The sequence below is a fragment of the Melospiza georgiana genome, chromosome 4 (genome assembly GCF_028018845.1).
Source record: "Melospiza georgiana isolate bMelGeo1 chromosome 4, bMelGeo1.pri, whole genome shotgun sequence".
Taxonomy (NCBI): Eukaryota; Metazoa; Chordata; class Aves; order Passeriformes; family Passerellidae; genus Melospiza; species Melospiza georgiana.
The window spans coordinates 36,221,386-36,282,333 of record NC_080433.1 but is presented as its reverse complement, the minus strand read 5'-3'; the positions used below and the strand labels follow the sequence as shown (position 1 = coordinate 36,282,333).

The following is a 60,948-nucleotide window of genomic DNA, read 5'->3' as shown; positions in this document are numbered from 1 at the left end:
TGCCAGCAAAAGTCCTACCAGCAGGAAAAACTGATTTAACTGAGAGGCTGTTACAGAATGAAGCAAAACATGCTGATCACGTTTATTTAAAATGCCCCAAATTTTTAATTGTTCAAGGCTTCAGGGTTTGTCAGGCAGGTGCTCATTTATCTGTCTGTAAAATCAGTTGTGCTCCACAGAGGAGATAAGGGAAAAAAAATGCCAGAGGAAATGGCTGTGGTAAAGAAAAGGTTTCAGATTCTCTCTGTACTGAAGCTGGGATGGAATAACAAGTGCTGGCCTCAGAAGTGAAATAGGACAGGTTTAGCAGCAAATTAGGACTATAAAGTGGAGTGAGGATAGAAGACTTGCAGGAATGCTGTGGATCCCTTAGCACTCAGCTGAGAGGGCAGGTGGTTGAAGATGTAAATTATGACTAATGATTGCTTAATGAGGATTAATAGATGCAACAGACATGATCCTCATTGCTGTAGGGAAATAATGGCATTTTGTGTAACAGTGGCATGGTTTCTTTTCTCCTGATTCAGAGTTCACTTCTACAGACAAGATATTAAATGAACTTGGAAAATCAAGCCTCCATCAGAAAAGGAAAGTAAATCAGGCATTGGAGCTCGACCGCTTCTGAGGGGACACAGGGTAAAGACTCAATCACAGGCAGATCTCTACAGAAAGTTTTGCTACAGGTTCCACGTCTAGCACAGTTTTACATTTAGCATATAATTTTGTGTTTAGAGATAGAAAGCAGCAGTGCTAACACGTATCACGTAAAAGAACTGCTACCTTTTATTTTACCGGATGAAATAACAAAAAAGTCCCTCCTTCTGTAAAATTCAGGATGACCAGGGTAACAGTTGCAAGTCAGGAAACAGACGCCACAATTCTCTATTACTTGGTGTTCCTATTAGTAATGTATTAATGCTATCATTTATTTCGCCCTGTGGCCATGATGTGCCCGTGTCCCAGAGGTACGGACACCCCCGATGCCGGCAGTGCTGGATGCCTTTGGTAAGCACTGCAATTTGCGTTTCCAGTTCAAATCGCGGCAGATGTGGTGCCCCTCAAAGCCACTCTCGGCGGGTTTACTGCGTGCCCAGCGCCCCCTGCCTCCGCAGGTGCCAGGGAGCGGCTCGGTGCCCCCGGCTCACGGTTCCGTCCCGCAGCGGCCGCCCGGGCAGGCCCCGGTGACTGATCGGGGCGCCTCGTCCGCCCCTCCGGGCCGCCGTAGCGGCGGGAGCGGCGCGCGGGGGCTGCCGGGACGGGGCGTGTGAAGTTGGGCGCGGCGCGGCAAGCGGGGTCGGGAGCGCGCGCGGGCCGGGGAGTGCGGCCGGGCCCAGCGGGGCGGGCGGAGCCGGGGCCGGGCCGGGCCGGTCCCTCAGGCGGCGCTGGGCCGGGCTCAAGGGCGAGCAGCGGGGGCTCGGCCCGGTGCCCGCCCCGCCAGGTGCGCAGCGCCGCTGGAAGAGCGCGGGAGCGGGGCCGGGGCCGGGCGGTGGCGATGCCGAGGGGCGGGTGCGGCTCCTCCCGCAGCCTCCGGGGCTGAATTGCGGGGCGGGAAACAAGCTGTGAGCGAGGAGCGGCTCCGCGGGCTGCTGCCCAGGGAAGGCGTATGTGGACTCTGAATTTCTTGTGTAGTTTTGTGAGTCTTAACAGTCCCGGCAGTGAGAATGAATGGCCTAAAGCTGTGTGGAAAAATCCCGCAAACTTTGGCTAAGGGCTGCTTGTGTTCTCAGCTGAAGTGAAGGCTCACAGTTTACAGTCCTCATCTGTTGATAATTTAAAATTACCAGGAATAAAAAGCTGAGAGTCAGCGTTTCAAACCAGGCACCGGTTAACCTGGCTTTAAGTCTTAAAAGGTGTCAGTTAAAATAAGTAGCAGTACATTGTTCCTGGGCTTTTTGCTTCGTAATAATTGTAAGGTGCGGTGAAAGGTGGCTCATTATCGCTCGTATTCTACTGTCAAAGGTTTAGTCTGAAGGATTCTCGGATGCTTTCTTTGGAGTGGTGAGATGAACGCTAAAGTGAGTCCCTGAGGTCCGTACTGCCGCCTTGCCCTGCAATAGTTTGATTCTGGTTTGTAGATCCCCATCTGCTGGTGGGAAATGGGTCCTTCGGATACTCAGGGCTTCCTGGTAGGCAGCTGCGAACTGTGGAGATGAAAGCTTCCTTTTAGTCGCTTGGTGCCATAGAGGGGCTGGCTTTGTGAAAAAGAAACCATGCATTTCCTGCCAGAGTTCAAGCAGCAAAAGCTTGGAGTGGCTGCTGCTTTCACTCGTGTATGCAGCTGAACGGTACTAACTGTTTAACTCTCCAAGTAAATGTTGCTGGTATCAAGAAAATGTCAACTATGCCATTTGAAATTGTCATTTTGAATTGTTAGGTTGCCTGGTTTATTTTTTTATTTTATATATTTTCACTTACTCATTTATTTTTGCCAGAACAGGTGCAGCCATGCAAGAAAGCATACGTTTTGCATCATCAGGAGATGACGTTAAAATATGGGATTCCTCATCTTTCACTGTGGTGGAGCAGTTCAACCCACATACACCCTCACATCCAGTCAGTTCACTGTGCTGGGCCAGCAATAGTATCCTTTACAGTTTCAGTCATATTTCTGTGGGTGTTCTGCAAAATTCCAGTGGTTTTTTCTTTCCTTTTTTTATTGAAGTGTTTGTAAAGCACAGGCCTGACATGTTTTGAGTTCTCACATAAAAATGTTTGTTTATATTTTGGCCAAAGTTTTGCAGTTCCCGGTGCTGAAGGGATTTATAGAATGAGTTCATGATGGCAAATACTTCTGAAGAAGTTTCTTGTCTTAGGAGCCAGCACTTTTGGCTGTAATATGCCTGAATTTTCTGCCAACTGTAAAGCTTACTCATATTTTTCTTCAGTAGTTGATTATGATACTTGCTTTCAAGACAGTGCTTAATTAACTGACAAGCTTGAGCAAAGCAACTGCTGGTGTCATAAAATTCTGTACATAGTATAGTGAGGAAAATTGTAATCAAAGATTTTTTTTTGGTAGGACAGCTTCTTGTTGATTCTGATGGTCTTTGATAATGTTCACTTACCTCTAAGCACTGGTTTTCTTTCCATTGCTTGTAGCATTTGGAGAGGAAGCACAAACGTTGTTGTGTAGGATAACACTCATGGGATGGTGGTGGTTTGTCATCAAAATGGATCTGACCCTTTTTGGTCTTCCACCTCTGACTTGGAAGCCAGGGAAGTCTTGGATAATATGAGGGGCCAAGTGTTGGATGAGTATAAGAAATCTCAGTGGGCTGTGAGGAGAACGGCTTGTGTGGCTGTCACGGGAGAAGATGGTGATGCCTCATCTTGATGTAGAAGGAAGACAGGATGCTGTCACACAGCATATGAGTCCTGCAAGTTCTGAATGTCTGTCCTCCAAGTTAATGTATGAGAAAGAAAGTTACACCAATTGGAAGACAAATGAATGGTTTAGCTATGGAGCTTGCAGAGAATTTCAAACACAGATGTAATGTTTTCATGTGTATGCATACACATTTGTATGTGTTTAGTAAACTTTATCTACAGTCAGTCTGTCCTACATGCTTTCTTCTACCAAGTCTACTCTTCATCTCCCAGGACTGAAACAATGAAGTACTTTATAGACTTGTCAGCTTGTTAGGGATAAAGCATTAGTTCTGGTTACACATAGTTCTGTAAAATTATACAAAAGTGCCTTAAAATAATGAAAGCAATAGCAAGCGCTGCTGTGCCTGCTGGTTCTGTTGTGTTAAATCCAGCCAATTAACCTGTGTTGTTCTTTAATGAGCAAATACAAAATCACAATGGGCATTGGCCAGAACTGAGTGATTACTCTGTTTGGTGGCAGTGCAGATGCAGTTTTCCTGCTCTGTAATTCTATAAATGTTCTTATTACTTTGGGGTACTTGGTTTCATAAAAGGTTCTTTTTGGGCTTTTGTTTTCTTTTCTCAGTACAGAGTGGGAGAAACTGGCAAGTGCTCTTTGTACTCTAGAAACTGTGTAGTGAAGTAGTCTAACATTTGTCATGACCAGGACCGTTCTTTAAATCCATAGTCTGCTAACAGCCACAGACATTCCTTTGAACTAGTGATAAATGGGGCTCTTACTTGAGGGTGTGGGGAAGCAGAATTGTAGACTGGAGAAGCTGCCTTAGTGGTAAAGAGCTCTTAAATAATACCTGGCTGATATTTCTCGTCTTTTCTATCAAAGAAATTGCTGTCTGTCTTGTACTGGCAAGTAAAAGCTGTAGTTAATTCAAGAGCTTCTTAATGAAAGCTTGGAAAATAGCTTTATGTTTCTGTTTCTAGGTCCCTTCAAGGTCCAGTGCTTTAGACTGTCTAGCCAATCTGTCTTCTATTCAATAAGAGAAACTTCCTGTTGCTTTTATTAATCACCAGTATCCTACAATTATGTTCCTTAACTTGTGACAAAGATAGATACCTGGCTACTGCTTCTGCTGCTGGTGATAAAATAGTTGTTTCAAGCTGTAAAAGCAAACCTGTCCCACTCTTTGAAATAGCTGAAGGAGTAAGTATGAGTAATGCCTTCCCTCATTTTTCCCCAGTTCACCTGGTATCCTGTGTGTCTCACATCTGTTCTGCATATTGGGGTCAGTGTAATTTTAGTATTGTTAGAATTATGACACATACATAGAAACATTTCCTCGTGTATTGTAAAACACATAGAAAGAGTGGGGGCAATAGTGCTTTTAAAATAGTTCTGTCAGTAAGAAGATACAGATGCAGTTATGCAAATGTGATAACTTGAGGCAGTCAGTGATTCAGGTGTGATCTAATGTGTAGGAGATGGAATAGCTGAAGTTTGAGCTTCATTTTCCAGCTTGAGCTGTCAGTATTATGCACGCCTATGAAATGTACACTGGAAAACATAAGAGTCTGTGGAGGGGTTGTTCTTGGACCATATATGTGCCAGCTTGTATTGCAAGAAACAAGAAAATTTGTGTTGTGTTCAAGGCTTTTTTTTTCTCTCTAGTTAAAAGGAAGTGTGGCACTTCAAAAAGCTGGACTTGGTTGTAGAAGAGTCTCTTCACATGGTCACCTAAATAGCTTGTTAATGTTCTAAATCATTCTAATTATTCTCCTTGGATAGCTGTTGTAATGCTAGTCTGGACTGGAAATTTTCTGTAAAGTTGTTCAAACCTTGCTTTTAGGGTGCTGAAGCAAACCCTTTCAAAGGTGGAGTGTTTGTCCTGAAGATTTCACTAAATTTGACCTATAACTATATGCAATCCCTTGCAATTTTACCATGTCAATAATTAGATGGACTTGTTTTTTCTTCACTCAATTTTTGAAAACTTAAAAGTGAATTTTCAATGTGATGGAACTGAATAATAATTTGTCCTCAATGTAGGCCTGTCATTAAGACTGACCTTTTTTTTCAAAAGCTGGTACTTCAGTGATTATTTTAAAAGAACCACTTAACTGAATTATGAGGTGTGCTGCTATAATATTCCCTGTAATGTTCAGGGAATGTGAAGTATGTAACTTAGACAACTTCTTAATTTTCTTTTAAGAGTTTTATTTCTTTAACTTAGAATTTCTTTAAAAAAACCTGAGTACCTGAATAAAATACTATGATTGCTCTTTACGGAGCTATAATTTAAAGGGAAAATGCATATTGGAGGAAAAGGTGCCAAAAAATTTAAAATGAGAATGGGGAAATGCTAGTATGTGAAGGTTTATTAATTAATATACTTACTTCTTGAAGTATATTAAATATATGTCCAAACTGGACTTGATTTGAAATGCCTTTTTGATAGGAAATGGCTGTGGAGTTTGAATAGGTCTGTCTGTCTTTGGGACTATTTGTACTGATGAAAATGGAAATGCACATCAATATGCTTTGAAGTAGATTTGAATAAATCCCTTAATTATCTTTAACATACATTTTCTTCTTTCTCCATTAGGCAAAACAGACATGTGTGGGCTTGAATTCTAGTTCTTCATATCTTGTCAGTGGAGGCCTTGATAACACAGTTAATATCTGGAATTTGAAGTCCAAGAAGATTTACCGCAGCCTAAAGGTAAGTTTGGCTGAGGAAGAGCTGTAGCTTTCCACTCCCAGGTTTTGCTGCCAGCTGTAAAAAATGTACTTTCTCTAAGTCTGGTGTCTGTCTGGATCAAGGTCACAGATAGGAGCTAGCACGCACCTGGGTCTTGTTCAAGTTTCTGTTATTTATGTGCTATAAATAGCAAATTTAACGAACATATGTAACTTGGTGTTTTCAAAGGACAATTCTGAAATTAAAATTACAATTTAAATTTCCAGAATAGACTTTTTTTTTTTTTTTGGTGTTGTCTGATGAGGATTTTTTCCAGGAGTTTCATTCCAAGTAATTGCTGGTTTTGTTACATTGAATGAGAAGACACTTCTCTATTTGTGCAATACTGTAGCAGAACTAATGTTGTGCAAAACTGGGATGATTGTCTTCTAACTGATCCAGGATGAATTCTCTAGAACTTTTTTATGATGCACAAAAACGTAGTTTAGTATCTTTCCCACGTGCCTTCAGTAGATGGCTTGCCCTTATTTAGCAACTCTGTTTTAAGAGACTACGAAACTTCAGCTTTGATTTATCCTTTTTTTCTTGGACTTTCAGAGTTACAGTTGGAAACAAAACCTCTAGGTATCCAATACAATACTTAAATTCCTATCTTTTGGGTTAGAAGTACTTCATTGTCCTCCCCTGTGTAGGAATATAGGGGAAAAAACATGTTCATTATACACAATATCATCACTGCAAATGACTGTACTGAAAAGCTGGTTGGTAAATGTGTTAGGTCTAAAAGTGACAGAAGAGGAAGTTGTCAGTAGTACATCAGATTAACAGGAAGTATATTCAAGTATCTATGCAAGTATCACTGCTTTCTGGGAGACTTCACTTTTAAAATAATGTTAATAACACCTGTGGTACATATGTCTGTGGTTGTCATAATAAAATATTGTATAGAATTATATGTTCATCTTGACTAATTTATGGAAGTCACCCAGTGGAAACAATCAGAGGGTGGTTATGCTTGATGTTTGGTACGTTTTGCTGCTGTTTCCTGTGATATTCCGTAACAACTGTTACATCTTTCAAGGTGTCACAGATAGTCAGAAAAAATCAGCTGAAGTTTTTTGCAAAAGCATAAATTCGGAAGAACATCTTTGACACTCTCCCTCTAACCTCCCTTTTCCACAGGAACATAAAGATGAAATCACGTGTGTTGCATATAATTGGAATGATGGCTATATTGCTTCTGGATCTTTGAGTGGTGAAATCATCCTACACAGTGTTACCACCAATTTCTCAAGTAGTCCCTTTGGGTATGGCAACAGACAGGTAGGCTATCAATGTTAAGTTCCTTTCAGGTACTGAGCTTAATTTGCAGTCTTTAGAAATTGAAAGTACAATTCAAGTACAATTGAAAGTATCAAGAGCTTTTAAGTTTTGATATTCTGTTTCATTTTAATTTTTAAGAGTGCCCTTAAGGAAAGGAGGAAGCAGACTGCTGTGTGCATTATAGCCTTAAATACTAGGTAGCATTGAAATACAAATTTCTCAAGTGCCATTTTTTCTGTACAGGTTACAGCAAATTTTACTTGGTAGACACTGGCTCCTCAAGAACAAACTTTTAGATAACTTAGAAGTGATTAAAGCGCAGTTGGCTTTACAAACCAAAACAGAATTTCAATTCACCACTGAGTGTATATTGTTGCAGAGGGCAAAGACCATGCAGTCTGGGTTCTAACTTATTCAAAGATATCTGTACTGGTGGGGTGAATACAAGTCTGTATTTGGAAATAAGTTTATTTAATCTGGAGGTTAAAATTGCACAGATGCTCAAAGAGAAAAGTAATGAGGTTTAATGTTACCTACTTAGGTGTTTAGTTAGTATTTGGGAGAACTAGTTTGAAGGAAGATGGTGCACAAGGCAAACACAAAGCATATGTACTACCTGAGGACCTTGGTAGGGTTTGCCAGTGCAAATCCTTCCTGCCTACTCAAAAGATATTAAAAGAATTAGTGGGCATCACAAGGGAAATTCCTTGATACAAGAGCATTTGCAGTAGTAAATGAGCTGTGTTGTCCCACTGGAAATTCCAGTGTGTGCTCTTAGTGAGAATTGTCTTGTCTTATGGATAGCCATGTATTTCAGTTCTAGGCATGCTTTCATTTGTTACTGAATCATTTTTACAGAGGTAGGGGCTGCCTGGGGGATGCAGAACTTTTGTTTTGGTCCTAAACCTGACCTTTAATGTTGCAAGGAATGCTGAAGTTGTGACTTATTCCTTTTCTGTTACTGCAACAACTTTTTCATTCTTAGATTGCAGATAGTGTCAAATTAAATTCTTCTCCTGTCTCACATGAACAGCGTAACGTGGTGAAAAATCTCTTACAATCTCACAGCATCTCGGGAATTATGGTATACTTTCTGATGAAAAATCTCTGTGAAGTTTAAACTATTTCTGCTCCTAGGTGCTGCAGTGGCTTTGATCCATCACCAGTCTCATACTTATATTGAAGCAAAATCGTACTTCATACTTGGTTTGATCTTAAAAATCCATCTCTATAGTCAGGTCATTTTTCTGACTTGATTGTTACAATCTTGTGAGGAATGTGTATGTGAGGCAGGAGCAGGGAGGTCCATGGCTGGATTGTGGAGCTGAGGCGAATATCCAGAGTGCAGACTATGCTGCTAATTAATTGGAAAATTAAGAAATTCTTGTGAGGATGATTTGCATGAACCTGATTGATATATTCAGTTCTTTCTACCAGAAAGTGATTAGGAGTAAGAGATACGCCATGAATAACTGTTTTGTCAGATGAAATCAAGAAGTCTGCTGCAAAGCTGAGTGACTTTTAGGATGGATAAAGCTATTTGATGGCAAACAAAGAGCTCCTGTTCACATTCTAAAGGGTCTACAACATTTTCTTAGGGAGGGCAGTTATTTGATTATAGCTTTCATTTAAAGTGGAATTGAGCTATGATTTTGTAATGAATTGGCTACTTGGATGTCCCAGTTTACCAGCTTGTCTTTGGTCCTAAAAATGTTCTTTGCTTTTATGTGCAGAAATGTCTTTATTATTGTTTTGGATTTTAATTGGAGAATTGATTCTACAGTGAAGAAAATATCTGAAGGCTTGTGTAATTCTGTTAAATTTAAAAAGCCTTTACTTGATTTATGGCTTAGGGGCCGGGTTTCCTTAAGAGTAAACTTGAATAGATAAACAGTGTATTTTACTGTTTGATCCTGGTACAGTATTGTGTCTTAGGAAGGATCACCATTCCATAGTGACTTTTTTTAGAATTGAGGAATGTGAAGTCTAACTAACCTTAAAAATTTTAGCTTGTCTGTGTTTGATTCAGCATGCTGGAATGTAGTTTCTGTGCCAGTTAATTTCTCATGTTGTGTAGGTTCTACAAGTAGTCGAATAGCCCAAGGTTGCTGTGCTTTCTCTGACTTTAAACAAAATTCTTTTCATTGGAGCATTGGCCTGTAGTCTGTTAATTGATTTTAATTTAGAACACCTTTGTGTTTTATTAGAATTGAGTTCTTGCAGAGCTGTAGAGCTGTTTGCAGATCCCATAATTTGTCTTTGCTATTGGCATTCATTTAGACTACCAGATTCTTGTCTGCTTGCTGTTGTGAGGATAAATTAAAGTTTGTTTCAAAATACAATGTTTGTTCAAGTCTTCACTGCCTGGTGCAGTTCTCCTAGCAACAGGATTTAGTTTAGCTGTTTGAACAGCTGGCTGATTTGTAAAGGAGTGTGATGGATTCTGGCTACTCCATATAGTGAAAAGTTTGTCAGCTTTTAAAGCTAAAACTGGGGAGCAGTGATAATATGGGGAATGTAGGCATATGAAACTTGCCCAGACCTGTAAGATTAAAAGGATAAAGGAGGAAAGGAAGTAGCTGACTTGGTAGGATAGCAAAGAAGGTTTGAGAAGAGCTAAAAGCAAGTAATCTTGATGGGCAGAAGGACAGGAGTGAGAAAATGAAACATGAGCAGATGCCAGGTCAGTAAGGAGGAAGGTATTAGGAGGTGAAGAATTGAGAGAACTGCGAGGGTCAGGAATATTTCCCATGGGGATCCTGTTTGTAATTAAAGCTGTTACTCCTGAATCTCTCAGTATTTTTTTTCAATGTGAGAAAAATGATGATAATACTGTGACCAGTAGAGGACCATATTAATGATGAAGAGTTGTAATCTTTCCTATTTGAACATGCAGTTGAAGGTGCCACCTCTTTAAAGCAGGTTGAATCAATTTGGCTTCCAGCAAGACACACAAGTGCTGGAAGTGATGCTGGAGAAATATGAAGCAACACACACCTCCATCAAAAGGAAGTTAAAGACAGAAATAGGATAAAGGCCAGTACAATCCATTGTGTGGTGTGGTCTATACCAGAATAAAATAGATTTTGAGAGCATTTTCTGGCAAATTAAATATTTCAGCACTCATTGGACTGGACTTGAGTAAAGTACTTGATTCAGTGCTTTGTGAGAAAATACTAGAAAGGATGGGTAAATACTAGAAAGGATGGGTAAATACTAGAAAGGATGGGTAAATACTAGATAGGATGGGTAAGAAACTCAGTATATTGATAAATCAAACAAATATTTTCTTTCTTTATCTGTGTGTTTAATATTTTCAGTAATGCTGAAAATATGGAGTGCAGGTCTTGTGAGGAGCATCTGAGGGGGTTGGAGTTGTTCAGCCTGGAGAAAAGGAGTCAGGAGGGGACCTTATTGCTCTCCACAACTACCTGAAAAATAGGTACTAGCAAGATGGGGATTGGTCTCTTCCCACAGGTAACAAGCAATAGGAGAAGAGAAAATGGCCTCAAGTTGCACCAGTTTAGATTGGGTATTAGGACAGAATTCCTCTCTGAAAGGGTAATGAGTGAGGCATTGAAACAGGCTGCCCAGGGAAGTGTGGAATCATCATCCCTGAAAGCATTCAAGAAACAGATAGCATTTAGGGACATGATTTAGTGGTGAACATGGCAATGCTGGGGTGAGGCTTGGACTTGATGGCTTTGAGATCTTTTCCAGCCTTAACAGTTCAATGATTCTAGGTAGAGCTGTGATGAAACCCAGTGGGAAGACATTTGCCCATAAGAGGATTGTGTCAGTATCAAAAAATGATTGAAACTATAGACACAGGAGTAACTGTGACAGAGTAGAAATCAAGATACCAGACTTAGGGGACAACTGAGGTTCTTATTAGAATAGGATTTAAAAATTCCCAAGGGAAAGGAGTTGGATTTCTTAATGTAAATGACAGTGACTAAAACATTCTCAAATAAGAGCCAAATATTTTGAGGAACATAAAAGATTTTAGTTGTCCATATTCAAGAAAGATTCCTACTGGGAGAGTTGCAAAAAGACTGATGGTACTGAAAAAACAGTCCTGGAGGACTCTCATTTTTTTAATATGCAAAATAGAGCCCAGAGGAGGGTGAGTTTGCTGTTCTTTAAAACAGGATAGCAGCACTGGGGAGTTAGGAAACTGTTTAAGTGTAAGGGTATTATGGTCCCTGGAGTGAATAGGTACAGCTGAGTCATAAGTAAAATTAATCAGGAAATTGAATACTGTAGTATTAGAGCAGTGAGCTTCTGAAACATCCTCCGAGGCAATGTGGTGGAAACAAAATAGCTTTTCTGAAAGGCAGGTTAAGTTCCTGGTTCTGCTATAGCAAGGCTGCTTGTGATAAACCTCACATGTTATCCTCTTCTGTGGTCTTAGTCCACAGGTTGAAGTCAGTTCTGCAGGACCTACATACCTGCTTAACTCTGGAGTCAGGGTGTCTTATCAAACTGGCCAATATCCAAGTACCTCAAGGGGAATTAAGTTTAACATTCTTGGCAGAAGACTAGTTGGTGAACTAATGTACCTTTTCACTACTTTAATTTTAGATGTGTTGTGGGGATTTTTTGTATGAAGGCATGATATTTGCTGAAAATTTGAGAAACTTTTCTGGACGTTTCATTTTTCTTCTGCTTAATTTTGCTGATCAGCTCATATGGTACCCCATAATAGTAAAAAAAGAAAGTCTCACCCCCAGTAGCAAAAATGGCATTTTAATGCAAAATTATTTTTTCTGGTTTTACTATTTATATTTCAGAGTTGGAGGCCTTTGTAGACTACTTTAAGTTTGTATTCCTAATCTGTTTGTGTCTTTATAAAATAATTTAATATAATATTTAATATTGGTATTAAAATACATTTTTATGTGTGTTTTACAGCCTATTCGACACTTGAAATATTCATCCTTTAAGAAATCCTTGCTGGGCACTGTTTCTGACAGTGGAAATGTAACTCTCTGGGATGTAAATAGCCAGATCCCGTATCATAATTTTGAAAATCCTCATAAAGCACCAGCCTCAGAAATCTGCTTTTCTCCAGTCAATGAGCTGCTGTTTGTAACTGTAGGTTTGGATAAAAGAATTATTTTCTATGACACTTTAGGTAAAAAGTGAGTATATGAAAGACTTTTTGATTTTAGAAGATTCCTTTTTTGGGTGTTATAAACTGAAAAAACATGCCTAATTATGACATGAGTTATTTCATTCAGTCCCCTTGCAGAATGGCTGAAGTGGTTGGCATATTGCTACTGGAGAACCTGTCCCATAGTCTGTTTTGCTTTCTAAGTTAACAGACAAACAATTGAAAAACCCCAAGGCACGAGGGAACTAACTGAAGTCCAGTTTATGGGTGATGTTCTCCAGTGTTGGTAGAGAGCAGTTAACTTCTGTGAGGGGCAGTACAGCCTGTGCCAGCCACCTGAGCTTAGCTTGCCTGCTTTTCTAGTTAGGATAAAAGATTTGACTGTGGTGCACAGAACTACTGAGATAAGGGAGAATGCTGGATGAAAAAGCAGGAAGGATGAAAAATAGAGGATGGGATGGCAAGTGGTTTTGTGGGACATTAGTTTTAGCATGAGTAGTGCTTTTACTCTAGCTCCTCCTAGCAGCAGGAGTCGGTTTGTGTTTTGGAATGATGAAGTAGAGGGATACAAACTAAGCCCTGAAGCTTTTCCTAGAGCTGTGGGAGGGGCAGAGTTGATAGGCTTGGGAAGCTTGAGGATGAGAGGATGTATGTAGTGTGGTTGCTGCTGCAAATGATGATACCAGTAAATAATGTTGGTGTTTGCTATTAAGAAGGCAAGGTGATCCTGTCCTCATGAAGTCTTTCAGAGCATATGCAGTTTTTGTTCTTGTTAAGCGTGAATGCTTAGTGTAAGCCTAATCCACTGTTTCTTAAAATAGTTCACTGAATTTACATCTACTGGAGAAGTTGAACTACTGACCTGTAGCTGAATTGTGAAAGCTTATATATATGTATATATATTTCTTTTAGATATTCTGTGTTGAAAAGTCCAACTTGTGAATTCTAAAAGATTCATCCTGTCATTTCTCATATTTGAAGGTTACTGAAAACAATTGTAGCTGATTTTCCTCTGACCACAGTAGACTTCATGCCTGATGGTACTACTTTGGCTATAGGATGTTCCCGGGGAATGATCTGCCAGTATGACTTAAGACAGCTGACATCACCAGTGAAAACAGTTCCTGCTCACAAAGGCTGTGTGAAATGCATACGTCTTCAGTTCAGCAGCACTTTTTCCAAGGTACTTTTATTGTTCAATGTACAGATTAATGAAAGCAAAGCAAAAGTTTAAGTTCTGAAAAAAGTTTAGTGTTCACTTTCTAAGCATTAGAGCTGCCAACAAAATGGGATCATACCAACTTAGGAATTATAAACTGCTTAGTCTTAACTACTCTTTTAGGCATTGTTAATATGGAATTCCCCCCACTCCTGCCCTCAGTGTAGAAATAAGTGGAACTTGCAGTCTTCTGGGTTTTTTAGTGTGGATATGCTGCCTTTGCAGATCAGCTTATGCCACTTTGGTTATTTGTAGGCAGTAGCAGAAAGGTCTGTAATGGCTCTTCTGCTTAAGGAGAAGACAAAGGGCTGCTCATCTGAAGATATTTTGTATGTCCTATATATGGACTTTTGCTAGCACATATAAACAGTGTAGAAGTTAATTAAATAATAGAGATGATGTAAGAGGTTCTTCCAAGACTTAATTAGGCTCTACTGTATTGAGAAACCCTGTGCTTCCATTTAGGGGACACTGAGAGGACCTTTGAAATGGATTCTTTACCACTCAGAGATTTTCCTTTTTTCTCTAGCACACTTGCTGCTAGTGGTTAACTATTCCTGTAAAATTTGTAGTCCCTAATACTGTAAACTCTTTTTTTCTGCTATGTCTAAACCTGGGATCAAAATTGAATCATGCAGGGGCATGCCACTGTTAAATTGTTGCTATCCTTGTGGAGGTCCTCACGGATGTCTCCCATGCTCTTTGAAGTTACATGAAGATACCTTTTTTTGTATTTATAAAGGCATATCTCCTTGGCAACCTTTGCAACTTGAACTGTTTTTTTTTACTGTTTTTAAAAAGGAAAGTATATTGTCTTGTTTTTTTACTTTGGGTTAAAGGAATACTAACTTCTCATAATTGGTTCTATTTTTTCTTTAGTCTAACATCACAGGTTCTTCAAATAAACCTGTGCCCAAAAGAGTAGAAGTCAAAGCTGGCAGTAATCTTGGAGGAATTCAAAATACTGGCATCAAAAACATTGCCTCTCAAGCATCAGCAGCAGTTTTCTCTCATCTTACATTGACAAATGAGAATAAGGGAGGAGAGATTTTTCAGGAGAAAACAGGTAATGTTGTGTTCCTACTCTTAAAACAGTTGGCATAATGGGGAAGATGGAAGCAGTGTTTTGTGTTTTGACCATTACAATATAAAAATTTCACCGAGGGAAGGGCATTTGTTAGGAAGTACTGTGTGTATGTACCTGCACATACAAATACTTCTTTTCCCTCCCCACTGTGTAACACGTGCTATGAGACTGTAGGAGGTAAATTGGATCCTACTATAAGCTGAAGACACATGAAGTCTTAAAACTGTGGGACTGCCTCCTGCATTCTGACTTCTTGCAGATAATGGTTTCTGCATAAACTACTTCAGAAACTACATAATGTAGTTTCTGATGCAATGTCTGCATGGAATGCAGACCTAAAGATTTGTAATTCTTGTAATGAATAGGAGTAGCAGACCTCATCCAAAAAGAAAAAAACAAAACAAAACAAAAACCAACCTAGGAAAACACCGTGAGAAAAAGCAACCTAGTCCAAAAACCCAAGTGACAACTGAACTGTGTTTTTGTGAGAGGCATGATTCCAGTATCACATGGTAGGAAAGATGCTAAATATAGTTGCAAGTATGATTAGTTGTATAACTGTATTTGCTATCTATACCTCTGAAATTAACAACTTCTTTGTAAGAATTCTGAGCAATCCAAAACTGCCACTGTGTGAAATGTACTCTTAAAATTTTATTTAATTCAAGAGGTCTGAAAATATCAAATCAGTAACACTGCTAGTTTGATTCTTTGAAAAAATCCTCAATCCATTTTAATGTAACAGCACTTTCCTCCTCCCTTTTAAAAATAAGGAGAAATACATTTAGTAACAGTAATTAGGCAATAAGCCACTGCAGTCCATAGGGATGTGTATTAATGACCTCCCTTGGGTATGCAGTGAAGTATGAGGTGAAGTAGAATGTTTCCTGTGTATGCAAGAACTGTAGCTAATCAACATTACTGAATGGTGTGGAAAATTTTATTTTGGTTAAAACATTTATTTATTGTCTTTATTTGAAGATAAAGATGGCAGTAATGGCTGTTACTCCTTAAAGGGGACCGTGCATAATAAATAAATGTTTTAACAAAGTAAAGGCTTACCAAGCAAAACAATTTTCCTTCATCTGAGTATTCAATTTAAAAGTTAAAAAACCTCTGAATACTGCAGAAGATATTGTCTTTAAGGTTAAAAATGGGAATGGATAAGAAACCACAAACTTCATTTGTTGTCTGGAATTTTTTCTAGAACCTGTTCAGGGGATTTAACTTTCGAGAAAATAAGGAGGATTCAGTAAAATAATCTGATAACATATTTAAGCAAAATTAAGGCTTTTTGTCACACCTATTTTTAAGGTACAAAAGTATAAATGAAGTCAGAATGTGATGAGAAACTTGGATGTACTTTGAGCTGGCTTCCCATAAACTGCCATTTACCAACTATTCTCTGCTTTAAGTACCTTACTGCATTTGTATTTCTGGGAATGGGTAAAAGTGCACAAGATATTTTGGCCCAGTTTTATGTTACACTTTTCCCATGTAGATCCTCTAAATTCTGATGCACAGGCTGATACTGCACTTCTGATTTGACTCAGTATACCAAGTATTTACTTAACTAGCAAGTGCAGTCCTATGTTGGTGTCACAGCTGACACATCTGAAGGAGTGAAAAGTGTAATCTATTAATACATTTAAATGTGAAATTGTAAATGTGAGTCAAGTTCCACTTAATGTAAATACTTGGACATGATTAATTGCAGTCACCCACACAGTCATATTTGGATCACTTCAACAAGTAATCCCACCTAGAGGAGTACTTATAGGTTTTATGAACATTTTGTGAAATTATGAAAGTTATTCTGGTGGTTGTCTGAGCAGTTCAATTCCCTTTCTAAAATCTGTAGTTTGAATAACGACTGGGGATTTTTTTGGGCTTAAGATATGCTTCCATTCTTTAGACAGCTGTCCTTGGTGCCATGCATATAAAAAGCTTTTTCACTTTTGGATTAGGTCAGGGAAGGGGCTTGAGGGTAGAGTGAAGAAAGGTTTAGGAACAAGTTTGGTTGAGGTTTTGGTTTTTTTGCCTGCAATTGTAACTTCAATTTGATTTTCTTATATTAGAATATGTAAGTTGATTTTCAAATATTAGAAATAAGCAAAGAATATACTAACACTAAGTAAGCTTGAAAAAGGTGTTTCATATGATTTGCCTTGGAATGCTTAATGGCCCTAGTACAGCAAATTTTTTTTCTTGCAGAACAAATTTAAATTTTTATTGTCTGAATGTGGTTACCTTATGAGCAGAAGGTGCAGTCAGTAGTTTGACTTCACCTGATGCACCATAAAATTGCTGCACATAGATTTCTCTGAGCATGGGTGGGTTCTCCAGTTTTACAACCCTCCTCTTGAGCTTTTAGGTGTAGTCACCTTTGTTGACAGCCCAAATGAGCAAGTTAATATTGACCCTCTAAGTGGCATCTGCAGACGATTCTGAAGTGCTCACTGGGCTTCTCAAGTATCATGGTGTGAGATTGTTTAGCCACAATGTATGTTATTTTTTGAAAAGGTCAATTACTAATGGAATGATATTGCCCTTTTGAAGGTTTTCCCCATAGTTCCAGCTTGGATGTCATTCCCTCTAAAGAAGCAGATCATGGGAAAAGTGCTGAATTAAGTTATTTTGATGATTTGAATCGAAGTAGTTTAGGAGACGTGTTTTCTCCAGTCAGAGATGGTAAGTTACTGATACTGGAATTTGTAAAGCATCATTCCTCTGCATGTAGTGTGACAAAATGTCACTTGTGAGTTACTGACTGTTGTACCTGCTTGATATTTTAATTTGTCTTTGATTATGAACTTGATGCAGTGATACAAATAAACACTTCATTTGTCTGTGTTTTGCTGTTTTGTAGATATTATTGCAAATAAAGTGACTGAAGATCCTCAAGGAAATGGTAAGCATATGCCAGTGATAAGTCTTTGGAGGTCTGTGCTAGTTCTCACGTGCTGATTTTGTCATACCATTGAAAAAAACAAATGACCAAAGCAGACACTGAAATAACTTTTCTGGGAATTGTCTGGCACATTGAGAATGTGTCAGATGATTCCCAGAACAACACGGTAACAGGAGGTCTAGAGTATGGTCCTGAAGCAATTGGGTTTTTTCCTTTATACAATTTATAGTGATATACAGAATGATTTCCTGCTTTACTACTTTTATAAGGATGGAGGCACCATAAGTTGGATGGAAGGATGTAACTTTTTGTGGAGTACAGTTTTTGATGATTTCTTTTGTCAATCAATTTCTTTTGTCAATTTTGTATGAGTGTGCAGGCATTTTTACTGTGGGATAGATGTGGTGTGTGTGTTTATTGACCTGTGTGTGTCATCTTTCCCTTTTCATTTTAGGCTTGGATTTTCCGTCCTCCCTGATGGGTTTGGATTTTCTCCCACAGCCAACCGTTGCCTTTCCAGTAAAAAGAAACGTAGTGGGCAGTAGTGCACAAGTGACACAGTCTAGCCCATTACATGCACTTTTGGGATCTCCAATTAAAGAAGAAGAGGAGCATCCAGAGACTGACTCTAAGAAAATAAGTCTTGGAAAACAAGAATCTAAAGACAATTTAAAGCAGGTATTCTTGTTATGAGTGCTCTTTTTAGAATCTTGACAGAATACTGCTGCTTGAAGAAAAGAATACTGAATAATGCCCAATCTGATTTTATTTTGCAACTCTGTTCACACACTATTAACACAAATCCATAAAACCTTGTCTGATTTAGATGAATTGGCCTTCAGCAATGGAAGATAAATGTATGTTTGTCTTAAATAAGATCAGGTTACATAAGTTCCCATGAAACAAAATGGGTAGCCTGAGGAGTATTTAGATTTTTCTAGAAAAAAGAAGAATTGCTGGGTAGTTGCACTAGTATGATTGATTGTTAGGTCAATTCCACTCTCTTCTTTCCCTATTCTCTATCTCCCTCTTTTTCTTGAGATATCTTTGATGTGTCTGCACAGAGCTTAGCTACTTTTGTATTGCTCCTGAGAAGCCTGAGTTTGCTAGGAGTGATACAACTTAGTCACAACATTTTTGATATGAAAATTAGAGGCCCCCGCCTTTTGCACTTGCTTCTTTGTGCCCACCTGAGGCAATTTGGAATGTTTTAGCAATCCATTTTTCAAATATCTTGCTAGGAAATGAAAAACATGTATTTCTGAGCGGATTCCTAAAAGGAAAAATGTTTGAAGGTACATTTCGGAAAACTTACTCATCAAGTGCAATTACACAATTGTAACAAGTAGATTTAATCTTTAAAATAAAAATAAAATCTTTCTGTTGTCAGGTTTCAAAATCAAGCTTACCAAGCACAGAACCTTCTCCACCATCATCTACTCCTGATGCAAATGAGAAACAAATAACAAAGAATATTCAGGCCCATCCTGCATATGATCTACCAGTAAATGGTACTACCTCAACAAGTAAGTTGATAATTTTGTCCCAGTTCTAGGTGTGACTGATTGTAAACTGACATGAAATCTGATACAATGGACTTGATCTCGGTTCTTTAAATCAAGCCAGCCCTCCTAAAATGTCTCTAGTTGCTTCTGGAAAGATTAATTCTAAATCAGATTTTTTTTTTTTTTTTTTTTTTTTACCGACCAATATTTGAGGTAAAATTAATTAAATAATTGTTTTTTTAAAATGTAATTAAATAATTGTTTTTTTTTAAAGTAATGCGGTGATATGAGTGGTTTTTATTTGTCATGAGGGTTCTCAGTATTTTATTTTCAATTGTAAAGGTTCAAAGATAACATCATCTGTCACTGCTGGCGTTGCAAGTTCGTTGTCAGAAAAAATAGTAGAAACCATTGGGAGTAGCAGACCAAATGCACCTCTGACAGCAATTCAAATCAACTTCATTCAGAATATGATACAAGAAACAATGGATGACTTCAGGTACTGCTGTTCCTGCAGAGTGTTTTGTTTTCAATGACATGTTTTCTTAATGAGGTGTTTCAGCATCTGCTCAAACAAATTTCTCTTTGGATTAGAAAATTACACCATTTATAGCCCTATTTTTGAAAAACTAGGTATGAAACTTAGTTTTTAATAGCTCTGATGACTAATTAGACTGATGGCTCTGAGGGCTGTTGGTGTATGACTTTGCTGATGTTTCCAGAATGAGTGAATATTTCTCAGATGGTAAATTTAGTCTGCATAGCAAGGTCTCTGCTCTTTTCCTGAAGCCTTGCACTGATTTCTTTTCCTCCTTGCTTGTCTCCCTATTCCAGCAGGAGAAATTTCAAGTTCACAGTGAGGAGAATTTGATATAGCCAGTTGACTTGTGTTGGCTTTGATTGTTGGTATCTTGGCATGTGTAAGGTGAAACAGTGTGTGTGTATTTCTGCTGGTGGAGCTTTCATTGAAATAACATCTGTACTGTAAGTGATGGTTGGTGTCAGCTTGCTTTGTGGATATCTAAGCAACATTCCAATTGTCTTGAAGGAAGTCAAATCAGCATGGTTCTATTTAGAGTGGAGTTGGAAGAAGGTGAAGAAGTTAAGAGAATTTTATCTAGGGCATCACTTCCCAGCCTGTGTTTAAGATGATTTGGGTTGAAGGGAGATAATGGAGAAGAATTGCAGGGCAGGGGAACTGCTGCTGTCTTGATGAAAAAAAGCAAAGCAAAACTAGTTTAGTAGGTCTGTGTGCCATGGCTGTTCTGTATCTGCCAACAGAAAAAATACATCCAATGTTATTTAATGTCTTTACATAATTTAGTATGGTAAAACTCCCCTGGAATTTTTTGGTAATAAACACACATCTGATGAACACATGAATGATGTAACTTAAAATGCAGTCTATGTGTTGCAGATGTGTTCTTTTTAAAATCTATGTTAGGGCACCCCAGAGTTAGAAGTTATGTGTGCCAGCCTTTTACTTCCAGTGCCTCAGATCTGGAGCCTTAAATATTGTGTTTCTCCTCTAACTTATATTTTCTGGAGTGGCTGGAAGGCTCTGCTGGCCCTTTTCCCAGTTTTAAGTTGCAGATACATTTAAACTGATTATGAAAGATTGTTAGTACTTTGGTTTTATTAGTTGGTAGTGAACCTTAGTAAACAACTTTTTATTGTTAGTACTAGTGGTCAGCAAGAGGGAAGGGAACTGTTGTAAGCTTCCCATTGATGTAACTACCTTTCATCTGCTGAAACCTGAGGAAAGGATTTTTATGTTCTTTGCCTGAAATTCATTCCTCTTCAAGTAAAAGGGGAGCAAAACCATGAAACTTCAGGAAAGGACCAGGAATAATATATAATTCATTTGGTTCCAAAAGGATGTTTGTTTCTTGATCTCCCTGTCTTTGGGAGACAACCTACATCTTTGGATTTATAGGATGCTAGCTGGCATCTATACTTGATACACTGAAGATGATTGTCTCCAGCAGGAATTCTGTAGCACAATAATCTGTGGAAAGAGAAAGTGGTAGAGATTGCCTTTGGGTTTGCTGTATGTTTGAGGAAAGGAAAATGAAGATCTGTGTGTGTCTACTGAAGAAACGCGTTACTTTGTCAGGCCAGTGGTACCCATGGCACAGTACTCGGTCCCAGACAACTGCACTGTGCTGCACTGTTCAGGAAGAACTTGTCAGCTTGCTGCTTGACTGTCAGCTGTTCTCCTTGTTCTTCCTCAGCTTCTGGAACTGTTGTATTAATGTCATGATCAGAGGCTATTTTCTAGGCTGGTTTTTGTAGTGTGGAATGGTTGCCCATGAATTAACAAATTCATGTCCGCTTCGCAGACAGCACTGCCACTGCTTTTTATGTAGATTAACCTTGATCATTCCATTATTTTGAGAATAATGTATAACTTACCACAGTTGATGTTTTGGGCCCTTAATACTGTTGAAAGGCTTATACTGAAAAGGTGGATCTTCAAGTAGAGATAAGTATCTTTCTCTGCAGTGCTTATCATCAAGGGATTGAAAATTAGCTTTGAATGGTAAAAATGAGAGGAGCTTATAGCTTGCAAGTGAAAAAGAATCTTGATATCACCATTTCATTTGTGTTTCCAAACTGAAAAGTATATATTTGTTTCCAGACTGAAAAGTCTTGCATCTTCTTATGTGCTGAAAAAAATGGTACTTATAAAAATCAATATCATAACAAAAGTATTCCAAAATAAGCTGTAGAAGATTGTTTCATGGTCTAAGGGTTTCTAGACTCTAGATGAGAGTGAAGGTGAGGAATTGTAGAGTTTTGGGTGCTGAGGGTATGAGAGAGACTGCTTCCTAAGTAGGTCTAAGCATCTTCCTTTTGCAACTCTTCCCCCAGAGAAGCATGCCATCGAGATATTGTGAATTTGCAAGTGGAGATGATCAAGCAATTCCATATGCAGTTGGTATGTACAAGGACCATGATGGGAAATGTATTCAGTTTTCAGTTTTGGTAATAGTAAGGCATGCCATCTTCTCTCAAAACAGAAAATCTATTTTGTTTATTAAGACCGAGAAAGGGAGGATTTCATGTGAAGGAAAGGGGAAAGCATGAATGGGAATCTGTTAAATTGTTTTTTCTTTGGTTAATAAAGGGACTCTAGGGGTTGAGGAGGTATGAATTCCATATTTCAGGAGTTATAAAGGCTGGGGTAAGGAAAAGATAGATGGAATTCAAATAGAAAGCTTCACTTGTAGGTACTGTATACATACTGAGCTGTTCTTTATTCTTTAGCTTCACCTTTTTATGAATCTTTGTTCTTTTGATCTGCATTAAAAAGACCTTGTCTGGGTTCTGAGCATTTTAATGGAATCTGCATTAGTAGATTCTCATCCTGAAGAACTGCAAAATATCCTTTGATAAAATATTCACTAATGTATTAATGATCAAAATACTGTATGTCAGCTTAAAAGGGAAAATCTTACTTTTCTTATCAAAAGTTTTTAAAAACAGAATTATCTACGTTATTTCATTTTTAAAAGAAATATGAAAGCCAATAGGATAAAACTGGAATTATTAACTTTATTACTACTGACTGAGACTTTTTTCTTTTCTGTAGAATGAAATGCATGCTTTACTTGAAAGATACTCTGTAAATGAAAGCTTAGTAGCTGAAATTGAGAGACTGCGAGAAGAAAACAAAAGACTGAGGACTCACTTCTGAAAGATTCACATTGCTGATTTTATCAGAGTGAACTCACTACAGGTGGTGTTTTGGCTCTGACAGATCATCTGTCATCACTGAAGTGTTGTTTGAAGACCTGTTATTATTTTGAACGTGAATCTATTCTTCTAAATAACTGGTGTAAGATACTTTGTGTAATTATGAAATTTGTAGCAGATAGGCAGTGTGTAAAGAACATTTGCATCCTCATGCTGACCACCTTGCAACACAGCCTTCTAACAGAAAAACTCCAAGGACAAGTACAGTATTGGAGTTTTAGCAATATGTAAAGTGCCTTTTCATAAACAAAGTCAAACCAGGACAGATGCTTTTACTCTAAGAACTTTTTTATATATACCTACTTTTCTATCTGCTTCTTTATTCTACTGCTGTCAGAAGCAATCACTACAGCTTGCCTTTTCAGATACTTTCCTTGAAGAAAAAGGGGAGTGAAAGCTCCTCTTTTGTGCACAACATGGAGTCTTGTTTACAAAGAGCTGGAAAGTACAGTAGTCAGTTAAGTTTGTTCAGCTGGCAACTCTTCTGTCCTGAGTAAAACTAGAGCTTGAAAATACTCCCAAATTTGGTGCCACAGTCTTTCTTATTGAATTCATAAGTTTGTTGTTGTTGCAAATGCCACATCAATTGCACAATGAGATTTTTTGTTACTACTTCAGCTATGAATCTAGAATTCTTTTTATTTACATGTATTTGAATGTTGTCATAGCTTGTCTGATTTGAATGCAACTTTAGTCTTCAAAATGTAAGTATATTAATAATATAGCCATTAATAATACAGCAATGTGTAATTGAAGTCTTTCAGTCTGACTCAAGCACCTTTTGGTAGTGAACAACACTTGATATTGGGCAGCTGTGTTGCAGTTTTGAGCCATGTTGGTTTAGCATTATTGTGGCCTTTTTCAGATAGCTGCATACCAAATCTATTATCTTGTATTATTAACAACCATTAAAGCGCAATCACTACTTCAGTAACATAATAGTAGCATACTATTATGTCAACATTTCTGAAATGAAGCTCAGTAGGAAGTTCTGACTATTGAAGTGTATGGGATATTTGGCTTGGCCTTTATTTTGCCAAGAAGACTAAATTAAAACTTTGATTTTAAAATGCTTTAAAAATCAAATGAAAAATGTAAATTGACTAAAAAATTTCTCTGAAAGACTTCTTCTACAGGTGCTTCTTGCTATCTAAGTTTTTCTGGAGGCTTCTTAATTTTCCCACTAATATTTGCTTGTTTCTTCTCACAAATTCAAAACTCAAGTAAAGTCTGAAGAACATGGCAGGTTAATTATTTACAACATCTAGTGTTTAAATTTACAATGACACTCTACTACTAAATGAGTAGATAAATACATGAAAGCCATAATATATAGTGTAACTTATTTTTATATGTTGCAAAACTAAAGAAAAAGTTGAAACATGTCTATAACATTTCCTTACTTTTAACTTTTTTTTGAAAAAGATACTTCCTTTTTTTGATGTCATTTAATGAAAAACAGTCTTGTAGCAAAATGAGGGTGTCCAAGTAGTTTTTAATATTAGGGAAATGACTTTAAATGCCTGTAGTTCTACTGCTTTTAAAGATATTTCTATATCACATATATCATATTGAAAGGAAGCAAAGGAAGTTGGGGTTTTTACTAACTTAACACACAATGTATAGAACTCTTTGTTAAGTTTGTAGGATATGTAAACTTGACACATAGACCAGACAGTTCATGAAGACAGTAGTAGTTGAAGGTAGCAAAAATACCTTGGCATCCTTCTATGTATGCTTTTCAGTGTTAATGAAGTAAGCTTGCATATTTCCATCTCTTGATTTGTTCAAGTTCTGAACTCTTGCTGGTGTACCTGGATGACAGCAGGGAGTTAGACCATTATCTTGGGTATTTTCCTTACAAGTAATTTGTTTTCCTGACACCAAACTGTATAATGTTTTTAATTCCCAAATGGAGTTGACTATAAAAAGAGTGATTAAAAAGATTTTTAGGGCTTTTGTCCATGTCTCAGGATTATTGTAGTGCAAGTGCAGTGTGGAGATCCACTCTGCCTATCTCTATAGGGGTATGTTTTGCCTTGTACACAATCTGATTTGTATGTTAAAATAAAGCTTGTTTCAACCTTTTTGAGAAAAAAAACCTTTGGTGACCTGCTTATTAAAGAGAATAATCTGTGTTGTAATTGTTATGCCTCATCAGGCATCGTTTACCTGAAAGTAATTCTGGAGTAATCTCTCTTCTGCCTCTGTGGCTTCATGTAGACCATCCAATCATTTCCACGGATATGTTCACAAAACCTCATGCTCTTGGAGTAAAAGACAGGTGAGCAGTTCCCCCTTCCAAATTGAAAACTGTTACAGTCATGCCAGAGAGATCATGTTCATAGCTAGAAATCATGTTCAAGCAGATGTTTTGGGCAGGGGGAATAATCTCTCCTAAGACCCCGGTGAGTTGGACATCCTGTGTTTTCTTCATGTTAAACTTACGGATTAATTTTTTAAATTCCCTTCTCTCATGCTAATACAGACTTTCTCTGATGAGAAGTTTATTTGCAGGGAATGTGGGGTTTGAAAACTGCTTTTGACTAATTGATTTATTCTCCTCAAATGCAAAATGCCAGCATGTTCTTACTTCCTGGCAGCAGTCCTGATACACACGCCATGTTCTTCGTAAGCACGACAAGGATGAATTTAGAAGCTGCACATTGCTCCTCCTGCACAAGGAGCTTACTAGAACATGCTTTACAGACTGCACTGCCAAACTGTACAGTTGTTTGCCAGCAGACACCCTCCATACTAAAACTGAAGATGCAAAATGGTTGTAGGTTATTTGTATATAAATGTAACAGGTCTGATACTGCAGGTTCTGTGTCTGTGTTTCCCATCAGTGCACTTGTGTCTGTGTGTCATTATGGTGTACATCAAGAACTGCACCTTCTGGTCAGGCTGAGTACAGCCATTTTCACATCATCTCAGGCCATGCTTTTGGGCGATGCTGATGAACAAATTCTCAGCTGTGGAAACAATGTTGTGCTCTTCCTTGAGTGTCCTGTAACAGGCACTGCCGAAGTTACAAGGCCAGAGGGACAAGAGAAAAAAATTCCAAGGTGTTTTCAGGATTAACTGAAATTAGCTGTGATTCTGGGTGTCTCTCTAGCCATGGAAGTACAGACAGTACTTGTGAACTTCACCTTTTTGTATTTGTCTGGCACAGCTATAGGAGGGGAAACTTAACAGTGGAATCATACTCAGTAACTAAAAGTCATGAAAAGCACATCTCTTGTTAGCTGATTTTGGCAGTCGAAATGGTGATAGATTTGTGGGACTGAGAGCCACAGTTTTTCAGATGTGGACAATGTCATATCTAGTATGCTGTCTACAGCAGTTGCTAATAACACTTTTTGTTACATAGCCACTTTTACTAACATTAGGGGCTTATATGAGATGTTTCCATTTTTTGGGTGTGTGGACAGGTATCCTGGAACTAGAATGCATATGTAATATTTTCAAAATAAACAGAAACTTTTGAGGCAGTGCATATTTAATAACCTGTGGATTATTAAGACCATCTTTGAGATGGTAGGGGGGTGATGACCCAAAAAAACCTATTCTGGTCCAGAAGGCACTTGATTTTGAGAGCAAGTTAAGAATCCACTAAATCATCAGAAACTTAGACGTTATTTTGTCTTCTCCTGGATATAAACAGCAGCTGACTAAAAATGAAGGAAAGAGAAGTGTAGACTGCTGATACTTATTCCTTAGCCTCATGAGTACTCAAAACATCCAGACCTGAACTCAAGCAGGAAGCAGCATTCCCTCTTCCAGAGAGACTGTATCATGACTGAAGATGTTTGGTGGAGTAATAACTACCCTATTTATTTTGGGACTGTGCCTATGCTGAACCAGTTCAGGCCTCAAAATGTTCTTGCAGCATAAACAAGTAATGCACATGTTGTTTTGGGGCTATATCATGTTAGAATTTTCCAAGTGTCTGCCTTGGGGCTCTGAAATTGGCTGATGAGTGTTGGAAGCCATCCACTGCCCATCACGTACTAGAACAGGAGTTCTCTGAAACAACCACCAAGCTTTGTATTAGCAGTTGTCCCATGCAGCCATTGGCTTAGCTGCAAACATAATTTTGGAGGGGGCTTAAAATTGTCATTATACCTCTTGAGGATAACCTGAGATGTGTTCTGGCAGTAGAAGCTTCTGTTGTTCTTACTAGCAGAATATTTGTCTCCCTTAGTTCTGTCGTGTGTGAGTTGCAGGACAAATGCTCATGCCTTGAGCTCGCTCTCTTGAATTCCTCCTTTGCTCTCTCATTCTAGCTAAAAATACCAAGGCTCATATAATGGAAAGTTATTATGGTTCCTTTCCAATATCTTACACCACAAAGTTCTGTCTCTTTATGGAAATCACTGAGAGACAATGCTTTTTCAGCCTGTTATTTTGCAAGAATGATAATTCTGATTTATTCTTTTTATCCCTACTTGTCCTCTGAGTAATAGAGAAGGAATGAAATTACAGAGAGAAAAGGACGCATGAGAAAAGAACACAATTTCCTATACAGGTTATTTACATGTAAGTGCCTTTACTGGTTATAAAAATACGCATTAACACAGGGCAGAAGTGTTCCAGAATTAATTAAAAAAATAGTACTATAAATAAATACTAGTGCTCAGTTGCATTACTGTAACACTACTTATCAGAATGCCTGAATACCCAGAGGTATCCAGCTGGTGTTATTTTTTATAATTATCAGGTTGCAGAGGGTGAGCTGTATTTTCTGAATAGCAATTCTTCATGTTTTCATAAGGTCTTAGACTGACAAATCAAAAATTATGGCGAACCAATCCGATTCATCACTTTTGAAAGTTTTGGGCTAAGTAGATGGAATTGTCTTCCTAATTTTGTAGCATCTAAACTGAAGCAGTTTTGGGGTTCTGCTGTTCCAGTTCTCATCGCTGGACTTTTCTATGAGTCAAGAAGCTGATGCAATTTATCCAAGTCCACCTGGATGAACAGAGATATGCAAGATATATCTAAAGCTTTAAGAGTCAAAGCACTTTGGTCTGCCACTTACTGCCATCCACTCAAGTTTTAAATTCCCAACATTACACAAGTGTCCGCAGATTTATCCTCTAGTTGTTTTGTTACTGAAATACATCCTCTTGACAAGAGAAGTCAGTAAATTAAGGCAAGCTTAAATTAAACAGACCCTATGTCTTCATGCCATGATACTTAAAATTATTTCCTTTACATATTTGTCTAAAAGAATTGCATGTGGTGCTGGTGGTCACACTCCCGCTTGTCCCCATTGGGTGGGGAAAAAAAAGTCACTGCACTGTGTTCAAAATACTTGTCCCCAGAGTCCTATCTCTTATCAGCTCCTCCAGCTTTGAGGAAGCTGTTGACTCCCACCACTCAGCAACTGCAGAAGGAATTACAAGTCTCCTTCCCTGGGGGGCATTTGGCTCCTAGAGCCCCTCTCCAGGGTGGTGCTCAGCACTGTCTCATTCTGCCAGTGCCCATATCCCACTGCTGGGTGTCCTTCCACAGGGATGTGCTCCACCAGATGCAGGTCATTCATTAACTGAGACTAACTTCACATGCCCTGTATGGTTAGGGCTCACGAATATACATAAATGCCACTGCTTGTTTCCATGGTAACTTGGATGCCTCAGAATGGAAAAGACAAAAAAGCCGGGAACAACAGGAGACATGCAGGGAGGTAACAGCACTTCAGTCACATATATTTGAGTTGCCCTGTGCTATTCTGCAATGCCAGAAATCCCAGGTGTGCCAGAAAGTCATGCTATGATGATACTCCAATGATACTATGATTTCTATATTTACCCATCCCATAGTTGATTTGGCTATATATATTTTGTAGTCTTGGGGTTTGTTTTGAAGGTTACTTTCTACACAAGGTATTAGGCAAAAGCAGTGGCATCGGAGTGAGTGCTATGTATCTAAGTACAATATAGAGATCAGTGGTATGAATGCTTTGAAAGCTATGCCATGCTTTTTAGAAATATAGGGATTTATGTGTGAAACCCACATGGGAGTACAACTGGGATCAAACAAGGTAAACATTACTCCACCTTTTGAAAAGTGTTTGTCTTTGTAAAGTTGAAAAGCACTTTGATCTCATTTATGTGACAGCACTTAATTGTTGCTGACCTCTCAAGTTTAATGCCTAGTCATGTAGTGTATGCATTCATTTCACTGTTGAAAGCTGGTTTTGTTTCAGTTTCACTTAAGTGGCAATTGTGTGGCAAACTCCATGTGAAGACTAATCTTATGCTGAGAGAATTGGTAGCTCGTCACCACCGCCACCTAATCATCATCATCTTTGTCAAGAGGTCTCCTCAGGATAAGGTAAATGTTGAGGAAACTCCTGTCCGACCATCCAGGAGGCGCCCTGGCAGTCACACCTGCACCACCTGAGCAGGGACCGAAGCCCTTTCACAGTTACACACCCCACACCCAGCACAGTCACAGTCACACCGGGTTTCCTTACCTCCTCACCGGCTGGTCCCTAGCCTTCCTGTAGCAGAGTCTCGGACGTCCCGATTGTTAAAATAATTTAATCTCGGTGCTATAACCAAATAACAAAATAACAGCTCGAGCTGGTGCCTCCGAGGAGGGACCACGAACAAAGGAAACCCTGGGCTTTTATCCTTGGGGAGTCTTAATGCATCAAGCGAGGGGATCGTGGGCTGCTGCTGTGTCTCTGAGGGGCCAGACCCATGGCTGGGGCCACAGGTCCCCTCCACAGGCCCGTTGTTATGCAGAAGGCTGGCACTTTACAGCCCCTTGCCTGAGGCTCTCGGCTTGCAAACCGAGCTACCTGCACTGAATGTATTCCTCAATGGTAAAGAAACCAAAATATTTCATACCTAGCCCTTAGATTTCACCAACGACTTACTCTGCTTGTCACTTCATCCTGTTTCCATCAGTTCAGTCTCTGCATACCTCGCACCAGAGTCATTAGGGGAGTGTGAAGATCTCTCTTTCTGAGGGGGTTGATTGCTGTGCTGTCAGTTCAGCAGTGTCCTTCCCAGAGTGACTACGGGGAGAGCCCACATGTCAAATTACTGTGTTGTAACTTGTATCTTTCCCAGCAATAACACTGGGCTTGAGAAACACGACTACTTGTTGATCATAGTATGCTTAGGAAGGAGGGAGAAAGAGACCTAATGGTGCCTGAGCAATTAACCTGATTTACCTGCTAATCTCCTTTGAAGATGGGGACCTTGAAGCTGATCTACAATTGAAAACTCCGACTACTAGTGCAACTGTTCCTCTCAGCCAACGCGCTTTAAAAATTCCCTCTAATGCCTCCATTACACAGCAGATGAGCTGTTTCATATTTTTCTTCACTGAAACTGCTTTTCCTAGTAAATTGGTAGGTAGTAGCTTAACCTAGGGACCACAAGGCTTGGCTAATAGAAGCCAGTCCAGCTGCATCAGAAAAGATGGAGACATTACTTGCCACTGTTGCTGTGTGTTAAGAGCATCGAAGAATGAAAACAACTCTCAGAGGATTTACAGCCCTTACCACACACTGAGTCACAGCACTGAGGATTCAATAACAGGGGCCCTCCAGGCCCTTGAAATGCTTCTTTCAATGAGCATCCACTCCATCACACCAAGGCTAAGCGTAAACAAACTTTTCTATCCATGTACTTGTCTCGGCCACATATTGGGTTTTCCTGGTAATGCCACGGCAAACTCTGAAGGAGAAAGCAGTGCAGCTACTCCTTGTACTATTTCTGTATCAGGGATCAAATTAGCATCCCCGAGGGTGGGATAGCTTAATAAGACTTCAGGGGGCTTGTCTGAGGGCTCTTTTTAAAAACAAGAAAATAATTTGGTACCTGTGAGGTTGTGCAATGAACACTGACATGGAAGAGGTGGAGGGAAGGATGGAGCTAAGCAGCAATGAGTGGGACCTCGCTCAGCTTTGCGGGACATGAGACATTCAGGCCGTGGAGGTGGCAGCAGACCTGGCTGCCGGATGCTGCCGCCCACCTTTCCCGGGGCCGCCCGAGGGCAGCCTGTTCCCTGCACAGATGGGAGGGAGGACGGGCTGACCGGCCCGCCATGGGGGCGCGATGGGGGCGGCCCCGGGAGCAGCGCACGGGGCGCCCTTTCCGCCGCCCTCAGCCTGCGCTGTCCGGGGCCGGAGGGCTGGGGCCGCTCGCTGCCGGTGCGCTGCCTGCCCTGCCGGGCGCCGCTCCGCGGCCAGCCCTGGGCCCGCGCCTGGCGGAGAAGGTGCCCGCGGGTCCCCGGCGCCGCGCTGCACCCCGCGGCAGTCCCGGGCGGCGGAGCCGCCCCGCCCGAGGCTCGGCGCGGCCGCAGGTGCCCGAGGAGGCCGGCAGTACCTCCGGGCCCCCGCAGAGGGCAGGGCCGCTCCGCGCCGGGCCCCGCTCGGCCCGGTCTCACTCCGGGCAGCGAGCGCGGGCGAGCCCCGGCCGAGCAGAGCCGAGCCGAGCCGAGCCGAGCCGAGCCGAGCCGAGCGGTGAGTGCCCCCTTGGCGTGCGCCGTGACCCGTACGGCCGTCCTGCTGCCCGGGGCCATCCTCTGAGGGGGCTCGTCACGGCCGTGGTCCGGCGTAGCAGGATGGGTCCGCTCTGGAGAAGCCCGATAAATAGATTTGCATTCCAACAGTTTACGGTGAAGAGATGAAAAGCGATTTACATTTCTTTTCAGAAATACATGAAAGCAATATCCCTTTAATGATTTTTTTAAACTGATAATTATTCTCGGTAATTAAGATATGAAATATTCACTAGGACCTACGTTATGTTCTAGGGGCAGAAGGAAGAAGTGAAAGAATAGGGATGCTATCAGATGACCTCTTTGGTGGTGGCTCATTTCCTTCCACTGTGAAAATAGTAAACTTCCTAAAGCTAAAAGCAAGGGGAAAAGTAGTTTGAACTATTTCAGTGAGTATTTATAACCTCTCTCTTAGAGGACCAGACCTCCTCTAACCCAGTGTTGTTGTAGCTATGCATCTCTAATAGGAGTGTGAGACTTCACATGACCCCATAGTCAGAGGTCTGAGTCACTTTGACATTGTGGGGTGCCCTGCTTCACCTCTCTTCTGCAAGAAAATGTTACTAGTGGAGATCAAGACAGCCAAACAGAAATATTAGTCAGTATTTCTGTTTCAATCCGGGTAGAGCACGGACTAGAGGTAAAATTCTCCTCCGTCATGATAAGTAGCCTATGAACATACCGCCTTTGTCATAAGCTTTTAGTCATTGTCAAATTCACTCTCATTTGCCAGGGAAGTTATCTTAAGTCTTGAAACAGACACCTTAACACAAGGTCTGACAGCTGTTGGAGAGCAGCAATCCTTGCTAATGCCACACCTGTGCAAGATAACCCTGAGAGAGTGCTAGACGTGATGCCGGGGTGGCTGGGCTGCATCAGCATGTGTGCAGGTGCAAACTGTGGGGGAATTAAGGCTCTTTGTAGTTCAGTCCTTTCTTTTAAAGGAGTGAGAGCATACAGTCTCCTTTTCCCATTCCCTTTTATGTGGGTTTTGGAAGAATTTGGAGACGGCAGCTGTCAACTGTAAAAGGAGTCTTGCTTACGGAACCTTGATGGCCACCTTTGAGTGGACCATATACAAATATAGGTATATATGCAGTTTTCGTGCTGTTTCTGGTCCTGTGAATGACCCCACTCACGGGACAATCATATTTGTTTCCTTGCAAAGCTTGGATAGAAACTATGGCATAAGGTAACTCAGTGTTGTCAGATTTTAGTGGTTCTTCATGTGCCTCACAGCAGAGAACGGGGGTCTCCCAGGTGCTTACAGAAGCCAGGTGGCAACTTTAGCTCTTACCTTTTATACTCAGATGCAGTTAGGTACTTAACAGTCTTGGAGTTTTAGCATGGATTCATGTGCTTGTTTTTACTGGTTGGAAGTTCAGATCAGGCTATTCTTTATAAGTTAAAGGAGTTAGCAATGTGATAGGAAAAGAAATACCAAGATTAGGGCCAGATGACCTTCAAGCAAATTCAACAGGGTGTGGAATTGTGATTAGAATTGTTATTTGTGGCCACAATGTAAGGTATCGATTGGATTCTGAATTATTTTGGCTATCTTGTTTGTGTCTTTTAACAATAATAGAATTTCCTATCAGCCTGTGGTCAGTAGGAGTGGAAATAAGAAGTAAAGGCAACAATGAGGTTTTAAAGCCTCTGACTCACTAGCTGCTACTCTTTTAGGCTTCAGTGCACAGCAGAGCATGTTCCTTAGAGACAAATCACCTTTTTCTTCTTTTGTAGCTGTTTCAATTTGACAAGAGTTCTTCTGAGACTTTGTTTATGTGTGAAATGACTATAGTTCAGGAAGGGAGAGGAAATTTTTGTTAATTTCTAGAGGCAGTGGACTCTGTGGTCATTCACACCTTTCTCAAGAGCGAGTTACATGGCTTTGTGGATGCCATGAAGGGTACTGGTTTCTCCTGGGGTAGACTGTTAGTTTTGATAGCATGCAGATGTGGTCCTTGGGTAAAAAAGCCCTCAGTAAGTGGCATAGATATTATAGATGCCTTTGTTTCTCTGCTCTTCATTGAGAGAGAGACTTCCACCCAGTTCAGTGTTCAGTGCAGAGCTGAGAGATGGAGCCTAGAGCAACGTCCCTGGGCAACATCCTAAAGAGGGTCACCTCTCCATCCAGTGAAGATGTGTTTCTCTCCATTGAGGGTGTGACTGGAGGTCCAGGTCGATAATTTGAGAGCTCAGAGTTGGGCAGTGCGTGCACATCCTGCCCTTCATCCACTTGCAGGCATGTCCAGGTTCATTTCAGGCTGCTGCCTGTGCTGAGCATTGCTCTGGGGTCCTGTGCTTAAAGGAGTGAGGGCAGGGAAGAGCACGGGGCCTGTGAAGTCATGAAAGAGTCATGAATGAAAGACTTTTTCCTCCCTTTTTCCTATTCTTCCCTACAGTCTGTGGACTGTTTTTATCTTTTATTTGTTTACTAATGGTAATGGCCATTGGCATTTACATGGGAAAGAAGGGAACACCCACATTTCATATGGCACTGAGCAAGCGCAGTTCAGGGTTTGGATTTGAATAATGTTGGTTAAAGAAGTCTCTGTGCATAGTTCTTTACAAGCTATTGAAAATGTTTCTTTTTAAAATATTTTTCTTCATTTTAGCTACTTTGAGATGGCTTTTATTTATTCTTCATCTATGACTGCACTGATGTTGAGCTTCTGATTTTTTTTTCTAGAAAATATAGTAGAGGGCTATTCTGTTTATTTGGAGAAAAGCAGTATATTCCTGACTATTAGGCTGAAATAAAGCAATGAATAGCATTGTCAGGAACTTTGCATAAAAGCAAAATTTGTCAGTGTGAGAAATGGAATGGTGAGTGATTATTGAATAGCAAGGCCAGAAAGAAGGTTTTCCTTGGGTCTGTTGGGTAAAGACTTGCTTTAAAAAAAAATAGAAAGAAAAAAACCTTATTTTAAAATAGCATAATAAGGAATTTTTCACATTCAATGTAAATTACTTTCTCTTGTTAATCTTATCAGTTGTCTATAGGAACATGGTGTTTTATGACAATTAATTTGGAGTTAAGTGGTTATGTTTTTACTTAAAAAAATTTCCTCTGGATTTATGATATTTTCACTGTGTGCATTTTCTGTTAAAACTTTATAGAATGGCACTTCCTTTGTTTTCTCTCTCTCTTTTTTTTTTCCTGTGCATTTTGGATGTGTACCCTCTTGCTTCCTTATGTTTATTTTGGCCTCTGGCTGCCATGTAATGGGAGATCAAGCTTAAAATGGTTTCAAGAGACCATTTCTTCATGTGAAGATTCTCCAGGGCTGCCAGAAAAAACCAACAATTAATGCAAGTACTGTTCTAATACTTGTTTGGAGTTGAGTCACACTGATGTTTGTAGCATGAATTTGTAGCACAGGGAAAACAAACACTGTGTGCTTGGCACCAGACAGCTTCAGGTTAGAAGAACCATAAGGGAGATGCAAGTGGGTGAAACCCAGGAGGAGGTAGTAAATAAAACAAGACTGGATGGTAATCAGTGTTTGGTATGAGAGAATTAATCTGAGGAGGTGTTGAAGCAGAGGAAAACAAAAACAAATTCAAAAGTATGCTTGAGACCATATGTGAAGGTTGATGGTTATTTGGTTTGAAATGTATTAGGAAAGCAAGCAGAGATGAACCTGTGGTTTCAGCTGAAAATAAAGTGCCTAGCATGTGGCTGAGGGAGGGCAGAGTAATGAACCTCTCATTTTATTGAGCTGCATGAGTTGGATAAACAACTTGTAAATAAATTTGAAACAAGCATTGCCCCATTTTAAGGAACAGTAGCTTTTAAAAGTGAAACTTATGATGCTCATTGTGTTCCTTGATTGCTTGGCTGAAGATGAATGGCTGGATTTTGCTCTCTGAGATCATAAAGCTGCATTATGTGTTATCCTGAAATTAGGGGAAAGGCATAACCAACAGGTACAAAGCGTAGGAGTTTCACAGTCTGGGAGTAACTGTGATAATGGAGAGACTCAGGAAAATGCTTTAACTTCTAGACAGTGTTTTACTGTTTGCTTACAGAGAGTAAGTATAGTCTCACTGGTGCTACAGTGGAAACCATGAAAACCACCAAGGCTCAGATGGAAAACCTGTGATTAATTTTATTATCTTAATAATCATGTGGTGATTCACAGAAAGTGCCAGGGATTTTTTCCCATTTCAAATGGATTGCTATTTTACTTGCATACATTCTAAGTAATAAAGCTGAAATTATTTGTAACAGAGCTCAGCTGAACTAGATGGTTCTATACCAGCAGAGGATTTGTTCCAGTTTCCTCTTCTGTATTCATTAGAACAATTGGGAAACTGTTATTTTCATGATGTAATGCACTGGTTGTTTTAAGAGCTAATTCCCAAACAACGTGCTAATTGGCCTGAAATAGTGCAGTGCGTGTGGTGCCCCCTTGGGATTTGAAGTTACCCACGATCCTATTTGTTAGTGGCTTCAGAAATTAAACCTCTCATGAGTGTTCTAACTGTGCTTTTGTAAGTGAGTAAGTGCATGATAGTTCGAAACACAGTGTTCAGAGCAATTGTTCTGCATTACATGATTGCTGGGCAAATTAGACTTGCAGTGGAATTTTCCTTGCAGGCTACTGTGCTGAAGTTTTCAGCTCACCAGCATAGGGTCGCAAAGATGTGATAGAAGGTATGACATATACCCTGGTCTAATTTTGCAGTAAACTAGAAACCATTTAGCAACTTCTAATGGAAAAGCAAGACAGATACTTAGAAAGAGGAATGCAACATATAAGCAGAGGCTTGAAACTTATGAATTTAATTGCATTTCACGTAATTTGTCTGTATGTTCTGTTGCCAAGGTGCTATGCTTTTATATTGACACTGCTTTATGACGTTGCTGAGTGGTGGAAGAGGAGTTGGAAAGAGTTTTGACTTTTTACAGCTTTGTAAATGATGGTGAACAATTCAGCAGTTTGGAATTTAGATTGACAATTTTAACTGGATGTGCCTGAGCAGCTCATCAGGGACACAAAATTGATTAAGATCTTGCTACCTCCCCACCTGCCCTCCCTCATTTAGGCTTCTGCATCAACTTGATTAGCTGAACAACTCTGTTCCTAATTTTTCAGATTTGCTCAGGATGTCTCCAGAGTAAGGAAGATGATATTGTGCTGGATTTCATTTGATCCGTGTCGGTGGTTTCATGACTGTGAGAACAGGGAATGTGTTTTGTTTTCAAATTAAAGGTTGTGTTTTTGTGTGGTGAGGTCCCAAACTCAAGGAGAAATTTCTGCAGTGATTTCTACAGTCAGCTAAAACCTACTGAGTGGTTGTGGGCCAAGATCAATGGTTGCATTCCTGCTGCTGAGACTCTCCTGCCTTGGGACTCATCTCTGGGCTGAGTCTACCATGAGACACATGGAAGGTATAAAACTCGTGGGTAAGTAGATGTTTTACTGATGAATAATGATTCAATTACAGAACTTAACTATAATACCTGCTAATGGGAGTGAAGTGCAGAGCAAAAGAGGCATCGTAGGCCAGTATATGTGAAATGTGAATTAATTCAAACCATGTAGAGAACATTGGAGACTTCTGCAGTATTTTTGTGAGTGTTATATGTGCCTCATTTTAATTGCTTGATGTTATTCTGCCAAGCTGCATGAAATTAAATAAAAGGAAACTTACAATGGAACAAACAGGAAATGAAATAATAACTGGAGTAAGATGTCTCTGGAGAGAATGGCAAGGGATTTGCAGTAATATTTGAGAAGTTATTAGATGCGAGAGTCCCACCTGTGTGCTCCAGCAGCCTTGTTTTTCTTATACACATATAAAACTATATAAACTACATCATGGAGAGAAGTGAAGGTGGGAAAGCCTGCATGCATGAGAAGCAGAGTCTGGATGCAGAGGCATTTGGAGAGGGATACAGAAAGAATGTTGTGTTATATTTCTTCCCCTCTCTCTGTACCCCTCACCACAGCAAGTTTGGATTTGATGGGACATAACCACAACAACTGACAAAACAATAATTTGTGAATATTTGAGTCAATGAATGACTCAGTGTTTCTTCCACCTATTCACTGAAGTTGGTGCCCCTCATCCACCACTCCCCAGCTGCCCTTATACTTCAGTACCTCTAATTTTCCTCTTGCTGCTCACCATTACTTGCAGCCTCCTGATGCATACCTGAAATCATGGAGCAGTACTCCAGCTCTGCCTCCTTGAATTCTGTGGGCCCTGTGCTGTAGATGTTGAACTCATGCTAGGCTCAGAATTTACTAGAGGAGCACTGTCAGACAGCATGGTCTGTTTTTCAGCCAGTTTGGGAGAGAGGCTAGTTTTGGCTAACTTGGTATATTGTGGGTAAGAGCTTCTTGCTGTGCAATCACCAGCAGCAACAAAGACTTTTTTGGTTCCATCTTCTGTACTGTGTGGGTACTGCTGTCATTGTTAAGCTGTTTCCTCTAGTGCTGCTTCACCTCTAGCCTTGCCATCAAAAATGGAAGCACTTGCATAGGCTACTCATCATTATATTTACTGTTACACTGCCTAACCCTGGTCAAATGGGAGAAATTTGTCCCTTCATAAGTGGAATTTTAGTGTCATATGCATTGGCCAGCCTTGGTCCTTCTTTAGTGTGTAGGCTTTGCAGTACTGCAGTTTGGTCAAAGCAGTGTGTTCAGTATGCTACTGTGATTTCAGGTATACAGAAAGAACCAGTCTGCTGGTCACCAGGCTGGCATATACTATCAGTTTTTTGAACACAATGTTTGCATCTTAGTCAATGCGCCTTTTCCCCCCCCCCCCACTTAATACAATGCAGTTAGCATTTTTGCTGACTGTGGCTCCCACTGGAGCTGATGGAGCTGGTATTTCTGTTCTCTGAGCCTTGCTTGTGGTTTCCATAAAGCTGAAAGTAGTTCTTGGTGCTGATTATGTTTTTTTCTGGCCGAAAATTTCAGTCCAATTTAATCTGTACCAGATAACCCTTCTTGGGTTTATTGAATGTTTTCCAAAATTAAAAAGAAAGCATTCTCTGTGAAGTTTTCTTAATTTGAAATAGTCTGTGATGTTTCTGCTAGAGTAAACACCTTTTGCTCTACGTGTAGTCAGTTTTTTGAAGTGAGTTTGATATGGAACTCAGGGCATCAAAATAATTTGGCTTATTGAACTGTAAGATGGGAATACTCTTTTTCTGTCAGGCCTGGGAGCTCCCTCCTGGTAAGCTGTAGTAAACTCCTAAATATTAGTATTGAAATTTTTCACACCATCTGCCTTTTTATTTGATATCTCATCAAAATGTTTGGGGTTATTTTTAAAAATGAATGCGTGGGGAAAATAATGTATTGCTTTGTCACTTGCAAAAGCCCCTTCTGTCATGGCATTGCAGGGTAGGTTTGGCAGAAGTTGGCATTTTTAGAGGAAAACGCTCTGCTGCTTTTATTTAATTCTTGCCAAGTTTGGAAGTCTCTGAAAAATATGTGTCAGTAATAAAATTCTGGAAGCTCACCTGTCATCTCCGTGCAGTTAGGGAGCGGATGTCCCATCCTGGCTGAGCAAGCAGGAATGTTGCAGCCCAGGGTTACAGCGTGTTTGAGCAGACCTCCCTCCCTAAGCAGTGCCTTAGGCTGCAGGCTCACGTTAAACCACATCCTGGAATGGAAAAGGGGCTGCTGTTTCCAAAGTACCCAGTGACCAGCAGGTTATTTAAATGCAGATGAAACACATGCCAGGCTGTGTCAAGAGGAGGAAAGAGGGAAGGAAGGAAGGAAGGAAGCAGGAGAATTTGGACATGGGCCCTGGTGACTCAGATAGGAAAGGGAGTTACCTGAGGAAATAGGAGTTCTAGTGGAAGATGCTGTGGTTGCTCAGAGATGTCTCTGAACCTCTTTTTTTAGGTTCTCAAGCCTTATTCTTCCCTGGTGTCTATAAAGAGCTACATGAGCATGAGGAAAGGATCCCTGTGAGAGCCCAAAGTCTGTCTTTGGAGCAGGGGCTGGGCACCAGGTTTTGCATGTTGATTTCTGCTGGTCTGCATAACACAAACCCTGCCACCACGTGTGCATTTGGAGCTCTGTCACGCAGAGATTAATGTCTGTTGGCACTGAGATTGAGACAATGTTTGTACTTTTTGTCTTGTAAAATGTTCATGTGTACCTTATTTGAGCTTTGATTTTATATATATATATATATATATTTACTCCATTCTTGCATTGTTTTGGGAGAACAAGTTGTTATTAGTAGATGTAAACCTGAGACATGATTTAAATAGGATGAAAGTTATTCAAAATAGGAATTGTCTTGAGGTTTTTTTTCTTATGTCTTCAAATATTAATTCTTTGATTAATATTTTATGTGATTGAGTTTGTAGTATGAATTTTACCAGCTCATACAGGAAGCAGCAAATGCAAATTGTGGGATCTAACAGCTGAACAGATCTAACAGCTTTAAATTGCCCCTAGACTGCTGTGCTAGACATCAGTGTCACAGACTGTCCTACCTGCTAAGCCTCACTGCTTCATCATTTCTAACCATGGCTGCATCATTTCTAACCATGTCTGGTAAAGCCTTGAGGCTTTACTGGGGCTCCTGTCAGGAGCCATTTGTGTACCTAATAAGTCACAGTCCTGGAGGTTGCCACCTGAATGGAGAAAGACACAGCAGGTAAGTGACACATTCAAGCAGAGAAAAAAGAGGAGGCAAGAGTGGCATGGCTTGGTCAGATGTGGTTTGGTGTTGAGGTTGGTGGGCAGTGCTACCCCATCAGCAGGTTCAATCTCTGCTTATGCTGCCAGGTGCAACATACAGTCCTCTGCAGGTGAAGCTTCTCCTCAGAAACAGCTTGGCTTCCTCCTCATGTTAGTCAAACAATTCCCTGTGGTTCCCTTTACTGAAAAGTTGCTCTAGAACCAAGCCCTTTGGCAGCCAAATCCTTGTCATCTTTAGTTTAAAGTAATTTTCCCCATGTTAACAAATGGCCATGCATTCCTTGTTGTCCTCTGGTTTGAAGGATGGTTTTGTGTTTTCCATTTTGGCTTAGACAAATCAGTGTTTCTTACATGAAAAGACATAGCTTTTACCTTATGAGCATGCTTACAGTGGCGTTGTTGCTGCAAGTGTGCCTCTGTAGACACACCTGACATACTTTGAGCTTCCTCATTGACAGACTGTTAGCAACACGGTTGCCGCAGTTTAAAGGTCAGTACCAGGTGACCAGATTCATTTTGAGTATTCTAGGTTTTGGGATTTTTTAATAGAACCTAGATTTCTGGAGATTGAAGACCTAAGTCTGCTGCAGAAAGCTGTGGTCTTTAGAATTTTTTAGAATTTTTAGATTCTTCTTTAGAATTCTTTAGATTCACCTCAAGCCTCTGGCCAATGTCAGGGCCCCTCTCCAAAACAGTTCTGAAAGCAACATCAGTTCTCTTGGCTGCACTTTGCTGGTCTCAGGATGGAGCCACAGTGATTGTTTGGAGTCATCCTGCACTCAGTTCTTACAGGCACTGCATCTTGCCCTGCTCAACCTTGTTTTGTGTCCATTGACATGCTTTTCTTCACTCCTGATGTTCAAATCTATCTTGAAAGACTACTTTGAAGGAACTTCCTTTATAATGATATTTTTGCCTGGTAATTTCCCTTTGCTCTTGTTTATCTTTTAAATAGTTTATCTGATTTATACATCTTATACTTTTGCTGACTTTTCCCACTTTTTCTAGTTTAGCCTGTGGAGTACTTTGCCAAATGAGTTATTAAAATCCAAACAAATTGCATTCACATTTTTTGTGGGAATGAAACAGAAAAGAGACATTTTGGACTAGTATGATATGATCAGTCTTCTGTAATGTATTTGATCTGCTTTTGTTTTCCATTCTTTTGTCAAGATCTGTGTGCTATCTGTAGATGACTGATGTGTCTGTGCTACCAAAATGACTTTTTTCCCTCTTTCCTTCCAAGTATAAACACCATATTTGGCTTTCTTCAGCCATGTGGTACTCCCTCATTTGATGGATTTATTTAATATCTGTGCTATCAGACTTAAAATTTCATGTACCAGTTCATTCGGTGTTCTGTGATTAAGATGGTTCTGCCACCCAGACTTGACAGCAATAAGCTCTTTGGATTTTGCTTCTATCTCAGTAATTTCTATCCCTGAGAACTCATTCTTATTAGCTGTCATGTGTCTGCTCCACTCTTCACCATCTGTTTGGGATTTTGAAAATGAGTGGAGATAGTAATTTCTTTTGGGAGGTATGTGTACTTTTAGCATGAAGTCTGCCCTACTCCAGTGAAGAACTTAATGACTCTTTCATGTGCTTGCTGTGGTAATTTCTTTGATGTTGTGGGTTTTTGTTTCATTGGCAATTTTTTTTGTTTGTTTCTTTTCATATTTAAAATGTGTCTGAAGGACTGTCTCATTCTCTGTATTCTCTTAGCAGTCTGGTCCATCTTCAGCAACACTGCTGCTGTCTGTTATCTGAGTTTTGGGACAGCAGAACACATTCAGCAGTTACAGTTTTCATTGTGTAAGACCTCTTTTGACTGTTTCTCCTTGAAGTTATCTTGTGCTGGACCCCTCTCTTACCAGACTTTCTGCCCTTGGGGTAAAAGCTGTTATAATAACTCTGTCACTGCTTCCTTCAAGAAATTCAGCATCACTGCACACATCTCAAGGGTCTCTGCTTTTTTTAGTGACTTTGTGGAAGTAAAGAAAAGGATTGTGGGAGAGCAGGATGATGTAGGTTGTCTTTCAAACAATTAAAGAGAAGACAAAGCATATATATCTGTAAAAAGTACTGTGGACTGTAGTTACAATATCTAATTTATCTGAAGCTAGATACTTTTTAGTATTGGGCCTTTTGTCCCCTGCTGAGGAAGAGGCTCAATATTTCTGAAGTATTCCAGAGTAATTCCATTGCCAGTGACACAGATCATAAAACAAACCCCAGAGTTTTACAGTGGTTTTCTTGGGGAGAATTTAAATTGATCTATCTTTCTGGTTTCTTTTAGAAGTCTAGCAATTAGGAGCTTTGCAGACTTTCACTGTCAGCTTTTTCTTTCTGAAGATAGTTCACATAATAAAGAGTGACCCAGTCTTGGAGTGGGAGCAGAAGCAGCGTGGGTTTTGAAAAAAATTTAGCCAGCTCTAATTGCTCCATGCCAAGGATGTTACTGTACAGTGAGTTTTTGAATTCTTATAAACTGCACCAATTAAATTCTGTGTGGACAATTCATGGCCTCTTTGTTATCTTCTGACAAAAATGGAAACTGTGAAGCAGCAGGGATGTATTTTTAGTTTTCTTTTAGTGCTTCTGTGGGGCACAGGAATTAAATAAGGGCACCTTGCTTAAAAGGGCACAGATAAAATTGTACGTGGTCTGCTGCCATTGCTTGCTTTACTCAAAGATCCGTGTCTGCTGCCACGTGTAAGATGCACTTGCTGTGAACCCTCCACCTGACAAACTGCAGCACTCTGGAAGCTGAAGCAGTTTGTGACCTGAGGAGATAGTGCTGAGGGGTGAAGGAAGATGTCAACATCTTTTGTCCTGGTGCAGGGATGCAGTCGAGTTCAAGCTGTCAGTGTGTGATCAGACCACAAAGGACTGTAATCAGGGCTGGCCTTGTGAAGAGCCTGCTCAGTTCTGGCAGGGTTTGGTAGCACCAGTGCTGTGATATTCAGACTGAGCTAAGCCCTTCTGGAGGCATCTCAGCAGCACTGCTGCTTCTGGGCATTGCCTGAGCATGTGGGTCTGACAGGGCCACGCTGGCTCCACAAAGAGATGCTTGGCTTTTGAGGCTGATCATTAGGTTGGAGCACTAGACTTGAAACAAATCCAGATTTTCATGCTCTGCTAATGCCAAGTTAGCCAGTCTTCCTAGAACTGGAGTGTTAAAGTTCAGATCCACTGGTGTCTTTGTAGGCATCAGAACCAACCTGTTAGGACTAAATGAGTGCAGGAGACCCTGTGAACCTGAGATGACTCCATGTGCCTTGTAGTTTTGCTCAGAAAGCCACAACTTTTTTCCATAAAGGTTTGGTACCCTGGTACTCTATTCTCAGTTTTTAAAAATAATAATTCCCAAAGTAACCAGCTGGGGAAAGCAGCATTCCCAGGGCAAACTGTAGACACTATAACACAAAGGTAGATTGGATTAGCTGGAACTACATGTACAGCAGGTGGCTGTTTCACCTTGCCAAGGCTGGTGTATGCGTTTGTGTGATGGCATTTTTTTAAGATGACACTCAGCATGTTCTGGCAGGTAGGGGGGAGCCTATAGCCAGAGCTTTAAGCTACATGTTTTTAGCTATCTGTTTACTAAGTATTTAGGAAAGGAATAAATGTTTTATTATGTGTGTCTGTACCATGATGATATTATAAAAAATTCTAGGTAGGCTTCAAGCATTCTGCTGCTTGCTTACTGGGACCCAGCAGGACTAAATAAGATTTTTCCTGTTTTTTCACTGTAGATGCAATCCTAGATGTCTTTCTATATTGAGAATCATCACAGAAAGCAAATTTAACTAGCTCCCTGCCACTGCAGGTCCTCCATGCCCATTTGACAGTGTTCTTGATTCCTGACTCTTGTTCCTCAACAGATTTGTGTCTTCTACTGTTCTGCTCTACAACTGGAGATTTTTTTAGGGTGTTTGGGAAGTCTTGAGTCTATGCTGAATCTGAGCATAAAGAATAGATGATTGTGAATACAGAAAAATGCAGTTACTTGTTTTCCATTTGAGTTTCAGCATGTATGCACACTGGAGTCATGCCATACCCCTTCAGGCATGAGTTGACATCCTTAGTAAGTTTTTAATTTTTTTTTAATGTCCATACTGCCTCACTTTCAAGTGGACTAAATTTTAGCCACTCTTCTCAGCCAAAACTATAAAACCAATTAGCTGCCCCTCTGGATGATTAGGTCAGACATGTTAGGGAAACATGATGAGAAATTGTCACTGTGAGTGCTGCAGCACTCATTGTCTTTGTGTGTGCATTGACAGAAATGGGTGTCCAGGAAAAACAATACCCTTGAGAGCTCTTAGTTGAAAATACTACCTTTACAGATGTCTGTAACTGTCTCTTGCTGTGAAGAAAGAGACTTGAAGTAACTGCAATTCTTCCATTTTCAGACACTGAAACTATGGAAGACAATTAGATTTCATAGTTGGCTTATTTTTTTTTTTCCTCTATTAGTGGGAGGAAATGGTGGAGCAGTTTTGTAAACACTGCTAATGCTCCGTTTCTGGAGTGGCACTGGATTTGATAAAAAAATCTTATCAGAAATCCTGCAGTTTAACTCTGCAGGACTCAATAGAACTATGAGGTTGATTATTTAAAAGGTATTTGAAAGGCTGGAGAGGATGAACAGCAATGTTTACTCTCTTTCATTAAAGAAGAATCAACAGCAGGATGCAGAACTTAGTGTTTTGCAATTCAGAAGTTTCAGGCTATGCTAATAAATTAGAAGATCAAATTACAGCAGTGCTTTGATTTAAAAAAAAACAAAACAAAAAACCCACCCAAACCATATGGAAAAGTGGTACTATTGGATATTATAATTTCTTTTGCCTGAAAAATATCACTTTGATATATAAACAGTATCATTTATGAAAGAGAAGTTGCTGAGTTGTATTCATATTAGTGTGAAAATCTAATTTCTCTTCCAGTTTGTTTACTGGAGGCCATCACAGTTAGTACAAGCAGCTATGTGTGTGTGATAATGACTAATAGGGTGGCTGTTGATGGTATTGAATGTTTTAAAGCTGTTAGTTTAAATGTTTAAGGTTTATTATTAAAAATGAGGAATTAGATTCTTAAATAGATAACATACATAACCTCAAGAAAATGAAATATAACATATTGGAGTCTTAGGGAAGCTTAAACTAAAATTGTCTGCCAGCAATTTTTTTTAAAAATCAGTTTAGCTCGTAGTTGAGGTCTCTGCTCTATAATGTTTGGATTGCCAGAGACCATGGGGAATTTCTCCTTCCTTTGTAATTAAGTTGAACAGAGTCATGTTTATGTTACATCTTTGAAAGCCCCTCTTTAAAGGCATGTAAGAGAGCCCCCTTAGCAAGGAAAATGCTGTAGGCAAATGCAGTGGTTATTGATACAAATATATGCTGTTTAATGAAGAAATCTTAGAGACTAAAGTTCAACAACAGCAGAGGTGAAATGAGAAACACTTGGGCAAGTACACCAACCTAAAACCTACGTAATTGATCATGATATGAGCACAATAACATAAAGGTTAAGAAACACAGAATCTCATAGAGCAATGTCTCTGAAGTGGCTGGAGCAGAGTGGGTAATTATTCACGGGCCTGTGATCTCTCCAGCACAAACAGTTCTGTGCTGTACTGAGGTCAGTGCTGCTTAGCCTTTTGCAGAGTTTCTGCTGTAAATGCAGTTGAGAGATTGTGGTTATATTGTGAAGATGAGTGGATTCTAAGTTCAGGAAACTTTCTCCCTCATCCCTAAGAGCCAAAATGAAGTGGCTTTCTTTATGGTCCTATTTCAAAAGAGGTAACTCTTCTGCTGCTCCTTAGCATCCCCAGAACTTTATTGTTATATCACAAGGGTTGTTTTCCTCTCTTGCCCACTCTGATCTGTAATTCCTTTTGGGTGACTTTGCACTGTTTGATTTTTAGCTGAGATTTGAGACTTTGATATACTGTTCAATCTCTGTCTCTTTCCAAGAACTTCTAGATGTTTGGCATTGCTCTGGGTGTCCCTGGAGAGTTTTGAAGGTGATGAGCTGCAGTGGTGGTCTCTGTGGGAAGGGCCCAGAGGCTGCTCCAAGCTGGACACAGCCAGCTCCAGTGGATTCACCACAGGACACAGTAGAGCCCATCAGCCATGAGTGTGGCACCTCTGTTAAACCTGTTTTAAAAAGGGACAAAAAATGCTGGACAGGAAAAGGAGCAGGGGGGAAAGTGTGACAAACAGTAGAGGGAAACAGAGGTCAGAGAAGGAGGAGGAGAAAGAGGTGTCTCCTGATACCTTAGCAGATGCTGTAGCCTGAGGAGGAGCCCACACTGCAGACAAATTTTTTCCTTAAGAACAGCAGCCTTTGGGAAGAGGGTGGGCTGGAGCAAGGGGGAAGAGCAAAGAGGGAAGGGGTGGTAGAGAGGAACCCTTGTGTACTGACTGTAATGCCCATTTCCCCTGTGCTGCTCAGGAGTTGGAGGGTGGAGGAGTGTGAGGAGTGAAATGGAGTCTGGAACGAAAAGGAGGAAGGATGTTGTTTTAATATTTGTCTGTGTTTCCCTTGACAATAAATTGAAGGAGTTTTCATCTGTCAAATCTGTCTTGCCTGTGAAGGTAATTGGTAGGCAATACCTCTGCCTTTACCTCCATCCACAAGCTTTGCCATCCTATTTTCTCCCCCTTTCCTGCTGAAGAGGAGTGAGCAAGCAGCTAGGTGGGCATTTGGCTATTTGCTGAGGTTTCTCCAGTACTTTATGCTTGGGTCTTTATGGTTTCTCCAGTACTTTGTGGAGGGTCAAGAGGTACATACTGGTCTACCTTCTAATAACTAGAAACTTTAGCTGTGCATTATGCCACTGGTATACTGTTGGGCACAAATATTCTGTGAAAAGCAATAGGAGCAGAGACCTAATTGATTCTTAAAAAATTATACTATGAAATAGACTTGTAGAATTTTAAATTTCAATACATGTTATTTTGTCTGGAATTTTGATTATCTCTATTGTCTCTTATCTTCCCTCCTTACTGGGTGGTCGGTCCCGTCGCCCGGCAGGGAAGGGCTGTGGGGTGAAAAAAATTAATTGTACTGTAAAGTCTCCCTGACTTCAGTGAGCTTATGGAAGCATTTACCCTATGAGAGTCTCTTTGCATGGTTGGATCTTTGATTTTAACAAGTATTTATCTTGAATTCAGTATCAAGCCAGGAGAGACATTAGGGGGTTTGCAACATGAAACAGATGGCTGTTTCTTTGGAGGAAGCTAGTCTGAGAATTGAAACCCAGTCTAATTAAGCAGTTGACAGGTTGAGTCTCTCATCTTTTCTGGGCAGGCTGCAGCAAAATTAAAAATGCGAGTCCTGGAAATAGTTAATTAAAAGCATCATTTTGGCCATGCAAGTTGTTTCATTGAACTGAATGGGATTTCTCCAGTGATCAGTCACCTGTGCTGAAGTGTTTCCAGGGTTTGCATTTTTCATCTGTGAAGATCTAGACTAAGGTTCCTGAAGCTCAGGGAGTCTAATTTTTGTTGACTTTGTTATATTGAAAGTCTTAAAGTCACAGTACTGAGAAATACATAAGCACTTCATCCCCACAAACTTCCACAGCTTAAGTTTTTTTTTAACTACTCAGCTGCTAAGGTTCTACCCTTAACCCTAGAGAAGAACTGTTGAGGTTCTTCCCTCCTACCCTTAGATCCTGGATGTGCGGGTTTTTTAAGGGCATCTTTGTTTTTATCAGGACTTTTGTAGGCACCAGGACAGGTGAGTTATGTAGCCACTAGTTATTTCAAGGGAGGATAGTTTCAATTACTAGAAGTGCTTATAATACCCTCCAGGTTCCTCTGTATCTTCTGAGCTTAGTGAAAAGTTTGAAATCAGATAAAAACTAAGTAATTTTGTTTTGTGGAGATCTGATTCTGAAACATATCTGAAAATGTTTGTTGAGGCAGAATAAGTGTTGCGACACTTTGGGGCAAGGGCAGGCAGTTTGCTCAGAGCAGGAAGAAGTTACAGTATGGAAGGAGGATGAAAAGCATATGAACTTGTCTTTTCTGTTCTTCTTTGCCTTTAAAAATCTCAGGTATCCATTAAAATACATCAGGTTTTATCTTCCTCATTTTGAAATCTACGAATTTAAAGTGATGACACTTGAACCTCTTCCTCCTACTTTCAGTCCTAGAAATACCTGTTGGAAGGACCTATTTCTCCTTCATGTTGCAGAAAACAGAATGACAGTAGCACTTAACATTTTCCATCTACAGGAGGAAACTTCAGCATTTCTCCCTCTCATATTATGGATGATTGTCATGGGTAAAGTGGAGATTGAGGTTTGCTGAATTATAAAATGCAGCTGTTTGATCTTGTATGTAGTGGATCAAAAAGAGCCATTTCTCATTATTTTGTGCTTTTCTCGACACATCTTCGTGCAGCTGAAATGTGCTATTACTATGAGAACTATGGGGTAAGCCATAGGTTTTCTGTCCTCTGACAGTATGTGTAAAATAAAAATGAAGCATTAAAATTAGGATGTGGTGGTATATATTCAAATCTCTGTAAAGGTTTTGTTTTGAATAAGTCCATTTCAAATTGTCTCTAAGAACATAAAGACACTTTAAAATGTGGTTCCTATTTACCTCTGCTCATTTCTTTTATTAAAAGTTGTTGGTTAACATTGTAATTCATAGTTTGTTGATAAAACACTTTAGAATGTTCTGCAATGCTTTCCACAGTTTAACAAAACAGAATTTAAGGCATTGCTAAAGGACTGGTATCTGTCTCTAGAGCAATGAGGGGAGAATTACTGCAAAGACATGCCTGGTTCAAGTACTCAGCCTTCTTGGTGAAGTGCTTGTATATCTGATAGAGTTCTGATACATTTCTTCATCTCACTTGTGTTTTTATAAATGTCTCTTTCTTGGTGCTTAGTTCTTCTAAATGTGAGATGTAGGAAATGGAACAGATGTTTGTATAACTACTTATTGAGCTCATAGAAGAAATGCATAAAGTGGTATTTTCATTGTTATAATGAAACTATAATTACATTTGCTTGTGAGGCTTGAATTGGGTTCTTAACAGGAGCATGTTCAACAGGCAAAAAAATATTAAATGGCATAAAACATCATGTGATATTCGAATAATGAAAAATGTATCACTTAGCAGTGTTTGCATTATTCAGAGTTATACACATACAAGTGTCTGCTCTAATCCCTTGCCGGTGTGTTGTCTTGGTAACCAGCTACCTGCACACCTGCTCAGCTTCTGCAAGTGAGGGAAAATGGATGGTTATTGGCCACAAATATATTGAAATGGAATATAAAAATCCAGCAGAATGTTAATATTTAATAAGGCTGTGCCTTCAAACTTCAGTGTTCTAGCTAGTCTCTAGCAGCAAGTTTTATACCTGAACAAAAAGAGATTTGACATCATTTGTGTTCTTTCTGTAAAGCAGGGAGAAGTCAAATTCAAATTTGTACCCAAAGATCCTATAACACAAAGAAGAATGTAAGCAGTATGTATATTAAAAACAGTGTTATTCTAGTGAGAGTCTATTTTCTATTGAGTAGCTGCTTTGGAGTACTTAATAACTGTCGAGGAATTAATCACTTTTCTGAAAACTTCCTGTTTGCCACTGAACTGAGCTATCAGTTCCATACAGGTACGTGGACCTGAGAACCAGAAATGGGTGGCAGGGGACTGGGGAGAGGAGGGCAGGTAGACAAAGTGCTGTTAGTATTGGACCTGAAAATACCCTCTGCTTTGCCTGAACTTCATTGGCAGAGTTTTACCTTAACTTGAAATAATTTGTCCAGCTTGCTTTATAATTACAACCTTCTACTGAGCATGAAATAGAACTTAACACTGGGATTTTTAAGAGCTGGTAAAGAAGGCATAAAGGCTCGTATGGGTATTTTTATTTTTCAACTCTAACTTTATGAATCACTTCTCAAAAAATGAGATTTTTGACTAACTAGTATTTTATAACTATACCTGGAAAAATCTAAAGCAAAAAGCTGAGTAAAATATGTAAATGAAACATAAGAATAGGGACCAAACCAGGGTTTTTTTGGCACAGGGGTGCCTGGTGCACAACTGGAGCTAGAAATAAGCCAGAATGGTTATGGGACTGGTGCATGTATGATGCATGAGGCTGTGTGCAAACTGATGCTGTCCCACTAAGAAATGTCTTCCCAGTGCATGGGCAGAATGAGCTTGCCCTTGCCTACTGCTGCAGTTGTGAATCTTTGCTGAGAGGTGTCTCTCTATACAGATATATGTATAGTCAGACAAAGAAAAAATTATAATCCCAAGAAGGACAACTACTTGATGTTAACCAGATGCATATTTAGGAGATTGTCTCCTGGGTAGGATAATGCATGTCACTCCAGCATTTCTTGTCAACAATGTTCTTGGCATTCATTTGTATGGTGTTACCTGAATCACAAAATGGGCCCATTGCTTTAGAGGGATTTTTACTTGTAGTATAAAAATTGGATGTGTTTTGCCTTTGTTGTTTTTTAATTATTGTTTTTTTTTATTTTTTTTTAATTCTAAAATGTTAAGGATCAGGAAATTAGAATATATATGGAGTTAGAAGCCCAGCTTTTTTAAGAAAGGCAACCTGAACCTGTATTTATGTTAAGGTGCAAGTGGGTTTGTTCTAAAAACTACCCTGGTGCTCTTTTAAAAATGTCCTTTACATCAGTCCTTTTTATAATGCAGGGTCTTACATATATTTGTGATAAAGAGTTGAACTGTGTGATCTGGTAAGGTGGAGTTCAGCCTTTAAAAAAAAACGCAGAAAGTCTTTATTCTAAATAACATGTAAAATATCTTGAGTTCAAAAGCTGGTTTTAATCTTTTTGTTTCTGCTCATGTTTCAGTAGCCTTGACAGCATGCTACATTCTGCCCACGCAGAGGAAGGATGCTTCCTTGTCCTAATGTGTAGATCCCATTGCACAAGACACATGGCAAAAACAAATGAATCACCACAGGAAGAGTTTCAAACTTAGCTATATTTACTCCTGTGCTTACTCGAAGTTGATCTAAGATGAACTGGGCCTCTTTTTAGAATCATGTGTATGGATATGTGTGTAATTTATATACATAAAATATAAAAATGGACTCTGCTAGATTTTTCATTAGCTGCTCTTATTATTAGCTGTTAGGTTAACTATTAGTAAAAGTCTCTAAGGGTAAATTTGATGCTATTTTATTGGCAGTTCTGAAGGCTGGAGGTCGCAATAGTTTTATATGAATCATGATTTGCTTTTGTTTTGTAATTCTCTTACACTGTAGGAATATACTTTGCCTTGCTTTTGGCATCAGCATGATAAACTTGGGCAAGTGAAAGGACAGTGGTGATGGTGTTTTACTTTATAGGTTGTGTAACAAGCCCAGAGATTTTGCCAATTCAGATTTACACCTCAGGATGAAAGTGGTTTCACTTTCACAGTAATGTGAACTTAATAAATTGATAACATTTTGAAGTGTAAATTTAAATTCTGTGTTTCATGAGTATGAGAAAGGATTTCTCTCTCTGTTAGACTCGTTATTCCCTCTCAGCCGTGTGGGAAGGGTGTGTGCAACACTGAATCTAGTTAAAATTGCATGCTCACTTACCCTGCTCCCCTCTGCTCAGCCCTGGTGAGGCACTGCAGGAGGGTTGTGTTTAGTGCTGTGTCTCACTCCAGGAGAGTGGAGTGTGTCCTGCAAAGCACCATGGAGAGGATCAAAGGTCTTGGAGCATCTGACACACAAGAAGAGCTGAGAGAGCTGGGAGCTCAGACTGGAGAAGGGAAGCTCAGGGCAATCTTACCCATGTGTGTCATGGCCTGATGGGGAGGTGAGTAAAGAAGATGAAGCCAGGCTCTTCTCAGTGTGCCCAGTGACAGGGTGGGAGGCAATGGGCACTAACTGAAATAAGGGAAAATCTTAACGAAGTAGAGATTTATTCTTTTTAGGGTGGCTGAGCTGCCCAGAGGGTTTGTGACATCTCTGCCCTTGGAGATACTCAAAACCTGATTGGATGCAGCACTGAGCAACCTACTGTGGTTGGCCCTCCTTTGAGTAGGGGGTTGGACCAGATGACTTCCAGAGCTCCTTCTAACATGAATGCTTTGTTAAGTTAATCAGAAAGAAATTGTCCATTGTTTATATGTTCTCTTTACTCTTTCATCCTGACTGGTGGTGGACACATGTGGAGTGATAGAATGTGAGAAAATAAAGATAGTGCAGAAGGCAATCTCACACCTGAGGAGTTGCAGCTGTACTAATCACCAAAGATTAGGAACAGGCCTGCCCTTAATAGCCCACAACTGTGTCCAGTAAGAAGATGAGTGCCACAAAAGAGTGGGTTAGCTGGGTGAGGAGAGAGCTGGAGTTTGTTGGCTGTGCTGTGAGGAAGAAGGAGTCAGTGCTGTGAGGAGACGCCCATGAGAAATCACCAAGAAGGTATGGAACTTTTGCAACAAGATGACAACAGACACACTCAATGTAACCCTGGCATCCAGAAGTTATGTTTAAAGGCAAGCATTATGCATCAAACAAATGATTTTTTTCAGCATGTTGTGGATAGTGCACTTAAATTCTAGGGTCCTTTGATTCCTAAAAGCTGAGTATATGCTTGTTTCATTGAGAGCTTCAGAAATTAGTCTGTGCAGCACACTGACATGCTCCACAGGCACATGGCCACGTGCAGAAAGCACAGCAGCGTTGCATGGGTGACTTCGAGCACAGGCACGTGTCTACCCTTGGGAAATTCTAGTTATTATCACCGAGGACATGACAAATTCCCATCCAACAGCACTTTGCCTGTTGCTGGGTAAAGTAGGCAAGGCAGGGTTTTAGAGACTGCCAGCCCCATGATCAGCACAAAGGGGTTTTTTCCTACATTCTGTTGAACTATTTCTGCCTGCATCTATAATTAAAATATGAAAGCTTTTAGAATTGTATGTTGCTCATAAACTGCAGATGTCAAGAGTCAGATCAGAAGGTAAACAGTTAAATAAAAAGGGTAATTATTAAGGTCTGTATTTCAGAACCAGCCTCTGCTGTTTCATCTTGAGCCTGTAATCAGCAGCAGCTGTGAGGGAGAGGGAATATGAACATTATTATTTTAGTGAAAAAACCTAGTTCTGAATAAACCCGTTCTTGCAGATGTGTTTCTGGGCACCAACAGAAAATCTCATTGAGAAGACTTAATACCATTTTAGTATGCAATATTGTCATTGACAGTGCACTCTGGAAAGGAGCAATCTGCTTCAGTAAGGGTAAAGTGCTTTTCAGTCTAAAAGCAAACAAAAAAAGCCCAATCAACAAAATAAAACAGAAGCCAAAAACCAAAACAGAAGTCATGGGTATAGTGTCTGAAGTGCTGCACAGGACAGAAAGTAAGTTTTTTGTAAGATGGATATTAGGTGTGTATCTTCAAGAGGAATGTATATTTTTACAGTGGTGCTCTTTGAAGTTCCAGTGTACATGTAGAAATGACTGGCAGCTCCAGGTGGACATCATTGGCAAATTAAAATTAATTTGCTTCCCACAAGTCATCACATTGTTGGGTATTCCTGTGCAGATCTATTTAGATTTTAAAGAACATTGACATTATTTGAGTGTTTTGATGGATCTCCTTCTGGACTTATGATCATATAATCCTCTAGAAGTAACTTAAGGTTCACTTTGTTCCAAAAGAGAACTTCTGAAGAGATGCAGAATGGGGGAAAGGGTATGGGTATTATTTTGTTCTCTTATTAGATCTTTGGTCTTCAGCTGTTTTTGAGACATGAGGAGGTGCTAGTGATTATTCACAGGTTCTGTATGCACAGTGTAGGGACATCTTTATCTTTAAAGCAGTTGTAAACCATGCTGTAACACAGAGCCTTTCTGAAACAGTGAAGTCTAAACTTCTTTTCTTAAATACATTTTAATATATGTGATAATACTTGTATTAATCAAAACTCCAAAGATGAAATTTGGTGGCTGTGCATGGAAAACTGAGATATGGGAAGGAGTGGAACAGTCAGCATGCTGTAATTTTGGTCAGTGATTGCAGACAGTGATGCAGTTGTGAAGGTCAGGTTCAACAGAACTGCCTCCATACCAATTTTCTATTGGAGTAATTGATGTAAGGGAAGTAAGATTAGCCTTCAACTTTTGTGTGATGTGGGCAGCATATTTAAGCCTGTATTTGTGTTTCTTCCTGTTACCAAGATATTAGCAAGATAGGTGATAAGCACCAAATTAGAGCAATTTTCAATGATGGCTGTATATCAGCTGATTGCTGCACTGGAGTGGCACATCCCATTAGCTGTGCAGCTGTCCTCTGCTCCCTCCTGACTGAATGCTCCTCTGCTGCTGGGATCTGCCACCCCACATCTGACACTCAAGGGTGAGCCTGGTGGGTTGTTAGTAATCTCCCGATCTTATGGATGCATTAGATGTGCTGGCCTTATTTCTTCTCCATTTCCAGTTACTTAAATTTGACATTACTGCCTGAAGAATGTTTATTTTCTTTAAGGAGAAATGCGAAATGCTTTTGAAAAAGAGTTTTTTTTTTTTTTGTTTTTTTTTTTTTTTAAAGATGAAGTCATCAGGGAAAATAGCATTGCTCCTATTTTACTGCTGATTGTACTGATAAGCTTTATATATATTTCCTTTGGTCATCACTGTGGTAAATTTGTTAGGATTAAAAATGTAATTATCAGTACAATCTGTAAAAGAAAAAAATGATAGTTATGAGTTTGTGCGAGTTCGTGAGCAAAGTCTGAGTGAAATGTTAAAGGTGGAAAAGTTTTTAACTGCTGAATCTCGAAGGTCAATGGTTTGATTTTGAGACCAAGCTAAACTTTGATTTTAATATTCTACCTTGTAACCACACAGCACAGCTGAAACCTTTGAGTTGGTCTACTTATTTTACTGTACTTTTGTTCTTCTCTGCACTGCTTTTCTCTCCGTGACTACTTGGAAAATGGTTGATATAAATCACTGGTCATGCAATGGAAGCAAAAATGGTACTTTCAGATTAAATTTAAATGTTTCAAATAGGCCATTGTTTGTGGGAGCTCTGCACCTTTAAGTCACTCAGTTATAAAAGTTAGTTATATTGATTCTCAATTAGCATTTTTATGGGATATGCAGGGATATTAGCAGACCTTGAGAAAGCATGAAACAATCTCCCCCCCTTTCAGATTAGCATATAGTTAAAATCTAATTAAGGCAGTACCCATTATACAGGGTCATAATTTACAATTTAAAACAATTGCCTGGTAAAATAACTAAATATGCATTAAAAGAAACAAAAAAAAAAACCTTAGGAATCCATGACCTTTTAAAATTGGAGTAATCAATCCAGACTTGTTTTCCACTTTAATGAATCCCGGCACCTCAGGTTTAAATGCCAAATGGTGTTTCTTTTCTCTCCTGTGGGTCTGAGGACATTTGTTGTAGAAGTTAAGCAGAATGACAGCTGGATTTGTCTGATGGGCAGAACTCCTGATTATCCTGTTTTTAGTTTCCTCCATAAGAAGTCGGTAACAGAAATTCACTTGGCTGCAGGGTAGAGTTAATTTGTCACAGGTATTGGGCTGATGTAACAGCAGTGGAAGGCAGTAGAATAGGGAGGGATTTTTCTATGTGGGTTTTTTTTTTTTTGACTTGCAGATGTCAAACTTCTTTACTTTTCCAGTAAAGAAGTTCTATCTTAATGCAGTGAAATTTTTAGTAGTTGTGCTGTCTTTGAAAAAGCATGTTCACAGCTAAATATTTGAACAAAGAGAAAATGACTTTTTTTTCCTTATGTTTCTGTATTTGCATGGTCAAATATGTCAATGCTGTTGAAAATAGTTTTGTTTATGAAACAGTGTATCAAAAGATCTGCTATTAATAAAGTAATACTTTGAGAGGAAATAGAAAACTTGGGGTTTCGGTTGTATCCCAGATAGAAAATCACATTTTATTTTTCAGGATGTAAATTATCCAGGTCTCATCCTCAAGGTGCTTTTCACCTCAATTTGAGTAGTCTAATACTATAGTCAAAACTTCCTTGTGAATTTTTGTAGTTGGCACTGCACCTTTGGGGATCCCAGCATAAGGAGGCAGCAAAAGGACAAATGAACAGTAAATATTACTTCAGAATGGAATAAGACAAAGCAAAATATGTAGTTTGATACTGGCTTGCATTTATTTGGAATTCCAATTCACTATACACCTCAATTAGGAAAGAAAATCTTTCTTTTCAAGAAGTATCTCAAAGAGCAAGATTAATTCTTGCACAAGGGTAGCCTTTACAAGTTTTGGTAGCACATGAAATATTTCCCTAAGTTTGCTTTTATTTTTTGCTTCTTAAAATCTGTGTTCTTGATGGTAATTCTGTAAGACAGAACCAGAAGCTGGCATGCCTTCCCACAGCTTGATATAAATCTCCTCTGATACAAAATGAGTTGAGCTGCAGAGAACTTAAATGCTAATGCTGCAGACAGCAGGCAACCTGCTGTTTAGTATCACAAAGTTTTAACTTTGGCTTACTCCCACATCTTCCTCGTTCCAGTATGAGTTAAACTGCCACCTTACCATGGCTGATGACAAAAAGCTGTCCTTATCTGTAAACAAAGTAGTTGTATGATCAGAAGACTCACAATAATGAGCATTGCACAAAGTTTTACATACCACAGTGCAGGCTTCAGTCAGCTAATGAATAATCCCAGTCGTACTTAAAGATAGATAAAAATGTCAAATACGTTTGGCTATTGGGTATGACTATTGCATGGGTATGACATTCTGTCTTTAGAATAAACATTTTTTTTCTCAGCCTCATAACCTGTATACTAGAAGAATGTATTTGATCTGTAGTACTGGATATTTTATGACATAATTATTTTCTACAATACATACAATTCTTTTCATTAATTACCTTTAATTTTAAAATAAGGGCCTTTCAATGATAAGGTATCACAGCTTCCTTCCTTTCTCCTCTATATGAATTTTGATGTAACAAACTGAATGAACTAAATAACAAGGAGTCTTTCATTTAGCCTTTTAGAGGCTTAAATGTTCTAAGTTTTTCTCCTTTACATCTAATCAGGAGAAGAACATTTTTATGTCTACCTTTTTGCTACAAATCTGATCCTGCTAAATACTTCAGCTTCTTAAACTTTGCAGGATGTAGATGATTGGCTATGTTAGGAGGATTCATGAGAAATGTTTCATAGTTGGGGCAGGTGTAGTTCATCCACAGTGGGCTGCCTTGTGTCCCTTCCTCCTGTGGAATGGGGGATGTAACCCTGATCTGTCTCCACAGTATCTGGAAGAAAATGCTGAAATCAGGCACTGTTCTGGTGAATGTCAGACCTTGTGATGGGGAAGATGAAGGGCTAAAGGAACGTGAAGCTCTGCCTCATAGCCAGTGGGGTGTTTTGCAGCTCTTGGTTGGAAGCTGTTGTTTCTTGGTTTACTGCACAAAGCAGGTATAGACTGACACTAAAAAATATTGCCTGCGTGCTTGCCCTCAGTCTGTATTTCTTTGTTGCCTTTATCACTTGAGATGCTAATCCATCTGTAAGGCTGAACTAATTAGGTATTAAGTCTTCCATCCCCTCTTCCCTACAGCAAATTTTTCATCCAATATTTCTAAATCCTATTGTTTAGAGCCTATGAATTTATGTGGGGTTATGTGCTGGGCAGAGCCCATCATGTGATGATCATGTGCTTGAAGGGAAGGTGCTCAAATCTGACCCTGAGCAGGGTGAGGAAGGTCCATCTCTTGCAAGAAGGAGGTTCTTTAGGTGCATTGGGAATTCTGTGGTGTGCTTCTTAGTTCATTTAGAGGAGTTACTTATAAACCTGGGCTAAACTAGTTGCAAAGCTGATTTATTTATATTTCTGTTATTCATCTGATGGGGAACTAATTTTATATTAAAATTAAATCCTTGGTTTACATTGGGAGATTGAGAAATGAAAAGTTTTGAAAGTATAATGAGAATCTCCTTGTCTGTTCTTTCTTTCCTTCTTTTTTGGGTATTACATTAGTGAGATGTGTTGAGTGCTAATTTTTTTCAATTATTTTGACTATTGTTCAGGTTTTATTTTTCTGAAGGTGGCCCTACATCCTGTGTAGCTGTAATTTTGGCTAAGGTTTTCTGACATGTTGGTATTTGTCTCCTAGCAAAAGTCTCACCTGGGGAAAAGAAGCTTCTCTACTTGGTGCTGATTTTAATCACAGAATGTCAGAGTAAGCTGAGTTGGAGGGGACCCACAAGGATCATCTAGTCCAATTCCTGGGCCTGCACAGGACCCTCTCCAAGAGCCATGTCATGGGGCCGAGAGTAGCTGCTATTCTGAAATATTAGAGAAAGGGTAAGAGTTTCTCAGTGAAAATCTCAGTAAAGTACCCTGTTCTGTGATTGACAATTTCTTTCAAATAAGGAAAAGTGTTTGTGTCCTTTCCTGTGGCATATATTAATGGGTTGCTATAAATGTTTTAAACCAAGATGAGTTTTATGGTTGAAATTTTAAACGATTAAGTGTGCTATACATATAGACAGTGTCAGAGGGTTTTTGGCATGATAGTTGCTGTGGTTTAATAAATTGATTTGAGCAAATAGATTTGTTTGGACTTGGTGGGCCTGCTTTCAGCATGTGGGATAAGGAGGTGCAGCTTCATGTGTCGTTGTTGCAAGCACTGGAAGCAGTTTTAAGAAACTGCAGTGAGGATGTGATTAACCACAAAAAGATTTAAAGAAAAATATCTGTGCAGTTTTCTAATTGCAGATGTAAGAGTTTTGGTAATCTGTCGGCACAGATTACTAGATTGGATGACTGGAATGGAACTGTTGTCTATTTTCATTTCCTCTTTGATATTATCTGCAAAATGGGAGATGCAATTAACTTTTTTCATTGTTAATATACAATATTTGTGTTCTTTCTCTGGCAATCTTCCATATTAGTTGTTATTGTGCCAGTTTAGCTATTTAAAAATAGTTTTCCTTATATTGGAAATGATGGATACATGATGCATTTGAATATTCAAACAGTGGTATTTTCCTTCTATTTATAACCTTTCTTTGGTCATTGGATCCTTGTTCTGAATATATTTATTTATTTTTGAGATGTTTGTAAAGAACACCTCCAGAGATTGTTAACATTTGTCAGCTCTTGGAATGACAGCTCCAGTCACTACAGAAGACAAGTAATTTTCCTCTTGAAGAAAAGGGATGCTAATCTCCACCTACAGTAACATGTTTTGAGAAACACAATGCACTAAGAAAATGTACCAATTACTTGGCTGAAAATTGCTTCCCTTCTGCAAAATAGACAATCATAACATTTTTGGACTTTTTTTTACTAGTTTGATAACATAACTCCCTCTTTTACAAAGTTGGGAACATGAAGTTTTAGAGCAGAATGGTATTCTCTCAGGTATGAGAGCAGCGTTGTGCTGTGGCATTTCAGATTCTGAATCATGTCCAGGCTCTGTAGCTGGAAAACAAATAGGATTTAATTTATTAGGAAAATTAAGTACATATATACTCCCATGTGTTTTACTTACACAGCCAAAGAGTGATTCTTACACCCTTGTCCAGGATGGGAAGTTATTTTTTAGGTGTGGTTTCTTAACTAGCTTTCAGAAGCACATTACTGATTCGCACCTGCAAGTCATGTAGAGGCTGTAGGTGGAAATCATATGTATGTGCACGAATGAGCGTATGTCTCAATATAATTATTGGCATATATTAAGCTAAAAGACTGAGAAAAATGGCAGTTATATTAATAAAGTTGCTTAATTGCACATCGTGAAATTTTTAATTTACTGAAACGTATTGAAACTATCACTGACCTAATGAAGATTGTGCCCTTTTATGTCTATTGTTTTCTATTTAAATCAGCAGGAGTATATTAAAGCAAACTGCTTAATTGTTGAGAAATTAGACTATTTGGGATATAGAAGGAAAACAATAAGATGGTAATATAAAAAAAAGTCTCTATTTAATAAGCAGTTAGACAAAGCTATATTTTTTTAAGATGTTTTGTGCCACAGGCTTATGACATTAGCAAATGAGTCATATCAAGTCACTTTACTTGAAAAGATTTCTAATATTTCAGCTGGAAGCCATTTGCAGTTATGTCTTCTGAAAATAAAGAACTCTGTTGCTTTAATTCCCAGCCTCGTGGGACTCCAATGGGGCAGAAAGTTATGCAGTAAGTGAGTGGCCTTTAAGGGCAAGGAGGAATAAAGGAGATAAAAGGCTTAATTACAGCTCATTCTGAAGGTATGTCCTTAAACGACAACAGTGGATTTTTGAAATGTAAACAGGATAGCTGGAGCTGCATCCGGCCCATTTCCTGCACAGCGCTCCATCCCATCCCACCACTGTGCTTTCCTGGAGCTCAGACCCACCCATGAAAAATGTCCCTCCTGTGCCCTGCTGCCATCACTTGTGTAGCCTTGTCTCCAGCTCCTTGTGAGCCCTCGCTCTGTTAGCAGCACAGGTGTTAGCTGCTGCTGCCCTCTGCGAGGGAGCTGGCAAAAGGAATTGCTGAAGTAGAAGGAGATCAGAAAAGTTTGGGATGAAGTTCAAGTCCTGCGTGGAGTTGCCAGAACAACAGGTTTCTGGTAGGATAGAACAGAGGCAACTAGGAAACAAGTCATGCTAGCTTAAAGGCTGGAACATCTGTTCAATGGCTTAGAAAAAGTTTAATGTTCGACTTCACTAATGGCACTAAAACTTGCTATCGTTAATGTGAATGATGGAGTGACTCACTTCAATGTCTGATGAGTTTTGAGAGGGATGATTCC

General features: G+C 39.5%; 1 protein-coding gene across 2 annotated transcripts; it reads left to right on the top strand.

The window, feature by feature from the left end:
- Window positions 1-970: 970 nt before the first annotated feature.
- NEDD1 (NEDD1 gamma-tubulin ring complex targeting factor) lies at window positions 971-25,047 on the top strand. 2 transcript variants are annotated; one of them, XM_058022421.1, is made up of 15 exons: window positions 1,400-1,438; window positions 2,438-2,581; window positions 4,437-4,531; window positions 5,931-6,047; window positions 7,209-7,349; window positions 12,264-12,493; window positions 13,447-13,648; window positions 14,564-14,750; window positions 17,331-17,462; window positions 17,641-17,682; window positions 18,137-18,360; window positions 19,073-19,208; window positions 19,530-19,686; window positions 22,062-22,128; window positions 22,783-25,047. In XM_058022421.1, the coding sequence occupies exons 2-15, from the start codon at window positions 2,446-2,448 to the stop codon at window positions 22,885-22,887; spliced, it is 1,971 nt and encodes a 656-aa protein (XP_057878404.1). In that variant the 5' UTR covers window positions 1,400-1,438; window positions 2,438-2,445; the 3' UTR covers window positions 22,888-25,047. The 2 variants fall into 2 exon arrangements, with proteins under 2 accessions (XP_057878406.1, XP_057878404.1); XM_058022423.1 differs by lacking the exons at window positions 1,400-1,438; window positions 2,438-2,581; window positions 4,437-4,531 and adding an exon at window positions 971-1,005.
- The last annotated feature ends 35,901 nt before the right edge of the window (window positions 25,048-60,948 follow it).

Bases quoted from the DNA above. Each gene is read 5' to 3' on its own strand.
- NEDD1 (XM_058022421.1), top strand. From the start codon at position 2,446: ATGCAAGAAAGCATACGTTTTGCATCATCAGGAGATGACGTTAAAATA. The intron at 12,494-13,446 runs GTGAGTATATGA...TCATATTTGAAG, and splicing joins TATGACACTTTAGGTAAAAA to GTTACTGAAAACAATTGTAG. The intron at 19,687-22,061 runs GTACTGCTGTTC...CTCTTCCCCCAG, and splicing joins GAAACAATGGATGACTTCAG to AGAAGCATGCCATCGAGATA.